The sequence below is a fragment of the Ostrinia furnacalis genome, unplaced genomic scaffold, assembly GCF_004193835.3.
Source record: "Ostrinia furnacalis isolate ACB-3 unplaced genomic scaffold, ASM419383v2 OfSCF2004, whole genome shotgun sequence".
Classification (NCBI taxonomy): domain Eukaryota; kingdom Metazoa; phylum Arthropoda; class Insecta; order Lepidoptera; family Crambidae; genus Ostrinia; species Ostrinia furnacalis.
In genome coordinates, this window is record NW_021132243.1 from 111 (window position 1) to 72,199 (window position 72,089).

At 37.1% G+C, this 72,089-nt stretch overlaps 1 protein-coding gene across 1 annotated transcript; it reads right to left on the reverse strand.

Moving 5' to 3' along the window:
- Positions 1-16,450: 16,450 nt before the first annotated feature.
- On the reverse strand, positions 16,451-51,477 carry LOC114354236 (uncharacterized). Its single transcript, XM_028306501.1, has 2 exons — positions 49,705-51,477; positions 16,451-16,836 (listed from the first exon to the last, which is right to left on the reverse strand). Exons 1-2 carry the CDS (start codon positions 51,068-51,070, stop codon positions 16,451-16,453), a joined length of 1,752 nt encoding a protein of 583 aa, XP_028162302.1. The 5' UTR covers positions 51,071-51,477.
- Positions 51,478-72,089: the final 20,612 nt, after the last annotated feature.

Genomic DNA, 72,089 nt, shown 5'->3' on the forward strand with positions numbered 1-72,089 from the left:
TCCCAGCTCTTTCCGTGTACAATTAACGCCGTATCATCAGCGTACGTGATGATTTTGCAGTTTAGGAGAGATTTTTGACACAGGCTATTAATATATACCAGAAATAGGGTAGGTCCCAAGACACTACCCTGCGGCACACCGAACGAGAGATGAGCTTCATTACTTGTGAAGTCGTTTATTTTAACATACTGCGTTCTGTCACCGAGATAACTACGAAAAATATCAAGTGCTACTCCCCGTACTCCAATCGATTCCATTTTATTAATCAGTAGAGGAATAGGGACAGTGTCGAAGGCCTTAGACAAATCGAGAAATACGCCAATAACCTTTGAGTTGTTATCAAGATGTTTAGTAACTGTTTCAGTGAGTAATAGGGTAGCGTCTTCTGTAGATTTATTTTTCCTAAAACCGTATTGGTTAGATGCAATGATATTATTGTGCTCCAAGAATAACGTTAGTCTCTTATTCAACACTTTTTCTAGGATTTTTGAGACTACCGACAGTACCGATATCGGCCTATAGTTCTCGACACTGTCCCTGCCACCACTTTTGTAAATAGGATGTACTAAAGCTCTTTTCAGAATATCCGGGAAGACACCGGTGTTTAGACACAAATTAAAGAAAAACGTAAGGGGAGGTATGAGAGCATTTTTAGCGCTTTTGATGACCATAGTTGGAATTCCATCGGAGCCAACAGCTGAGTTATTTTTCAAACTAATTATTATCCTTTCAATCTCCTCACAATCAGTATCAAACAGAACCATTGAATCAAGCGGTGATACTGATTTTCCATCATGTTCATCCTGATCAACTCTGTTAGTGTGGTGATTTGTTAAAATTTTGTTGGCTAAATTGGCACCGACTGCCGCGAAATAGTCATTGACTTTGTTTACTGAGTCAAGTGGGTCTTTAGCAAGATTAAGTAATTCACAAGGGGGCAAAGAGGGTTTTTTAATATTAGCTATTTTATTAATTGTATTCCATAGTCCTTTCGGGTTACCTTTGTTTTTTAATAGTTCAGATTTTTGATGTTCGATTTTTAACTTTTTTAGAAGATTATTGCAATAGTTGCGATACCTTGTGTAAATTAATTGAGCTATACTATTACTGGGATCCTTCTTTGCTTTCCTGTGCAATTCATCACGATGTCTGATGCAGCGCACGAGTCCTGGAGTAAGCCACGGCTTAATAAAACGAAGACGGTGAGGAATATTTATTGTTTTGGAGTTTAACTTAATAGCTTCTGAAATCAAGTCAGTAAGAGCAACGGCTGCAAGATTAGCATCAGTAGCGTTGAATACGTTTGTATAGTCAGCATTGGCAAGGTTTTGAGATAGAGCTGTGTAATTAATTTTTACGATGCTTTTATTAGTCACGTTTCTTTCAGTTTTACAATCTAGGCATAACAATAATGGAGCATGATCTGTTACCAAGGAGTCAAGGACAAAAGTTTTTGCAGGTTTGTCCGTCTTAAGCATAATGTGGTCAATACAATTACCAAAATGAGTCGGAAAGAAATGAGCTGCTAGAAGTCCGTGATGGGACATGACGTCAAGATATTTGGAGCCATTGGAGTCATTGCTGGTTGAAGAGATATTTATGTTAATATCACCGATTACTGCCACTGATTTGGTAGATTTCATATGAGTCAAACAGTTATCAAGGCTATTGCAGAAATTATCGATATTCTTAAATGAAGGTGAGCGATATATAGCAAGAATAGCATACTCGTGATTAAAGTTTAGTCTTAGACAGGTTGCGTCCAACAAAGATGGTGAAGAGATGTTATGTTTAATGTCGGAGCGAACATAGATAACTACGCCATCGTTTTGGTTCTTATAATCAGACGAATAAGAAGTGTAACCATCCAAATGAGGAATCATACTAACTTTACTTAGCCAGCACTCTGTAAGAATAATGATGTCACATTGGATACAGATTCTTCTTAAAAGAACCTCAAGGACATCCATATTGCAGTTTATGCTACGTATATTGGTATGTATGATTTTAAGTGACTTACATAGAGGATTAATATAAGTTTTAACACTTTCAGGACAGCAAGTGAGTGACTCAGCTACCTCAACCGAGTCGATATTATTAGATATGTCCTCAAAGAGCAGCACTTTCACAGATAAACTCTGTGGCACAGATTTGATTTAACAGAGGGTTAATTTTGAATATTATTGCAATGCTTGAAACAGATGAAACTAGTTGAAAAGTATAGCTGTGGAAACCAGTGTTAGTTGTGTTGAAGTGTAAGTGTGCATATGCAAGTGTATTGGAGTGATAGTTTGGTGTGGCGGCAATGTAACATTGTGTAGTAAGTGGTAATATGTGGTTATTCATTTCAAATGTAATATAATTAGCAAAATTGTAAAAAAATAATGATTTATAAATTATACATATTTACAACCATGTAAAACGATTAATACACCCAAATCAGCATGGCTTTCTGCCCAAAAAATCAACAGTCTCGAACTTGGTAAGTTATGTTAGCGATATATGTGACACTTTGGACAAGCAGGGAGAAGTTCATGCTTTTTACGCTGATTTCCGAAAAGCCTTCGATCTAGTTGACCATGATATGCTGCTGCTGAAACTGGAAGGCGTTGGTATTCACGGATCGCTGCTCAGATGGTGTGAGTCTTATCTCAAAAATCGCTCTCAGATTGTCAACTTGTATGGACATACTTCAGTAGCACAACTGGTGCCTTCAGGGGTACCTCAAGGCTCCCACTTAGGACCTTTGTTCTTTGTCTTATTCATCAACGACCTATCTTCTTGTATCAACTCGCAGTTCAAAATGTATGCTGATGACTTAAAAATTTATCGCGAAATTAATAATACTGATGATGTTCATACTTTGCAGGTGGATATTGGTAAGGTTCAGGACTGGTGTAAACTTAATGGCATGGTTCTGAATACGGGTAAATGTTTTGTGATTCGATTTACACGAAAATTACTTCCAATTACCTCAACCTACTTTATTAACGAGGTCCCTTTGATCGAACTTTCCAGTATAAGAGATTTAGGAGTGATAATCGATAGCAAATTAAGGCCTCCGAGATTAGGCATCAACCGGCTTAGTGCGCCGGCGGTAGCCAAAAGCTTAGGGGTGAGACGATTCAAGTCCGTCAAATGACCATTGTCCAACTAACTACAATCCGAGGTACCTACCTCAAAGATTTTCCGACTGTAATATGTTGTGTATGTTCCCCCTACAACTAGGTGGGACCCTGCTGGCAGAGCATTCCTATTAACTATTCTGTAACCACCTTTTTATGGCAAATAAATTATTAGTATTATTCCTCTTTATAATATTAGTATACATACATAACTTGCTGTTCCAAATGTTCGTCATTCGTTTTCGTTTCATCGCTAAAAATAACTTGATTTTATTTTTCATTACGTCTGAAATAGAATTTGTTGTAAAAATTGACTGTAATGAAAAATAACAATAAAATTTTTAATTACCACGTGATCGCAAAATCTACCACCAAGATTTTGCGGATACACTATAAAAGTCCAGCTACCTGTCAAAGATCAACGTACGCGTGACACATGTCAGCAGAGCACCGAGCGACGTGACCTCACTCTGGAACGCCTCGAGGCGGACTGAATTTGAACGATTCGTGCGCGGCGTTTTATAGTACTTTTCAAATACTCATAGAAAAAAAATTACAATGAATTATTTTAAAATTCACAGTAAATATGTTAGATAAGATATTCTTCTATCATATTAAGCTATTTTTGTGTTGAATAAAGGAAGAATATTAGTGAAAAAATCACTTTGATTTTTGGGTATTTCACGTTTTTTTAATTTGTGATTTCTTATTATAAAATGCTTAAATCTACAAATTTTCTCAGATAACTATTTGCCCAAGGATCTATGCTATAGGATATAAATGTTTGTTAAATCGTTTTCACAGTATTTTTATACAAATTTCAGCTTGTAAACTGACGCTAAAGTGGAAATTTACAAAACCTGTGTGGACTTATCTTGATAGAATTCTTAAATACTAAACCAATCGCAATATTTTCTCAATTAACTATTTAGACGACGAAATTGCCTAACTATTTATGCCTATAACATATTTGTAATATTACTGGTTAATGATTGTAACGAGTTGAAAAAGTACTGTTTTTGCGCCAAACGGCGTAAACGCTCTTAACTCAGTAATAGGGGGTACAAGTACAGTCCACCATAGATTTTTAATGGAAAATCGCACTTATAGTAACTACATAGGATGTTATTATTGTGCCGTCGTCTGTTCACACAAACAAGAGTAAACTTGCCCAGTTATATTCAATAGGGGGTGTCCCAATCTGGGGACGTGATAAGAGTGAGAATGGGACACTGACGCCTTGCTGTCTGACTTGTCTGAATCTGTTAAATGTTTTACTGTATGAAAACAGAAAATATAGAAGGTTATGCTTTTAGGTCAAGCAGAAATTGGAGTATGTATATTGTATATTATGAAACTTTATAGCATATTATTACCAAGATGTAAGCAGAATTACATAATTATGTTGTAGGAAGAATTTTTCTTTGAATTTTTATGAAATATTATGAGAATTCGCGCAATGAAGAAACGCTCATTAAAAATAATTTAACCTACTTACCTACTAGAATTTAAATTTCTGTTCATTATAAGTTTAAAAATACTCATGAGTTATTTGTCATTTACTTTGTAATGTTTGTTTAACAGCAGATGTTACTTTACTGAGACAACCCTGTATTTGCCAATTTCCAGCCGTAGCAAAAATTATGTAGACTATTTATTATATTGTATTGGAATTTTGACCTTATTATATCAAGGTAGGTACGTAACTTACCATATTTTACACTAAGGCTGGGTTGCACCATCTTACTTTAACTGAGACAAACGTCAAATTTCTGTCAAACTCCATACAAAAAATCGGTTATCGTCATAGTTAGGGTCAAATTTGGGTGGTGCAACTCGGCCTAAATATATATTGTGCTTGTACCTACAGTCAGCGTCAAATAGTTCGTGACACCCAAAGTGGCCAAAAAGTTGACAACACAACCTTATTCCAATTGTAACAAAGACGTGTTGCGAATTTTTTGGTTACTTTGGGTGTCACGAACTAATAATAATAAATAAGAAAATAATTTATTTGCCAGAATACGGTTACAAATGGTTATAAAAAGAGAAGTTTCCAACATATTCCAAAATATTACAAAAAATACGGTTATGTTTTAATATTAAAAAGTATAACTATTAACTATTTGACTGACATAATCTTAAACTTAAACACTTATGAAGCTGTGATAAGAATTATTTTTCAACAGCACTGTTTAATCTGATATGCAGTATACGAGCTCTTTGTGTCGCGAATAATATTGTTCATTGGACTACAACGAGATAGCCGACTGCGAATTGAACAAATTAAATAATTAAAATCACCATCGTTCCCATTCATTCATTCGTTCAATGCGATCGGAATTCCATGAATGTCACTGATAATTTCAAGTCGATTATTTCTGTAATTGATGAATTAATGATTATTCTCATTTAAGTATTTGCCTTTGAATGGGCCATACAAAAAGTGAATTAATTTAGGATTATTGAAATATGCATGAAAACTCCCACGTTTGACGTCGCTCAAATACCTAGATTATTTTTCACATTCTTATTAATTTCAAATCCTGTAAAAATGGGAAAAGCCAGTACCTAAATGAAAATGAGACGCACGAACGAAAAAACAAACCTTTTAATTACAAACTCGTAATTTAAAATCTTTTTTTCAGAGTTAGTTGGTTGTAAGGAATCATTTTTGGATAGAGTCCGGTCTCGTATTATGTCATGTTTGTAGAGCCAAAACGATAGGTTTATGTAGTAGGAACTATTTTGCCACAAAAATGCCTGCTGTCGGTACGTCTTTTGACAGTTTCAGAGCACTTTAATCTAGAATGCCTAAGTCCACGCCTCGGGGCGTCCTTTCAGCTCCGGTATTAATCTTCATCCGTCATTGAATGGACGTCAAATTTAATTATCCCTAATACCGATGTTAATTAACGGAGATAAGCCTTTTTTCGCGCAAAACTTTCCCAACAGATTACAGAGTTCCTACAAATTGAGATACTTGTTAATTAATTACAACAAAGAGTTTACGTTGACGATATCTTTAACTCGTTTATTATTTTAAGACTCCTTAACTACAACAACTTACTTGTTAGTGGTTTCTGGAACTTGATAAAGTTTCAAAGATCTTTTCCAGTTAATGAGGAACTTCTACTTTTCATGAAAGACCTAAACAAAAAAGGTATGTTTAGGTCCACCATAACCATTTAGTTATGCTTTTATTTGTTTTAATCATAACTTTTTTATTGGTCTATAGGAGTTTTTTTGTTTGCCTGAACGCGCTAATTTTTTCAAGAATTACTGGTCCGATTTGAAAATTTATTTCAGTGTTAGATAGGGATTTATCGAGGAAGGCTTTAGGCTGATAACATCACTATACAGCCAATAGGGGTGGAAAACTAAAGAAAAACGTTGCAAAAACGGGAAATATTATTCAAACTATTTTCACGCGTACGAAGTCTCGGGCACATCTACAAGATATTCTCCTTTTACTTCGAGTACCTACTTTTGTGGCTGTTCGTAAGCAATGCACGTATTGCACGTAGAGCTTTGAGCAAATCTAGCCAATAGTTAGTTATAGAGCCTATTATCTACGTCGCAGTGAACAGAATTTGGATCGGAAATGCCTGAATTATACAACTGTGTGCGAGGCTTACCCGACCACAGAGGAAGGATTATTGAGTGCCTAACTATAACGGCTGAGAGCCGACATACCTACATAATTCCTGCAAACATCATAGTGTTTTGGGTATTAGTAAAATATTTTTAAACAGGATTTTTTCGAAATCAACGACCAAGACCTCCACTATGGTAGTCGGATCGGCTACACTTTATTTTATCTGGCTATTTGTGAAAAATAAAACACTTTTTCACTTTACACTATACATTTTTGTTGCCAAATCCCGTATTACAAAGTGCATAAAATGCCTCAATCTTTAGTTTGACGAGCGGTCGTCTTTACTAAAAAAAAAGTTATAAAAATAATTAATTAGTCTGACTTATTTTTAAATATCCCCATTTTTATGTTATTTGGTGAACACACAGGTGTTACGGATTACAATGCAATATCTTTATAGTGTTGTGCCCTCCAGGGAGCCCTCTCACTATCAGCAGGATTACCCTTGTCCCGGTTATCGGACGCTTAGCCGTTGATTGTGACTTATGATGACTAATGGGAATCTCGGCTACGTGAGTGAATGAGTGAGTGAGTTGTTCTAGTTAAGGTAATTATAGACAAAAGCATTCACTTGTAACAGAACAATTAGCCGTTCTATGATATCTTCTAGCTAGTACCAAACGAACATGAAAATGATTTGGAAACTGAGCTTTTACCTGTATTGTACGGTACAATACGGTACAATTTGTACCATTCGTAAGAACGTTGAATTACATAGAAATGCCCATCAAAAAGCTCTAGTTTATATATCCGCCCTTACAAAATCTGCTCTCTATATGAATAAATCGTAGGCAAATACAAGTATGCCATTGAAGCTATTAATAGTTCGATCATCGAGAATTTTAACACGCTTTTCTAGTTTCATCGCGTTCGATTTACGTTCGGAAAAAGCGATTGAGTGAAATGCGATGTTATGTCTCGAGCAAAGCTTCACTTTCATCAAATTCGACGTCTAATAGCATATTTTATGTATTTATACCTAAGTGCGGTTTCAAAACAAAAATACTCTATGTAACCCAAATAATACTTCACTGTGCTTACCATGAGTTTACGTTACTTGGCCTCGCTAGCGACTGCGCAAAAAAATACATTAAATGTATGACAGATTGTACAGCGCCCCTAGCGGCTACTAACGTAACGTAAACTCCATGGTAAGCACACTGGTCATAAGTCACTCTTATAAATGTGTCTTGGAGCCTGAATATATTCCAAATTCAGGTCGGTAGGTACTTATAAGGATTTTGGGGAGAGAAGATGAGCTTCCGATTCAGCTAATACCTCAGCACTTCCGACCAAACCCCGACAAAACGAGGGTATTATACAATAAATACACCCCGGCGCTACATAATTTGCGTAACATCATCTCAATTAATTTCAACAGAATTAGCCTCAACTTTCAGCAGTGTTCTCAGAATCTATTTTTTCCACCCATACATCAACGTCTCCATTCTAATTGTAGCTCACGGAAAATTAGGATTCATTTCCTTTTACTAGTCCACAATTCTTTCTCTGATTAGTTGAAGACAAATAGGCGTGGAGTGTCTCGGAGAATGTATTGTCTTTCGATCTATTATTAGAATGAGGCTTACTGGGAGCTGTTGAGAAATAGTTTCCAGCGGCACCGATTACGTGGCAACCAGTGACAATATTTGGAATGCAATACTGATTGGAATCGATTACATTACATTGTTCTGTGCAATGGTTTTGATTAAGTTTAAGTAAGTAAGGAATGAAAATGATTATTGGATCAACAGATAGAAAAATGTATGCTTTGAAAGTAGGTAAACCAAGGGTTTCCTGATCTGATCTTTGAAATAAATATTATTATTCCTGTTACTAGCTTTCCGCCCGCGGCTTCGCCCGCGTGGAATTTTGTCTGTCACAGAAAAACTTTATCGCGCGCGTCCCTGTTTCAAAAACCGGGATAAAAACTATCCTATGTTCTTTCCCGGGACTCAAACTATCTCTATGCCAAATTTTATCAAAATCGGTTGCGAGGTTTAAGCGGGAAAGCGTAACAGACAGACAGACAGACAGACAGACAGACAGACAGACAGACAGACATAGTTGGGATTAGCAAAAATGTAAGATTAAAAAAACTTAGCTTAGTAAGATATTAGTAGATATCCCATACGTTTACTGGAAGGACACTTAGCAAGTTAACTTTATCCCCTTTTTGCTAAAATCATGAGCTCCTAATTCCCAAAATTTTGTGACGTAAGTTTGAGTCCAACGCTTAAAAATTTTCATTAGATGCCTTTTAAAATACAAGACACTCCACTAAATTGTCATTAAGTTCTTAGATAAAATAAATAAGAACTTAGAACTGCATTTTACTGCAGCAGTCGACGCAAAGGCATGACGATTCACTAGAAACTGGAAACTAAACACAAAATGTCAAGTAAAAGCATTTCATAGCTTTAGTTACCGAAAGATACTACAGACTACATGAAAGCCTGCATTGCTGCCGCAGTCAGGCAAGGCGTGAGGTGACGTCATGCGTGGCCAGGGCTACCAACACAAAATTGCGTATTGGGATATCTGAAAAACTGTTTTAATTTCGTTTCCAAATTGCAAAAAAACTTGCCGTTCTCCTGTCTTTAATGAGAAAGAAAGAAAAGTCAATGATTTATTTATTTATTCACACACACACAATATGGTATAAAAGTGGTAAAAACACAAAGAGAAATGCAGCTTGTCTCACCAGCGCAGCTGCCATGTGATTGAAGTTAAAAAAAAAATAGTTTAGTTTGATTTAATAAGATTGCATAGTGTAGCTACTTACTTTTCATGATGGTAATAACTCAGATTAACTACAATAATAATATTAAGCATTTCACTTTTGATCATTAACAAGAACAGAACCCGGTTTGTCTAAACACAAAGTGTCCGGGTACCATTCACTATTCGAAAACAAAGCCCGGATGTCCGGGGATGTTTGGGACAAAATCCGGAGACCCGGACGGGTGGCAGCACTGGCAGCCCTGCGCGTGACTCGAACGGGGCGACCGGGTCAAGGGCAGGCGGGATCCACTCTGGCGCTGCTATTAATAAAGTATAACGTTAATAGATTTTACTTAAACATAGACAGACAACCCTTGTGCAAAGCGGACGTGATGCCCTTGTGGTGTGTCAAATTGTCTGTGGTGTTTAACTCATAAAGAGTTATTTTGGCATCATTTTTGCACTGAACTCGTTCAACGGTTGAGGAAGTACACTGCAGTCCAATGTAGTTTCCCTATTCGTGTTTTAGTTTCAGAAAATATGATGTAATCTTGATAAAGATAAAACCAAACGGGACGCTGAAAAAATGCTATGGTATTTGTAATGTTTCTCTTGATGGTGAACTTTGTCTTTTTAAAATGACTGCAGTACTTCAATAGCGTATATTATATGGATATGAATACTTATAAAATGTAGTGTGGATCAAATCGAAGAATAAAATAAAAGAAAAAATCAAATCCTAAACTTCTGCTATAATAATGAAGATGAGTGGATAAACGCAATACGCCGAATTCGTGAGCCAAGGAAACTTTCTTTGTACCCTTTTAAAAAGTTATGGCCTGATAATGTATTGAAAGTATGTATTTATCCAGAGGCGTGAACAGTGACAAAAGATTGGGCGGGTCAAGGACATGAGGGATCTATTAAGCGCCTCCATTTTTATGACGTATCAGTTTTATTACAAATAATAGGGGCAGGGGTTTATTCTTGACAATGTCTTTATACGACACTGTGAGACTACATATCGTACTAGCGGCAGTGGGCGGGGCACCTAGCTCGTAGATGGCCATCGGGGCAGAAAAGTTCTCGAGTGGCGACCATGGGCCGGAAGACTTAGCGTGGGCAGGCCTCCCACTAGTAGGACCGACGATCTGGTGAAGATCGCTGGAAGAACCTGGATGTGGGCAGCGCTAGACTGGTCGTTATGGAAATTCTTGGGGGAGACCTTTTGTCCACTGGCGGACGTCATTTGGCTGAAACGAACAAATGATACTACTACATAATATGTTCGCACATAAAAGATTGATTTCAAAAGGTATCCATTATATCAGTGAAGCTCTTTAGCTCTCCAACTCGTGCAACGTTAGACACAATCCGAGATGTTTTAAAAGAATGCCAAAGAAATACAAAGCGGTTTCATTGAGGTTCCAATGGCTACAAATAGTTTCTATGAAGTTCCATTATTGCAATTGCAACTCAACTCCGATCTCTGCAATGTTGCAGAAGCTTGCAGCACAAGGGGTTCGCAAACTTATCAGATACCCTAAGAAAGCAAATAATACTAAGTATACTAATAAAGTTGTCCAACACTGAACCGTCCCAGCTATGAAATTGACAAGAGGGCGCTACTATCAACTAAATAATGTGTTATTAGTTTCGGTTTTCGCCACGGAGGGGTCCTATAAACGTAATTATGAGATTCATAGGAGCCACTGTCAATACTAGCATTTTAGTTCAAATTTTTGCCGCTAGGTTTGACTCTATAAATAAAATATTGTGTCTGCTGTGAATTAAAAAAAACTATATTCTCCGCAGTGCCAACCGATAATACCGCTGCATACATTATAAAAATTAGCATTCACAGTTCACACCACCTGTTTCATGCTAATAATTGGAATCTTGAACGGCGTTTCATGCAAACACCGCTGGTGACGTCAGAGCCACAATCACTCGCGTCCCAAATTCTCAAGGTGAGGGGATGATCGATGGACCGCGCGTCAACGCATTAGACTTTTTATCTCGTTCGCTTTTTTCGTCCTTTTCCAGGCCTGTTTAAGCCGAGATTTAGTGGAGTCTACTTAGTTGTGTGGGGTGTAAGGCATGATAGATCGAAGGTATGCCTAGGTGGACGACCACCTCATAAAGGTAGTAGAAAGGCTCTGGATGTAGGCCGCTACCAACTGGCCATTATGGAAATTATTGAGGGAGGCCTATGTTCAGCAGTGGACGTCCTATGGCTGAATTGATGATAATAAAGACTCGAAGGTATGAGCAACCGTCGGTGTCAACTTAATCAAGAAATCAAAAAATGGTTTTAACTGGGCTCGCTTTTTCGAGAGTTATGTTACAAACATGACTACATTACAGCGTAGTTATTTATGGAAATACTAGCTTTCCGCCCGCGGCTTCGCCCGCGTGGAATTTTGTCTGTCACAGAAAAACATTATCGCGCGCGTCCCTGTTTCAAAAACCGGGATAAAAACTATCCTATGTCCTTTCTCGGGACTCAAATTATCTCTACGCCAAATTTAATCAAAATCGGTTCAGTGGTTTAGGCGTGAAAGAGAGACAGACAGACAGAGTTACTTTCGCATTTATAATATTAGTATAGATAATATCTTCTTTGCGCAAGCAGTGCTAGGCCCATGTGAACGCGTTCCTCAAAATGAGTTATAAATTGCATTAATTTTTTGACCTTATAATAAAAAAAATTAAGATAAAGATGGGATTATACAAGGCTTTAATGTAACCATAACCAACGCTCCCAAGTTCTAACATACGAAGGACAATACAATACAGAAACGTCAGTTTGTTTAACTGCATTCGCTTACTTGATTACGCTCCGCTAAGCTGTAAACTAGTGAGATTACTCGGCAGCACACCGCTCTCTGTGTAATGTGAACTAGCTTTAGGCCATCTATTTACTAGGAAACTATTGAGACGTTACCTATAGTTGGATATTTGTGTTGGACACGTTAGGCTAAAACAAACCCATTTGAAAGGAAAATTACATCGCTTTGTGTCAAATTTTGACTGAAACTGAAAAAACAATGCTTATCGATTGGCAGCATTATTATTAAAGATCATCAACATCATGTTTCACTGAAAGATGCTAAATAGTTTGAACGTTTCACGGATGCAGCAACAATTTTTCATAAATTCAGGAAAATTACACCATACTTACGCACTACCAGCACAACTTCCAAGTTACATACATTTTGAGTAACATTTTAGACNTTCTGGACGTTAATTGTTATCCAGTTGAGTCACGGCTTTAGGCTTGCCTAAGGGCATGTTAGCTGCAGGATTAAGGCTGACGTTCCACTAAAGAAAAACGTGTAAACTAAGTGTTAGGTAAAAGCAAAGGCATCATAATCTGTAACTAAGTAGTGAAGCAAGTAAAAAGACGTGCGAACTATCATTATCAGCAGGCATTTTTAATCTTCATTGCAGAAGCACGACCCTCTCTAATTTACCAGAGGTTGGAGGAGTGCCGACACACCCCACTCACCTCGCTAGACTGATTGAGGAGGCTAAGCAGCACTTCTGATAACATTACCTATAATTTTCTCTCAATTTTCTCAAATATCACACACCCTTTACTTTCTCCACCGAATTTGTAAACCATTTTTATATCATTTTTACAACAGCAAAGCTAATCTGTATTCTGTACGCTAAGAAATACGGGTTCATGTTCCTTTACATCAGTGTTTTTCCACCATTTTCATGACACGACACCCCTCCTAGTATGAAAAAATATTTTTCATGCATTTTATAATGATACAAAGATGTTTTTAGGGACCGAATACTTCAATCCATACAACATTATGCATTTGCATTTATTAGATTTGGGATAAATATATCTTCATAACTTTAATGTTTTTTTACTGAGGTAGTTTTTACGACCTCTCGCGACCCCTATAGAGGCTTCGCGACCGGACTTAAAGTTTGGAGTCACATAATAGGACAGGCAGACAAACGATTCTATTTGTGGATATCATACCATATCCCTCGCATCGCAGCTTATCTATCACTAGCTTTCCGCCCGCGGCTTCGCCCGCGTGGAATTTTGTCTGTCACAGAAAAACTTTATCGCGCGCGTCCCTGTTTCAAAAACCGGGATAAAAACTATCCTATGTTCTTTCCCGGGACTCAAACTATCTCTATGCCAAATTTCATCAAAATCGGTTGCGAGGTTTAAGCGGGAAAGCGTAACAGACAGACAGACAGACAGACAGACAGACAGAGTTACTTTCGCATTTATAATATTAGTTGGGATTGCAGGAACGGCAGACTAAAGGAAGCTATTTCAGTAGTGAACACGAAGGAAGTCCGAATGCTTTTACGGTCTACGGAAACCCACATAAACGTGTTATGTTTTGAGATAAAATTTTATATTTACCGTTCGTACGTTCGTAGTAAAACCGAGAGTCGAATAGTGGTTCTGTATTAAAATGATATGATTCCAAACGCAGCAATTGAAAATTGTATTCGTGGTAGGTATAAGTTTTTTTTAGCAATTTGAGATGAGTTTTCAAATTGGGGGAACTACTTGAATTGAAAATCGCGTAAAATATTAAAGGAAAAGGAATGAAAACGGGAGTTGGAGAACACGGAACAAGATAAAGTTAAATGAGCCGGGGTGAAAAAAACAACGGAAAATGAAAATGCATAATTTATGAAAGGCAACATCGAGTTCTTTCTATTCCAACTGGGACTTATAATTTTATAATTAAAACGCCAAATGAAGATTAGTCAGATTCGTGAATTAAAAATCCGTTTACAAGAAAGGAAAATGTTAAGGTAAAAATGTAAAGTGATCAATAAGTCACAAAGAGGACATTGGTCTTCAAATATTATGCTATTTTCTGTATTATTGCCAATTAGCTAGCCATTCAGAGCTAGCCATGGCAAAATGGATTAGTGTGTGACTGTGTGTTCTATTTCACATTATGACCACAACAGCAATGGGTAACAAAGACAAACAAGTTCAAAACAGCAAAGTGTTTTCGTTGCTAATTTAATCTTCTAAAGAGGTTTTAATTAAGGGCCGAGCTGGGCATTTATTTAAACGTGAACACTGCCCTACTTGGGGGTTAAAGCCATAAAATAAACGCCGAAGTTTTTGTTATAACCGGCAGACTTATGGCACGCTTGTGCGATGTAATATTTCAGTTACAGCGCTTATTAAGGCTATCGGCTGTGTAAAGCTGCATTTCTTTGCCGGTTCTTTACTAGCAGTTACCTTTTCTTAATTAAATGTTATTATTTACTAGCTTTCCGCCCGCGGCTTCGCCCGCGTGGAAAACTTTATCGCGCGCGTCCCTGTTTCAAAAACCGGGATAAAAACTATCCTATGTTCTTTCCCGGGACTCAAACTATCTCTATGCCAAATTTCATCAAAATCGGTTGCGAGGTTTAAGCGGGAAAGCGTAACAGACAGACAGACAGACAGACAGACAGAGTTACTTTCGCATTTATAATATTAGTTGGGATGTTTGAAAAATACAGGGTTGTATTAAAACTCGCCGTGTCGCGGAATACATTTTGGCGTAAAAAAATTATTTTGTTTGCAATTAAACTTGTGTTAAACTACACTCTAATTTTAAGTTACGACATGTTGATACCATTTTAAATGCTGACTTAACACCTTATGTACACATGTTTGAACAAATAAATGTATCTTTATCTTTATCTTTAAAAATTAAATTAGCAACATTACATAATAAATGCTACCAGCATAATTGGTTGTGTAAGTGACATCTTTGGTTTACAGATTTCCCAGCATAATTGGTTGTGTAAGTGACATCTTTGGTTTACAGATTTCCCTGAGGACACTACTAAGTATTTCAGTTGTAATCTTTAAGTTACACAAAACCGCAAACTTAGCTAGTGAATTATGCTTAAAGACCTCACCCTCACCAGCCAAAGTTATTAAAGTGTACCTTAAATAGTACGGTAGCGTAATCCCCTACTGTCTTCAGTAGGACAGAGTAGTTTCTAGTTCTAGTAGGTAAGGTATTTAACTCTTCTAGATAGAAGTGTTAAATAGAACCTACTGGTATCTATCATAGAGCCGGGTTTTGGTCAATGGTGGAACGTGGAACCCATATAATATCAGCGGGACTAAGAAATCCTAATTATATTTGCATACTACATAGAAACTAAGACTTACCAGACTTAGACACTCGGTACCGCAGTCCCCTTCCGCCTTTCGGATGGCATCGGTTATACGTTCCAAAGTCCCCATAGTTATTGTTCACTCTGCTATAATCCGCCAAATGCCGATTGCCGTCTAAATGGTTCGGCAATGAGCGGTTCCATCCCATGACGTCGCCGACCACGGAGCCGCATACGGACGACTCCGTCTGGCTCTTCGAGTCGCCATTGCAGAGGTCGCCACTGGAGCGGGCGCGGCGCCCCTTCAGACCCTTGGCGGAGTGCTGGCTGATGTTGGAGCCCATCGCTCGGCGGGACCTCAGACGGGCCCCGCCGCCCGCATCGCGCTGGCTTGGCACACATCAGTGGGACTAAGAGATCCTAATTATACTTATTACATAATTATGTAGAAACTAAGACTTACCAGACTTAGACACTCGGTACCGCAGTCCCCTTCCGCCTTTCGGATGACATCGGTTATACGTTCCAAAGTCCCCATAGTTATTGTTCACTCTGCTATAATCCGCCAAATGCCGATTGCCGTCTAAATGGTTCGGCAATGAGCGGTTCCATCCCATGACGTCGCCGACGACGGAGCCGCATACGGACGACTCCGTCTGGCTCTTCGAGTCGCCATTGCAAAGGTCGCCACTGGAGCGGGCGCGGCGCCCCTTCAGACCCTTGGCGGAGTGCTGGCTGATGTTGGAGCCCATCGCTCGGCGGGACCTCAGACATCAGTGGGACTAAGAGATCTTAATTATACTTATTACATATTATGTAGAAACTAAGACTCACCAGACTTAGACACTCGGTACCGCAGTCCCCTTCCGCCTTTCGGATGGCATCGGTTATACGTTCCAAAGTCTCCATAGTTATTGTTCACTCTGCTATAATCCGCCAAATGCCGATTGCCGTCTAAATGGTTCGGCAATGAGCGGTTCCATCCCATGACGTCGCCGACGACGGAGCCGCATACGGACGACTCCGTCTGGCTCTTCGAGTCGCCATTGCACAGGTCGCCACTGGAGCGGGCGCGGCGCCCTTTCAGACCCTTGGCGGAGTGCTGGCTGATGTTGGAGCCCATCGCTCGGCGGGACCTCAGACGGGCCCCGCCGCCCGCATCGCGCTGGCTGGCCGCACACCGCTCCTGGTTTGCCTGGACCCGTTGATCTGGGAACAAATGGGATTGTTAACTTTTTGTCCTTTGAAACTAAAACTCTATGGACGTAGTTAGATGCATGCGTTCGATATTGTTTCCGCATTACTCGAGAAAATATGACGAGAAGAATAATTTAAGCTTGTAATAAACGAATCATTGCTTATTCCAGATTCCAGAACGCATGTTAAACAATGGACGAACTTCCCTACGGCTGATAAGAGTAATATGATGGATACCTTGAGCATTTAACATAGGTAACATGCATATTTCTTTTTAGTCTTACACTTCGTTTAATATCATGGTACCAGAATTAAAATTGTTTTTAACGAATAGAGTAGACTTCTGGGTTATTTGAAGTTTTCCAGTTTGACACTATTTCATTACCAGGCTATAGAAGAAGAATCTTTCGTTCTAAAACAGTTATGCGAGCCTTAGCTTTGTACTTTATTAGGTCACTAGTTATAAACAAAAATATAATTCAGTCGTTTTCATACACGTCTAATGGTATTCGGCGTCTGCGTTCTGATTGCCTCTGAACCACAAAAACTCGTATAAAACTGTGTGAAAAATCTCATCGCGGCGTTGCTTGCGGATTTCCCAGACTCGAAGTCGTGTAAAATCGCATTCCCAAAACGATACTGAGATCTGGAGAAAGGTCAAGACACCGCGATTCGTGATAGAGCCGCGCTCTTGAAGATTGCGATTAAGAAAACAATGTACCGGTCTTAAACATCGAGACGTGACAAATTACCTCCGACACAACTCACAGAGAAGAGCCATCTCAAATGCTAATGTGCATTTATAATTTAACTAAACATGCTTTCAAGGCGTTTTAGAGGAGCTACTTCTAAGAGACAAGCAGTTTAGGTAAGCTTGCGCTTTACAGTAACGTTTCTGTTTCCTACACGTAGCTAGCTTACTTTAGTTTCTAATGTTAGTTGAATTCGCTTTGTTTGCATTATACTGCAGTGTAAGTCGTATAAAAGCTACGTACAACAAAAAACACATTGATTTTTCCGTTTCAGCTCTTCTTCTTCTTTTATTTTGGCGACGGCTTGGTTTTGAGACAATGACAACTTCTCAAAATGACAACTTCTTAAAATGTCAACTTCGCTAAAAGACAACTTCTCATAATGTCTATTTCTCACAATGACAAATTCGCATTTGGTCTACTTCGCATAATGTCAACTACTTGTTGATATTTTATTTTCATTATTTTTAGAGTTCTAGTTCTTCTAGAGTTGTCATTATGTGAAGTTGACCAAATGCGAATTTGTCATTGCGAGAAATAGACAAAGAGAATTTGTCTTTTAGCGATGTTGACATTTTAAGAAGTTGTCATTTCGAGAAGTGGACATTTTGCGCCCCGGTTGTCATTTTGAGAAGTTGTCATTCCGAGCTGAAACGGATTTTTCAGTCGTCTTAATTTATTTTCAGTAAGTAAAAATGCACCCCAACAATAACAAAAATCTACTCTATAATCATAGAGTGGGGCCAGTTGCCAGAAGAAAAAATAATTTGAAAATTCAATCCAGTGTCTTGGTCCGTGGACCAAGCTAAAAGTGGGCCACGTCGCTGGAAGACTCCTAATCTATTTATATAAAAATGAAACCCGTTTTCCGTTGTCACGACATAACATGAAAACGGCTTGACCGATTTGGCTGATTTTATTTGTAGTTTTCTAATACTCTGTACAAGGTTTTTACGGAAAAAAATATAAAGGAAATCTCTACGCTAAGATGGTACGAAGTTCGCCGGGTCAGCTAGTGTTTAATAAAATAAATAAACTTTGCGTCCCACTTTACATGTAGGAAGAATTTGAAAATAAATGCGGATGATGCGGATATGGATCGCGAATCACACGTATCAAAAACAAAGAATATTAAGCCTGGCTGTTCTATTTGTGTTGTGACTCCGGCGCCTCCATTCACAATATTTTGAGCGGCAATAAAGAATGCTTTACTGAGAATGAATCCGAGTTACTTAGTTTTTGCATGTCCTTCACCACTCCCCGGGGAGCGATGGGAAAGATAGATGGGTGAATTAAAAGCAGGTAAATGAGTGCCATTGTGTCCTTTGTTGTGCTCTAAAATGTTTTTGCTTTACGTCTGACAGGTACCTATAATCAGTGGGAATGTAAACATTGACGTAAATACGTGACTGTATAAAAGAGGCCTGTAGTGTAAGTTTATATTTCCCACTATACCAATGTTGTGCAGTGTTTTCTGGTCCATACATTGCTTAGTGACTAATGGTCTAATAGTGGTCCCTTAGGAGTCTATCAATGCAAGGGTGCACAAATATGTAGGTACAACTATTACTCTATTCTAAGGGCTCGTTACGTAAGTAATGCAGGATCCCACAATACTGCACTGACATATTCGAATTCCAAATTCGAACGGATCGTTTTTTGGTGTAAACAGGATGTTCGTGTGAAAGCCAATATTAAAACATGTTACTAAACGGGACCCTACACAAAAAGTTTCTGCAAACGGGATGTTGCCGTAGAAACAAGCCTTAACTATATTATGTCGTACTAGCTTTTGCCCGCGGGTTCACCCGCAATTTAGTTTGTCACAGATTGTCATAAATTTTAGCCTATATGTTATTCTGGGTTATAAACAATAATACTGTAAAGTAACATCAAAATCCGCTCAGTAGTTTTTGCGTAAAAGAGTAACAAACATCCAGACATCCAAACTTTCGCATTTATAATATTAAGTAGGATATGATATGAGACGCCTCTAAGTGACCACGACCGCTCTGAAGAAGAAGAAAATATTATCTTACTTAATTATTAGGTATTTGTGCTGTGTTCTGATGCTTCTATGTTGCTAGCATCGCAGTTATTTCGCAGCCGTGTAAAATCGATCGATCTCATACGATCTTAATTACGTTGTTGTTAATCAACAACTCTCAACGGCTCGCGGAGTTCTTTAGAAACACGCAGTCATACCGGAGTAATTTCGATGTTATTAGCGAAAATATTGAAACTCATAATGAGGATGTAACACACAAAAGTTTTTATGAAGTTCGCCGCTTGCGCCTTCTTACGGAACATCGTAAAATTGCGTTCTATTCATAGATTAATGTTGTTCTTTTGCGGTACAGTTATTTGTACTGTTGTCTATTTTAAGTATCAAACAGTCTGGAGATTTTTACAGTGACTCATCTAACGTGTGTAACAATTTGCTTTAGGCTTGAAGATTGCGTTTCATGAGAAAAAAATCACAACGACTATAATGCATTTACTTCATATCACGAAGACAGGTACATCAAAACTAGTTGATATTACATAGGGAATAAGGTTTAACCCTCGCTGTACGAGGTGGGGTGTGACACACCCCAGTCCATTAAAAATAGCCACAATTTTAAAAATTTGCAAGTGCTGAATTTGAAATTCTCAGNAGGTCCGAGGATCGTGGTGGCCAAGCTACTGCAGACCCCTCGTCCAATCCACTGTTCACCAAACGTATTATTCGCGCACTTGACGTCCTTATTGTGGGGGAGCACCATCCTGCTGGTAGTAGAGCAGTTGGTGTAACGCTAAGGGTACGTCATCAAGCATTTCGTCTAAGACGTCTTGCAGACACTCCAAGCACCATTTTGATTAAATTATTCGTTGTTTGAATACACTTTAGTCATTTTTGTATTATTTATAACGTGATTTGTGTTTGATGGATTTCTCAGTTTTTTACAAGTGTCAAAAAGACATTTTAAAGACAATAGATTGCAATTCATATTTATAAAAATACAATAAAAAGTAAAAAAGTCTCCATCGCCATCGCCAACAAGTGATGTGCATGCGTTACGATAATTAGTGGTGTGTTTAACAGCTTGTCGATAAAATAAAATACTCAAGATTAAAAAAAAAATTTTCGGGCACTATTTTTTTACGGATTTGTGTTCAGTATCAGTAATATAGTAACCTCTGTAAATATGGCAAGAATGCAAAGTAACACCCTGTATAATTCAGTCGTTTTCATACACGTCTAATGGTATTCGGCGTCTGCATTCTGATTGCCTCTGAACCATAAAAACTCGTATAAAACTGTGTGAAAAATCTCATCGCGGCGTTGCTTGAGGATTTCCCAGACTCGGAAGTCGTGTAAAATCGCATTCCCAAAACGATACTGAGATCTCGAGAAAGGTCAAGACACCGCGATTCGTGATAGCGCGCTCTTGAAGATTGCGATTAAGAAAACAATGTACCGGTCTTAAACATCGAGACGTGACAAATTACCTCCGACACAACTCACAGAGAAGAGCCATCTCAAATGCTAATGTGCATTTATAATTTAACTAAACATGCTTTCAAGGCGTTTTAGAGGAGCTACTTCTAAGAGAGAAGCTTTAGGTAAGCTTGCGCTTTACAGTAACGTTTCTGTTTAGTTCCTAATGTTAGCTGAATTCTCTTTGTTTGCATTATACTGCAGTGTAAGTTGTATAAAAGCTACGTACAAAAACACATTGATTTTTCAGTCGTCTTAATTTATTTTCAGTAAGTAAAAATGCACACCAGCAATAACAAAAATCTACTCTAGATTCATAGAGTGGGGCCAGTTGCCAGAAGAAAAAATAATTTAAAAATTCAATCCAGTACCTTGGTTCGTGGTCCAAGCTAAAAATGGGCCAAGTCGCTGGAATATGCGGACGATGCGGAAATGTATCGCGAATCACACTTATCAAAAACAAGAAACAGTAAGTCTGGCTGTTCTATTTGTGTTGTGACTCCGGCGCCTCCATTCACAATATTTTGAGCGGCAATAAAGAATGCTTTACTGAGAATGAATCCGAGTTACTTAGTTTTTGCATCTCCTTCACCACTCCCCGGGGAGCGATGGGAAAGATAGATGGGTGAATTAAAAGCAGGTAAATGAGTGCCATTGTGTCCTTTGTTGTGCTCTAAAATGTTTTTGCTTTACGTCTGACAGGTACCTATAATCAGTGGGAACGTAAAAATTGACGTAAAATTACGTGACTATCTAAAATAAGCTTGTAAGTTTAAGTATAGTTAAGAGTTTCATTTCCCACTATACCTACTAATCATGTTCAGTGTTTTCTAGTAGGTACTTCAATTGCTTGGTTTTTGTAATTCTAAAGCCGTCCTTTAGCGGTCCGGTGTGTGAATACATTAATAATACCTATAGAGAAAAAATTTGGCTCATCATAATAATATACATCACTATATGTCACTACTATCGATGTGGATCCATTGACTTGACCAAGTAAAACGAAAGAAAAGAAGAATATATCGTAAGTTTTTGATTATTCTGTGTTGTATTCTGATTCTGATGCTTCTATATTCTATGTTCTATGTTGCTAGCATCGCAGTTATTTCGCAGCCGTGTAATATCGATCGTTCTCATACGATCTTAATTACGTTGTTGTTAATCAACAACTCTCAACGGCTCGCGGAGTTCTTTAGAAACACGCAGTCATACCGGAGTAATTTCGATGTTATAACGAAAATATTGAAACTCATAATGAGGATGTAGCACACTAAAGTTTTTATGAAGCTCGCCGCTTGCGCCTTCTTACGGAACATCGTAAAATTGCCTTCTATATATAGATTAATGTTGTTCTTTTGCAGTACAGTTATGTGTACCTACTGTTGTCTATTTTAAGTATCAAACAGTCTGGAGATTTTTACAGTGACTCATCTAACGTGTGTAACAATTTGCTTTAGGCTTGAAGATTGCGCCGCATGAGAAGAAAATTCACAACGACTATAATGCATTTACTTCAAATCACGAAGACAGGTACATCAAAACTAGTTGATATTACATCTATACTTATAATAAATCTGTAGAGAGGTCAATTCTGTACATGAAATATATTTTCAAAATAACTATCAGGGGGTGATTAGTGATCGATACTGATGCCAAAAATGCAATCAGTAAAATTTTTGTCTGTCTGTCTGTCTGTCTGTCTGTCTGTCTGTCTGTCTGTCTGTCTGTATGTTCCTTATAGAAACAAAAAGTACTCGATGGATTTTAACGAAACTTGGTACAATTATTCTTCATACTCCTGGGCAGGTTATAGCATACTCATTTTCTTTCATCAGAATTGTGGTAAATTGAAAACCGATGATCAAAACAAATTTATACCCTTCCAGTTTTTAATTTACTTTTAAATTATAAGTAAATACTTGTACTTTGTTAAATGAAAACGGTTGTCATAATAAAAGGCACTAATTAAAAATTATACATAGGAAACTGATTCCTAAATTACAAGAACAACGGAAATTGTGTCTTTTTGTTTTTTTATGATAAAAATGTTATAATACATATTTTCAGCTCAGAGCATTTCTTAAACCTAATTAGCATACGTAAATAATCAATATTAAATATTAAATTCCACCTAAAAAAATGTTGAATGAAAATTTTATCACTTTGTATATTGGGGTGTGTATACCCCACCTGGTACGGGGCGTAACTTTTAGTCACCTCGTACACGGAGGGTTAAAATTGTTCAACAAGATCATCATTAAAATAATAAAATTAATTATGATGATCATAATGGATGATACTACGTTGAATAAAAGAAAAATTAACTAAGTAACGTATAGTGAATTAACACATTATCGATTGCATCAAAGAGAAGTCATAACGTGTTGTTTGTTTTGAAGTTAATTATGCATGAAGATTAGTACACAGGCAACTATCATTTGCATAACTAAGACATTTGGGACCATTATAGCCGTAATTTGCGTAAAAACCAACCCAATCACTACACTATCCCAATACAAAGAATCCCAGCAAAAACTGCAAATCACTAAATGGATCAGATCGTGACTTGGTTTTTCGATAAGCAGCGAATAACATGGGAAAGAATTTCTGTTTTGTTGATACTGGCGACACCATTCTTGTTGGCAAACAATAGAAATACGCAACGCACAAAGAAGTCCTAAATGGCCTTTAGCTCTAAGTAAGATAGTAAGATACAGGGTGGTAATTAAAGCACAGACAAACGTGCGGATTGTTTGATGTATGATATAATTTTACTGCGTTAATACAGGCTTACGAGGCTAATCACACGTTCTAAATCTAGAAAATAAGAAAATGAGATCTGACAGTAAGAAGGTACTTTGATGTTGGCCTTATTTAATTTGCAAAGCTTTAGAAAAGAGCTCGTCAGTGGGAAGGAAAAGAATAGGCTCATATGGCGCTTTAGCATGTTTTCCTTTCCACTTAGTTGGCCTAACTGATTTTTTTATTATTTCTGGTGCTTTCTCTGCACACAGTTGTATTTATGTTTCTGCATATTGCATATCTTTCAACTACGGCATCTGGGTTTCTTTTTACCCTGTATTATGCAAGGCTGTTGTACCTACACTGTACCTGTTTAGTGGGAAGAATCACAAGTTTTGTTACAATAAGAGCGCAATGAAAGTTCTTACTGAAAGAAGGTACTTTTATGCTGGTTTTGTATTTATGTTTCTGCATATTACATATCTTTCAACTACTCAACAACTACTATCTTTATTCTTTTTACCCTGTATTATGCAATGCTGTTGTTGTACCTGTAATACTGTAGGTACCTGTTTAGTGAGAAGAAAGATCGACACAGCAGCGGAAGTTCTATTGTGCATTGATGCACTCTTTCCTCTGTCAATAAAATATGCTCTAAATGTGACCTGACATAAAAACGGACAGTTCTTTTGTACGAGAACAATAACCAGTGCAATACCAAGAAAAGTCCAATATTCTGTCGCTCGAAAATACGGGGCACGTTAGCAACACGCTTATAAATACTGACGATCCAAAACGATTGTAACATCGTTTTTATTTTCCAAATATTGTATGGCAAACGGAAAATTTATGCTGAAGTGATATCAATATGCATAGTTTATCTTTTTTATGTTATTCTCATAGCCTGTTGCGATATCGTTTTCAAAGGATTTTTCGAGGAAACTACCAATATAGCAATATTTTATCTTTTTCCTTATTTCCTCCTTTTACTTTCGTCTTTTCTCTTTAACTTGATATTTATTTACCTTATATTTTCTTCAATGCCCTTTAGAACCTGATTTCCTTCAATTTTATCCTGACTTTATTAATAATGTATTTTAACCATTGAAGTAATATTACTACGTATAGAACAGACATCGCGAACAAAATATGTACAGTGCGGGGTGCGGGGCGGGAATTTGACGGACAGCTGTCAGTCAAATCCATGACTATCAAGTTTCATAATTTATGTCGATAAAATCTGCACCANATATGAGCAATTTTCCTCGTAGCATTGAAGTTTATCGTTTATTTAATAGCAAATACTGTTAATCTGTCACAGTTTACGGCGGTCACAGCTAGAATAGTAATCGGAGGAATGTATTTGACCGTGGGACGTACGTTTTTATGGCCATAAGGGTAAAGCCTGTGGTGATCTCTAATGGTATTTCTGCGGTTATAATTATGGCCTAGTGGGCTCGGTCACGCCCTCTGATCATACTGTGCCAGACGGTTGGGGTGACCACCCGTTATGCATATGGTAGGATATACTTATACTTTTGAAATGTAAGTAAGATGCAGCAATAACTGTCCGCGTCATAACATTAATAAAGTATGATAATGCACAACAAATCGGCTTGTATCTAATTCCAGTATTTATATTATTATGCAATAGAAACAACTTAGCTGCTACACAAGCAATGTCTCATATTTAGTATTTTGATACAAAAATTTTGGTCTTATTATGGACAAAATTAGTGAATTTATTTAAATTTTTGAATTGAGCTTAAAATCTTTGATCCATAATGTATCACCAAGTATCAATAATTTAATTTCTTAAAGTCTTCGCAAGAAAATAAAGCGTGGTTACAGTAGTCGTTATGCACATTAGTCTTGTGTTGCTCAGTGAAAACAAAATGTATCCAATCCAGTACACCAGTACAGGAACCTGCCTCAATTGTATGTCATTAAAAAACGACCAAAAAGCATGTAAATGTCAGCTATTTTAAGAATACAGTCCGAGTAATCTTGTTCACCCGAATAGAAATTTTTGTTTGGTGGAATAACTGTAAGACCGCAAAAATGTGATTTCAAATAAGTACCAAGAAATTTCCTTGGTTTTAACTGTATTTTATCAAGCTTACCTACTTAACTTTTAAAAGCTTTTATGGTCCTGACTAAAACAGGCTTGTTTTTTATTTCGGTTTTTAAATTAGATTACTTTTAAGACCTTACTTTTCATGTCCTCTGATGAAACAATTAAAATCAATTTGATGGTTATTTAAATCACTTCAAATGATCATTAAGAGTCTTTTATTAAATTATAATAGAGTGTGATCTCACGAATCGGATGGAAAGGATTTTTTAAACTATCCTTATTTATACAGGATGTTAGGTAAATGGGTATATGAGCCGACACTAGCCCATGTTAACATGGGCATATAAATGGTATGGTGAAGTCAGAAAATTTATATCTTCATTTTAATTATTTTAATTTTCATACAAATCGGATTTTATAAAATTTATTTTGTATGAAAATAAAAAAAAAATGATGATATAAAATTTCTGACTTCACCATACCATTTACATGTCCATGTTAACATGGGCTAGTGTCGGCTCATATACCCATTTACCTAACACTCTGCATATCGTGGTGAACTTCAATAATTTATTTAGCTTGACTTAATATTTCCGAAATGCCATTAGTGAAAGTCAAGACATAAATAAAAAAATAGGTGGACCATTTTTGGTAAAAGGACCGTTTTTGTTTGGTCTACTCCATCAGCAGCAAAAAGGAACAGTCATTTTATATTTTATAGAGCACATTACACTCAGTTGCAATAAAACACAGCAACGGTTATCGGCGATTGGTACGCACTCCCACACATTGTGTACACTGAGTGTGGCTAATGGAATACTGCAAATACTGCAATGCCGAATCGAATATTATTTTTGTATCGATATACTTTAAAAGGACTATTTTTTGTGTTCATTTACCTACAAATACCTACGTGTTGTTTTGAAGTGAAGCCAACTTAATTTTGCTGTAGTTTCGTATTATTTTTGTTAGCAATAAATTTATATTTATTTGTGCTATATTATAGTTATGTCATTTAGTCCAGGAGGAGCCTGATCCTTTCTTATTGCCAAAAGCAGGAGGATTTGGTCTACAACTCCCATACTGACCAGGGGTTGGGGAGGCGTGATTATTTATCCCATAAGTCCACACAAGAAGATCGGAAGTGAACCCATTGTACTCTGCCGAAATTACAATATCCATTTGTGTATTGACTTGGCATAATCAATCGATTACCAGAACAATCGAGCTGTGGTTTCACAATTCCACAACGTATGCGCGTGTAGACATGACCTGACTGTCCTCAAGAACTTGTGGTATTACGTATGTCTCGTAATATAACGGTAGCTAAATTATTCACAGTGGCTTCAACTTGCCGAAGTGAGGAAGGACGTACAGATGAGCACATCAAGCTAAACCCTGCAGTCTCTTATGTCGTTATAATAGGGTTGAATTTACAACGAAAATGTATAGTCTGGTACTGTCGTCTGGAGGTAGTTGAGTAATGGTGCGTAACAGTGACCTTTCTTTGCTGTACGGCCTTGCCATTGTTTTAAGAATTTTTGTTGGGTTCGGATGATGTGTTTCGGATAATATTGTGACTTGGACACGTATTTAGGTTATTCTATTTTTGTATATTATTTCAAAGTCATAAAAGTAATAAGCGTTCGGGAAACTACGTAACATCTTTTTCGTCAAAAATACCGCAGTGCCTGAAGACGAAAGTCTACAACCAATGTGTGTTACCAGTGATAACTTATGGTTCGGAAACGTGGCCTCTCACTATAGGCCTTATACAGAAGCTCAAAGGCGCACAGCGTGCTATGGAGAGGGCTACGCTTGGTGTTTCTTTGCGAGATCGAATCAGAAATGAGTAAATCCGTAAACGAACTAAAGTCGCTGACATAGCCTGACGGATTAGCAAGCTGAAGTGGCAATGGGCAGGGCATATAGTACGCAGAACTGACTACCGATGGGGCAGCAAGGTTCTGGAATGGAGGCCGCGTACCGGAAAACGCAGCGTGGGACGTCCACCTACAAGGTGGACCGACGACATCGTAAGGGTAGCAGGGAAGCGCTGGATGCAGGCCGCTACCAATCGATCAACGTGGAAAGCATTAGGGGAGCCCTATGTTCAGCAGTGGACGTCCTATGGCTGAAATGATGATGATGATGATGAAAAGTAATTTAGATATTTTCTGCAATAGACTTTGATGCGCTGGTACACGTCCCAGTATTACTTTTAACCCTACCACTGCTGTGGGACAATAAATGGGCCAGTGCTAAGAAGATTTTGCTTCTTTTCAGGCCAGCACTCTTATAAAGCAAACAGTACGCAATATAAATAAAGAAGCAATGAATTAACAGTGACTTGAACTGAAATGTAATAGGCGTCAGGTTAAAGATTGTCGAACAATCCCATCTCAGTCAGATGCTGATGCAATGGGTACTATATAAATTAGACTAAATGTACATTTGTTTAAAGATCCTACTATTTTATTTCGCAAACCTCCTTTTACCAGCACGTTACATTGGTCTCATGAGACACGTTAAATATTGTATGGCAAATCAAAAACGCGGGAAAGGGTTCGCTCGAGATATAGGTAATAATAATTTATTTCACGATTTAGACAATGTTCTTGTAAACATTCTTCTTATCCTCGGAGTTTTTATGGAGGCTCTCAATAACATATTCGTAATCGAGGGACCGTATAACGCCATGCCGAAAAACGCCTAATCGATAAAAACTGTTCATAGAAGCCACAATTTTTATCGATTAACGTTCCTATACGTTATCCTATCCTAACCGTCGGAGGCCTATCCGTTAAATAAGCACCGTGTTGAATCTGTGACTAACGAACTTAAATTAATAGATGTAAATGAATATGCTAAAATGTATCTGGTTTGAAAATGAAAAGCCATAATCGCAGGTCAACCAACTTAATCCGATCCTGCTAATAGCGTTAAACCGAGTCAAGACCTGGAAATTTATAACGATATTACACTTTTATAATTAACGCGAGCCGTAATGGCGGATAGGCAGTTAGCACTCCTAATGATTTATGCATTCCGGTCTGGAATTCGACCTCCCAGATTGGCGGCAGTGAAATCCGGCGGCGACAATTAAGAACCGACTCCAAGATCATAAGCCGGTGAAATCAGTTAACTCACTTCAGTAGCCATACATCATTAGTCGGGATACGAAGACGGCGCTTTGGCTAGGGAAAATGATCTGGAGAACAACGAAGAACAAGCTTTGTTTGTCTTTGCGTAAACCAGTTTACGACATGTTTTACTTCGAAATTACTGTAACTATTTTCTCGTTCCGTTCGTTTCAGTTAGATGACGTCCAATTCGGGTTAAAGGCTTCTTCTAATTATTTACATTAAGACCGGTCATGCGCTGCACGCATCCAGGTACTTCCCGCGNTCCCGCGACCTTCACCAGTTTGTCGATCCACCTAGTGGAGGGCCTGCCCAAACTACGCCCATTTTCTTGTTTCGTTCGTTCGTTCGTTTCAGCCAAATGAAGTCCACTGTTGGACAAAGGCCTCCCCCAAGGTTTTCCATAATGAAATGTTTTCTCGTTTACTTAAAGCTATTCATTCATTCATACTATCAAATACAATTATTGATTCAGAGACACATTTTGAGAGAAAAATCAGAGCAGCTCTTTAAATCTATTGTATCTAGACGCATGTTACACCAAAATTCCTAAGATTTTCTTGCATTTTCCCGAATTTTTAGTTTCTTTTTCTTGAAGCCTTATATAGGATAAACCATTTGATTCTTTCTTGATAGTTAGATCCACTATAATTTTTTAGATAGACTGGCTGATCCAATAAGGTTACGTCACGAGTCTGACTCGGCCGACTTTACGATATCGTTACGTTTCTTTCTATTGTCAGGGCTACGGCTCCGCGGGGACCCTGCTCTGATGTGATTGTGCCCATTAAAAATTAATTCAATCAAGTTATTGGCGAAAGAAGTAAGCTAGGTTTACTTTGGTTTGTTTGTAATGTTATTGATAAAGTTCTTTAATGCGTAGCAACAATAAAATTGCTAATGTTATAAGTTATAGCTTTTTTGGTGTTTGACCAGCTATAGTTTTTGTTTCCACAGAAATTTGATTCGATTTAGATACAGTTTCATTGCTCAAATGGTTAGAGAATTAAGGCATTGGTTGCCCCTGGTCGGTACCAAGAATTACGACTTTACTTTATTATTTCTCCATTTTATCGACATAAGTAAGTAAACAGTCTGCTACCAATCACCGCTAAGTAAACCAAGTGTAATCCGCAAAGTATTTGCAGCGTAAGATTAAACGCTTTGAAACTCTTTTAAAACTGCAAATATTAAGTTCTGCGGTCGGATTAAGATGACGAGAAGTTTACGGCCGGAGGCCGATCCTATAGCGGTCTACACACCAAGCCTGCCAATTCGCCGACATGAGCCGTAGACTTTTGTCGGCGAATTTGTCGGCTATTTTAGATCTCGCTCAAGTAAGAAAGCTGTGATTGTGGCACAAAATCAGCAACATTTTTAGTAGAGTCGCTGGGCAAGTACGCAAGTCGTTGACATGTCACCGATATGTTGCCGTCACAAGTCCCCAGTTGACTACAGACTCTTTGTCGGCCGATAGTTTGGTCGGATTGTTAACGATCAGCCGATTCCTCATACAAATTGGAAGCCGACCAAACTATAGCAAAAAGTCTGCAGTCTGCGGGTATCTATAATAAGTCACTGACAATTCTTACTGACACCAAGTCGCCGGCGAGTCGGCGGATCGCAGGTTTGGTGTGTAGCCCCCTTATAGCGGCTTCATCTCGCTCCCCGTTTAATGGGAATCGTAAAGTAAATCCGGGGTTCCGGAGATGTGTGCTTAGCCACGTGTAGGTGCGGTGCGGCTGAGAAATGGGGCACCTGTATTATGAACGCGCTGTCGCTTTTACATCGCTTTGGATGCCTCAAATTTGTTTTCGGGATCTCGTTTGGTTTTGGAAAAATCTTTCCGGGGGTGGAAATAACTTTTGCTTTATTTTAATAAGTAATTTGAAGCTTTTAAAGTACTATAGATTGTTTAGTAGTACGTGCATGCATATATTACAAAATGCGTGACATTTACTTCCAACCTTAACTTCGAACACCTCCTATGTTCTTCTGATTAATTTTGTTGCAGGTCCAATGGCAGTTAACTATCCCCCGGGACAAACTTGACCTTCACTGGTTAGGTTTTTATTGGCGGTCAAGCTGTAGATCCATTCTACACAGGAGCTGCAGCTGTGGGAACGAGAGGTAGGAATAGTCCCGAAAATGCGTGACATCAAATCTGAGCGAGTTCTCTTGTTTAGATTCTGAACGTAAAGCGTTTTTTGAAAACCTTAGTACGATTTTTTTTGTGCCTAAATCGTTGAAACCTGTGGTGATCGAATTTACATGTAGGCTACGCCATTATCGACCTTCTGGGAGAGATTACATAAATCATTGGAAAGGTCATTATAGCGACGATCCGTATTTTATGTAAAGGATAATATCCCTTTTGGGCAGAATGTTTTGTATAGTAAAAGGGTTTTGCGATTGCAAAAAGGAATTCATACCATTAGTGGCAAGATGGTTTTAAGTACATACATCTGTTACAACTCTACATAGAGCCTACGCAAATATAGACGAATATACAGGGTGTCTAGCACGTCACACTGACACTGGAGGTAGCTGAGTCTAAGACGCATCGAACAAGCTTAATATGTCCATAGAAAAGTTTCAAGTTTTAAGATATGACCAATTTTATTTATTCATTTTCATAGAAAAGTTTGATGAGTTTTGAAATTGACTCATTATTAGTTATTTTAAAAAATGGACTTAATATACTTGTTAGATGCGTCTTAAGCTTATTTATATTACCTCTGGTTTCAGTGTGACTTGCAAATTTTGGGACTCCCTGTAATATCTTTGTACTGTACTCGTATTCACATAAAAGCATAATGTTTATCAGTCCCATACACTGCAAGATTGTTAAGCGCGTATCAGCACCTGCACATTTACTTGTGTTGGCATATGCGATAAGAAAAAGACAAATTAAGCGTACTTCATCAACGAGGTATCTAGTGATGTGCTTGCTGTAATTATTGTTTATGGTATCGAATACCTTTATGATACAAGTCATAGCACACACATGATCATCGATTCGTGGGTTCCTTTTTTTCAAGTTTTATATAATTTAGTTGGAGATGCGAGTCTTAAAGCTAGACATTTTAATACTTAATCGGTAAGGTTTTATAGGTGGTCAAGCTGTAGGTCCTGAAAGAGTGGCAGTGTTGGGAGCAAGAGTTGGCTGGAATTATTAGACTTATTTATTACAATGTACGGCTATTTGAAAATTGCCGATTTTTATCAGTACAACACCTTTGCTTCCTGAGAAAGGAAGGAAATTTCATCAAAATACACGCAAGTACTTAATACCAGGTAATACCAACTGCAAGAGCTAGGTAGTTGTCATGCCCCTAAATAACATGAGCTTTTTAACAAATATCATATTTTTAAACAATTTCTATTACATTCACGCTCATAAATTCAAACCCAATTAACATCAAACGTGGCTCACTTGTATTAATGTGTTTTGCTGCTATTCAAAGCGTACTAAATATTAACGTCAGTTTCCCTGAAATATCAAAGGCTAGGAATACAAACGGGCATACAATATTCAGAACAAACATGTTTACTACAAACTGTGACGTTTTGTCCGATACTAGTTGTGCCTGTGACTTCGTTTATGTGAAAATCGTTTGCAAGATAGTAATCAACTAATAGTCAAATCAAATCAAATAGGTACGCATCAAATCAAATAGGCCGTATTTGAATGGTCTTATGGATTATGTTATCCCACCTTTATAAGAGGTTATAATATTTTAATGTACAGTAGTTTCATAGTTTAAGAATAATAACAAAAATTCAAAAAGTCATAACTTTGGGCTCTACTGGTAACCGAAAAAGGACAGAAAAAACTATTTCTTTATAATTAATGTAGTAGGTATAGAAACACACTTTCAAAATAAACAAGAACATTAATATTTTTTCTCCTTTAAAATAATGACACATTTTCTTTGCCCTGCTTTTGTTTATAGAACTTCATCATTATTGGATAAGATTATCAAATGCTACTGAAGTCCTATTGCAGCAAATGCTTTTTAAATCGAGAACTCGATTACGTGATTCGCCTCGTACACCGCTAACTGATGTTTGGTCTGTAAACATCTCGAATCAAGAGTCAACGACTCCGCGTAATTATAGCCCACCTTTACCTATTCTAATACTGTGACGCCGAAAGAATGTATTTCGGTATGTTGTGACGTACTTATTTATAGAGCACCTTCGGCTCTGTTTTGTCACCGGTGACCGTACTTCAGTTGCGTGGAATATTACTATTGTAACAAGGTTTTTGTTACATCAGCGCGCAATTTTCCACGTCAACACATGTTGGGTTTGGTGCTAAATCTTCTCATCTTCATTTGAAATGAGGTTATGATTCTGTATTTGGTTGATTTGAGAGATTACTTACTTATCTGTCTCCATTTTTCAGGATTTCGTGACAATGCCACATGAAAAATTTTGCTTCTCAATTAATTAATTAATTAATACTATATTTCATTACGAACATAGTTGTAGATTCAGCGTTCCACATCTGTGTGATGATGTTAAATTTTATGACGACTAAAGTAATTGAAACGTACCGGTCTAAAGATTTTCAGCTATCCGATAATTATCTGGTTATTAAAGAGACATAAAACTACTTAATTGGGATTGCACGGACTTCTTTTATCGTGTTCGGACTTCATTTTTGCCGAATAATCTGAATCTTAGAGCAAAAGTCCACGATGCGTTGCGGCGCCGAATCGCTCGTGTGCCCGAGATATTTCTGAGCAAGACGCAGCGACACCGCTCCGGCGTCGCACCGCAGCCGCAACGCATCGTGTGTTTGGCTCTTACTTTATTTTCTTGGAATCATTTGTTGTTTTTTTTTAATGTCCGCATTTTTGCGTTATATTTATTCAAGCTCGCATCAATGTCAACGTTTGTGTGGGAGGGTGGGCAGTCTCTTCTCAGTTATATGCATAACATCTTTGTCAAGTTCATTACTCAGTCTGTTGCCCCAACTTGTTTGCTTTTTTAGTCGTCTGGTGGTGTCTTTTGTCTGGTTTGGCATAAATTACTGTTGTATTTTTACTTATATGCTATTAACATACTTATGCCACTATTTCAATAGATTGTTTAAGTGCTTATTTATTTTTTCTGATTTGCTTTATTATTTTTGAATTATTACTTGTCTGTAAGGGGTAGTTTCCTGTGTTATAATTCTCATTTTTCTGACAAATTCGTATTTCAATTTATAAATAGAAACAAAAGACAACATTTTTGAGTAATTGTTAATTTTCATAAATTGATTTTTAATTATTCTGTGATGAATGAGCGACACTTACCAAATTAATTGATCTCCGTGTGCGTAACTGTACGTTGTAATTACAGAATCAATTATGTCATCTACAATATTAACAGTATCAATAAATCATTCAATTGAATCAACAATGACTAGCTTTGCCAAGTGGTTTGTTTTAGAGCAGGTATTTGTGTCAAATGTTTCTATCATTGTTATGTTATAGGTATAGGTATCACTTTGTCTCCAAAAGACAAGTAATGCCCGTTTTCACCATCAATCCCTAATTTTAAGTGACTCCTATGGTAACACATAACCGGATTTTCCTTTTCATAGGGGTCACTTAAAAATGTCGGATTAATGGGAAAACGGACATAACTTGTTAACTTTTTTTTATTTCCATAATCTAAGAACTATGATTGTGTCACATGAAACTTAGTCGTTAGCAGTACGCACATCAGACTATTCAGTTTTATCGCAAAATCGAATCTATTGCATTTAAGATGCTCCAATGTTACCTTTGCTAACTATTGGGAATGCACTAAGTAGTTATTCCCTTTTTTATGTTTCATTAAGGCCCGGTTTCTAAATGGAGAATTTTAGCTTCAGCACGCTTATTTCTCTACTTATTGTGTACTGTTATATAAAACTCATACATTAAGTGTAGAAATATATTGTTTTAAACTTTCATGGTCACTAACATCTCACCCGCCAGTTTCCTCAGTTACTCCATGATCATGGCGCTTGCAACAGTGTCGAAATTAGGGTACATGATAGCAATCCCGTCAATAATAATTATTCCATTAATTGTATGTACTTAACACACTGCAGCTAAAAATCTCAATTTAGAAACCAGGCCTTAGACTTAAATATCTTTTATTTAAGTACTTATACATGAGAACAAAATTTAAAGATTAATTATTAATCTAATTAGAATGTGACCTGTAAATGAAAACAGTTTCCCCATCACTGGTCAGTAATTAAGTGGTATTTATTCGTGTAATGCTCGGATAATATTTCATCCCGATAATCAACCGTCCATTTTAACTAAAGCGCCAAATGAACCGGCAAGGGTTAGTGTTGCCAGTTGCGAATCAATCTTACTCGATATAGTCAAAATGATAATTTAAAATTTAAAATTATATGATATAAAGTACACGCTTGAATTGGTGGAACTGCAAGAGAGATTAAATAAAATTTGCAGCTTAGTAATTAGGTACATAAACAACTAAATACAGTGAAAAACAATGTTAGATACACTCAACAACACATTTGACTTAGTAGGTAGGTAATTAAAGAAAATAATAGAAGAAATAGATTAAATCAATACCTACATACATTTATCTTCCAAAATATTACCTACATCTATATATATAAAAATGAAACCCGTTTCGCGTTGTCACGGCATCACGTGTGAACGGCTGAACCGATTTCGATAATTCTTTTTTTTAAATGTTTGTGGAAGTCCAAGGATGGTTCTTACGGAAAAAAATATTAAGAAAATCTCTACGCTAAGGCGGTACGAAGTTCGCCGGGTCAGCTAGTATTATATAAATATAATAAATGCCACAATATTTGCTGTCGTCTATTAAAGACAGTGGAAAATGGAAACCAAATTCAATGTTAATAATATAAAAGGCTTATGGCTTAGTGCGAGTTTACATTAAACGTCATCGCTCGCTAGCGACCGCAGAAAAAAATTCACGAAATGTAGGTATGATGACAGATTGTACGTATAGCGTCCCTAAGGCGGTTATCACACTGCGCCGCGCTCCACCGCGGTACGCGGGACGACAGATTTAATCATTGCATGCAAGTTCCTCAGTTTGTATAGAAAACACGCGTGGCACAACACACAACGCGTCTGCGCGCGGGATTTTTTATATGAAATCACGCGCGCCTTTAAGGGGTACTTTCAAGAACTCAAATCATCACAAATTTTTTTGACGCACTCGCTAGCTAACTCGCACTAAGCCCTCTGTCTAGTCTACATTGAATGTAAACTAAACACTATCGATAGGTAATACAATATTTGCAAAGTTATCGATAATTTGCAATATCGTTGCAACACTACCATGAATTGCACACAATGAGACAACCCACTACAATTGAATGTAAACAGAGACTGATAAACTGTTTCAGGAAATCTATTTCATAGGATCAATGCGATTGGTCAAATTACGAAAAGGCTTTATCTACTTATACGCAGGTTAATACTCGAGGCTTTGTTTGCAATGCAGTAGTTAACTCAGTACGATGATTCTTTCACATTGTCGTTTGATCGACAAAATATGTTTTATGAATCTATATGTCACCGAATCGAAAAATAACAAGAACCGCAAAATAAACCTAGGAAATTGATAAAATTGTAATGATAAGTTTTATTACAATTTTATAAATATTATTTCCGGCGCGGTGTCACTGCAACGAATGGTATTACGCACATAACGTCGTCCGATTAATCTGCTGCCTGCACCAACTAAACGCTTAAATTATGCTGAACGCTATAATATTCAAAGTTTACGTTTTCAGTAGCAGTGCGTGTTGTTCCGGTGCTGCTGCGATGAACGGTATTACGCACCCCGCATCTTCCGATTTATCCGCAAGTTGCAGGATCTGTCGGAAGACGGGAGACGAATAGCACCAACTTGACGCGTGGTCTCATTCTTCAGGACTTCGTTCTCTGTTTTACGTCTTATTATTTGCTGCGATGAACGGTATTACGCACCCCGCGTCTTCCGATTTATCCGCACGTTGCAGGATGAGGCGGAAGATGAGAGGCGAATAGCACCAACTTGAAGGTGGTCCAGCAACTCTTTTTAGGGCTCCTTTCTTCTTTTTTATGCTATTATTATTTTTATTAATTATTTTGGGAATCTTCTTCTTTCTATTTACAAAGAAAAATCCAGCATAAAACATGTTAATGTTACGGTAAAGGTAGATAAGGCAGGTAACAAGTTTACAAACATAAAAATGAAGATTTTCTTAAGGTCTGTTAGCTTCTTACTTACTCCATCGTCACATATCAGCGCATGACACCAATACCAATAAATGATAATTAAATTCCACTTACCTAATTACAATGTAAAACTTTACGCCAAAAAATATAGATATAAAAACATGTAATGAGCAACTTAAATAAAGACCAATGGTGATGTGGTCCAAAATACAAACTGTGAATTTTGTTTGCCCCCTTTTATATGTATAAAAATACGCTACAGTAAAACTTCTAACAACAAAATATTTGATAACGAGAGCACCACTGCTTATTGGTGTTAAATCAGTCAATAGTGAAGTGTAATAGTATTTGTGAATTGGAATTCAGTTACTTTATTCAGTTCTTCAAATTAATCCCCTCTCAATTGGTTTTCAATCACATTGCAATTTCAGTGAGCATTTTTTAAGGTTTTAGTGGATGAATTGTTTCCACAAATCCGAAACGAGTTTTTATTCTATTACTTTTTTCGTAACCAGAAAATTCAATAATAGTGTGTCTAGCATAGAATAGGTGAAGGGGTCGGACTGGCCGACTCGTGATCCGGGGAACGCGGGTTCGGTCCCCGCCGCCGCTCGACTATTGTGGTGGTAAAAAAAAAAAAAAAAAAAACNAATAATAATAAAGAATTTCACTTTGTTTCACAGATTAAAGTAAGTAATCGGTCATAAAAATACAATATTTGTGTATACTCACACTTTAAGTTACTAGAAAATTACAAATTCAATCAAACGATTTTAAGTCTATATTGAAGACATAAAGTAAAAAAATATTTAGGCACTTCATTATTTGTGGTAGCTAGACATGTCATGTTGTCAACCGCACACAATATTTGGGCACGCAAACGGTTTAACGATCGATATAAACAAAGTTGTCGGTATTATAAAACAATCCCTTTTACTAGCGTTCAAAATATTAAGTAGTTCACGATAAAGCCATATTTCGAAGCAATAAAAACTTGAATGCTCTAAAACGAAGACAGCACAAGCACCTTAAGTAGTGGCTATAGGGTCGATATTGAAATAAAATGACTAGCCCGATGTGCGACCATACAGTGAAATGTATTGTTTTGCCCGAACAATCGAATAAAGCCCGTGCCAGCGAGGGCCGGTACGAAGCTGACAGCCCTGACACACCCTGATACGAAGCATGGCATATCAAGGTAAACATTCTGGTGCCTTATTTAATTGTGATAAGTGCGATTTTGCAACGAAAATGTATGTGAAGTGCATGAAGTATGTTTTGCTTACAATCCTTTCGTAGGCAATTCCCATCACNTCCATCACTAGCCTAGTGAAGTTATACAGCTTGATCATCAATATCAATGTTATTAGTCCCAAGATGTCCGTTACTAAAAATAAACAACTTATTGGCAGAAGGCTTTAGGATGTCAGTCAGGTTGTCGACAGGTGAGAAATTGTAATATAATTATGTGTGTGTATGTTCAATAACTGGTCATGTTTATCTATCTTCAGCTCATAGCCTAAATTCTGCTGCTTATATCTACACAAACTAATAGGTTGAATACTAGTCAATAAATAAATATGAGGTATAAAGGTTTGGTATATAAAATATCCATAGTACTTTACAAGCCGAATTTACATCCCCCCAAGTGTTTGTCATACTTTGTCATTTTCCCGGACACTCGGGAACTAGTGAGTAACCCAAAGAAGTAGGAACTTTTGAATTATGTTTGCGGAGTGAAGAGGTTTCGTCCGGAACGCACTCGAGTTCGTGAGGGTAAGCAAAGAGCTTTCAAAAACGCTCCCAAGAACATATTTGTGATACAAAATAATCTAATTGTAACTGGTAAGAAGAAGAAAACAAGCCTTTATTTAGATAGCTAGATGATCTACGCGAAATTTGTCTAATTTACGCCAAAAAAAGTTGTGATATTACCTAAAAAAAGAATAGTGACCGGTGATAATAATTGTTCTCTTCGAACAAGCTTTATTGGAATGACAAGATGATTTACGTGAAATCTGTCCAATTTGATAAAAATAAAGAGGCAACCCAAAAAGAGTAATTTTACATTATTTCTTTATCTTTTGGATCCGACTAGGCTTTTGAGATAACAAATGACAAGAGCTCAAAAAAAGGCGCCGGACCAAACTCAAATAAAAATGGCAGGATTGTGAAAATAAGTTAACTTCCCACTCCTAGGGATGCTAGCTTTACGTCAAAGATGTTTAGTTGACCTTGTAAGAAAATAAATTGATCGCATAGCGATGCGATGTTGTCAAGTGTGGCCAAAGCAAGCAAAGTAAGACTTAAACACATCCTAAGCCCACAAGATGTAAAACATATCGCCCCCCAAAAGATACTACACTTCCTAATGGATGCAGGACTCGGAGGCGAACTGTAAGGAAAATAGCGGCGATCACAATAGATCGATAACGGTCGCAGTGATACTAGGACTTTATTGAACTAGAATAGCCGCTCAACACAAATAAAAAAAAAAGACTTAAACAGTAAAATTTAAAATTTGAGTTGACTGCTTGTTTCAGCCAAACGACGTCCACTGCTGAAAAAAGACCCCAAGGTTTTCTATCTAATAAAGTTACTATTGTAAAATCAGTATCAAGAAAGGTATATTTTCAGATACAGATTATCCTTCCTTAAAGCTTTAATGTTAAATTACCAAAGTACTCCGTATTTTTAAACTTTGAGTATAAATAACAGTATAATAAGTTATAAAAGTAAACCACTAGACACTAGTTAGCAGATAACCATCTCTAAACTATTATAATTAAAGCAAGCAATTTTCAAAACGAGATACATGTATTGTAACAGAGTTTAAATTAAAAGAAAGTAACAATACAATGGGCAATGAGTGTGAAGTTCTCACGATACTCATTGTTGCACAAACTTTTTAGCAGCAACCCTATTGCTCTGCCACGGCGAAAAATGTACACGATGACATGAAAGTTCACGTTTTGAATCTCAATGAAAGTGGCGAAATATTTCGCGGAATGTAGACGTAGAATACTTTCCATTATCATGGGAATTTATTTATAAACAAAAAGAAACGAATTAACTAGATAACACACTAGATATTTCACAAACAAAATCTTTACTAAACTAATGCTAGTTCAAAAATAAAAGCGTGTCTGCGAAGAAAAGAAGCGAGGATGCTGACTGCATTTCCTAGCTAGATAGAAATATTTAGCTAAGGAAAAAGATATCATTTATTATGTACATTTCGAATTTTTTATTAATTTTGGAGATATTAAGTAGTACATAGTAGTTTTGCATTTAGTCCCGAAAATCCAAAGAGTCCGATGTCCGTAAACCATTTGCATAATTGATTGATATAATGTTATTTCAAATTTTAATTTCCAACCCTTTCTTACTGGCAACATTTTACGAATTACCAATGCAAATGCGTTGAATATCGTTAAAACTAACTCGTTACCTGCCGCGTCCCCGGTTCCGTATTTGCGAAGTTAGATGTTCTGAATGGTCCAATTTATGCACATTGTTGTTCGCCATGAAGTGAACATTAGGCGGTGCACAAACTCGCGTTTAACGCAAAAACTTTTTTATGCGGCCCCGTTTACACATGTTACAGGGTTACATCGCTTTTTAACAGCTTTTAAAATGGCAAATGCAACTATGATGTACAAAGTTGAAGTTTTCAAAGCGACTAGGGGATAAGCGGATGTTACTCTTTAGTTAGAGGATGGAGTGTCATTTTTGAAGACATGTACCAATTACATTTTTACACATGAACAAAAACATCTTAATCCATCTTGATGGGATCAAAAAGATTAATACGAAACATAATGTTCATTTTCAGCATAGAAGGGGTTGATGTTATTAACTGCTCACGTAAGTAGGTATAGCTTTTTATTTAAATACAATGACATAGTACATAATATATAATGACATAGCGGGAAGTACCTGGATGCAAGCGGCGCAGGACCGGTCTTTGTGGAAATCCTTGGGGGAGGCCTTTGTCCAGCAGTGGACGTCTTTCGGCTGAAACGAACGAACGAACGAACAATGACATAGTACTAAGAAAGTCATAACATAGCTTTTAAATCAAAACTATAAATGGTTTTTGATGATTATTTAAATATTCTACAAAAGAAAGTTAATCTAAAACTGTGGCCGTGGGTTCCATTCGGTCACATCAATATTCCCTATATGGCTGTTCGATTTCAGTCCTACTTACCACACATTCCTCAGTGATCCATATTTCTCAAGGGACATTCTCAATTTTCGATTCCGAATTGCATACATCGGACGTGTTGATTCACGAGGCCTATTGATCGGGGAGGCGGTCCCAACAGAAGTACCTACTGTTTGCGGTTCACACTTGACAAATGGTTGAAGATTGCTCAACTTTTACGTTGAATTTTCATGTACGACAATGTTTTATTTATTTCTATCACTAACCATGTGACGTTGTTTGTTATCAAACAAATAAGAACGTAATCCACAATAGTCAGCACCAATGAAAAATAATATAAAAATATTGAACATATTATTATTGTTTGCAAGGTCTATACTTGATTCGATTCTATTGTCGTGGGCAGTATCTTTTCATTTTCCTTGGGTGGTAATAATAGCGATAGTAATTCCATCACTACCTAACTTATATTTATTCCCTATTTCTGGCAATAAATGTCATAAAATGCCAATGACCCCACTTAGGAGGAAATGAATTGCGCCCTTCATCAGTTGAGGCAATAATGTGGACATTCGGAATTTTTATTAGATCCTCTTTCTCATTCAAATGTAAGGCTATTATGAATTGCTGTCTGAATAATGATTGCAAAAGTTTCTTCAAAGAAGAAAATGATAATAATTTAATGATGATGGACTGCATATTAATATACAAGCTAATAACATTATCATAGATTAATCAATTTAAGTGCTAATGGAAGCTGATCTTTTAATTTAATTTGATGGCTTAATCAATTATGATGGGGTTTCACCGCATCAAGTGGTTTGCGGAAACTACTAGTAAATACTAGTTTCTCTAACATGTAACATTCATTTTACATTTCGATTCGATGTAACTATTTTCTACGTAACTTGGATATTATTTCCAATAGAAGTAAAACGGGATGAAAAGGATCCATAAGATCGATAACCTAATATTGTTTTTAGGAAGTTTCCAAGCGAAAGTTTTCATTTAGATTTATAGGATTGTGAAACTGGACCTAAAATAGCAAAGCTGGAATTTCTGAAACTTTCTAAGTGTCCTAATTAACGAATAACGAGATTCAGAATTGTAATGGCATGACTATACTTCCCATTTCAATATTGGAAGTTTTTATTAATACAATATGCAAATTAATTAAATCAATTTTGTTGGGAGTGTTGGAACATCGCATGGTCAGTTGCACATTGCTGAAAATTGCCGTATACGTTATGAGAGGATTTAGCAAGATCGAAAAGGGTCGTCCCTTTGACCCCCCAGGATAGCCTGATATGTCAAACATTTGTTAACCTTTTAGGGAAATAGGCGATATCTGCCAAGGACGCCGGAGGCATTTGGGTCCCAATAATATCTGACCCTCTTGCAACGAGTTCTTCTAAGGATCGAGAGATAAATGATCGAAAATTGATGGAAAAGTGTGAAATAGTCCCTATGTCTCAGGGATTTTCTACACCAGTCAAATATTGTGTAATTAACGATAAATAACACACCAATTTAGCGATTTGTTTAATACATAATTGCGTTTTCTTCGAATTTGTCTCTCTCTGAATTTTGTGGTGTAAATAAAATGTCAAATAAGTTAATATTAATTGTAAAGTAACTTGATAAATTTCAGGAGTATCAGTATCAGAGCTGACCAATGTGACCAATTTTAGACCACACAATCAATGCGTAGTAACCATAGTTGGCAAATGTTTACTTGGTATTCAGTATTTTATAAAAGGTGCATGTAGAAACCGGTTTCTACTTAAGATAAATTGATGCAGATCTATTCCACTATAGTTTCATAATGGCCTACCTAGGGTTGGAATAATTCAGTTGGAATACTGATCTAGAAAAATCTGGATTTTTAAAGTTTAACTTGCCCTAACTGGAGTGATAATGCATTGTCGATCCGAAGTAGTAATGAGCATTATATAATTTACATAACTTTCACAGATTTCGAACGAATGCACTGCTTATTCGTCCCAAACAAATTAATAATCCAAGCGATTGAAAATCGGATCGGAATTAATTTCTTATGAAAGATATATCATTCTCCTTTTTCTATCAAAGTCATTGATGCAATTTATAGCTGTCATAGTCGTCTGACTGATTTAATCAGACCGACTTGGTGCCCTCCGAAGTAGGTACTGAATCACATTTTTTTCGACCAACCAAGATTGGAAATTACGATGCGTACCTAATCCATACATGACTAGCCTACTAGTATGTTCACAAGTGCGTAGAACTTCTGAATTCTGACAACCTTCTGAATAGTTAAGAGTTCTACTTCCGATTAACACCCTTGTGTACTGCTTCCAATTTGGTTGCCGTGTATTAGAATTATACAACTATATCATAGCGTGTATGTCTTCGGAACTATGCAAATGTCGAGGAAGGAAGGGGCTTTCCGATTGAATGGCATCGATAAATTCTAAGAAATATACCGAACCATAATCATAATTCATACCTATGTTATTGCGAAATAATGCAATTTTCTTTTCAAATACTGCTTTTACTGTAGCAGTTCTTTCAAAACCCTAGTTTAGCACTTGTCACAATGAGCAAGCAGTTGGTAAGATTTGAGAAGGAAAATATCTCTTTGGCTTGTTTCCTTATTGGTTTTTATTCCACTCCGTCATGTTGTATCATTATCCCTTATTAAATAGTTCGGTTCTTTTAAGAATTGGGTTACTTATTCTTAATTTTGCTTATCTTATCTTATCTTCAATAAAAGTCACTGCTGTTGGAAATTGCTACAAATTAAAATTATTACAATCTAATGAAGCATGATAATCAATTTGTGTATATGAGTTAAATGTTGTTCTTGGTTTAAATCAATAAGACGTATATCTCAGTGCTTTTCAGATAATTCTTGCAAATAAACCAACATAAATGTTATTACGTTTCGGATCTTACTAATAAGAACCCAAACAATAACCACCAAATTGTTATCATCATCAATAATAACTAAAGAAACAACTTATTCACTTACTTGTTTTCCTTCCCAACCAAGTCGTACTTCCTCAACGCACAGTGGTCCAAAATTCAAAATCAAACTCAACAAAAATACCACAGAACGGTTCTCGCACGCACACAATTACTTTTCACACAAGCAACACAGCGGAATTTGACGATTTAACAAAACAAAACACTGTCGGGCGAGTTCTCCGCGATCTGTACGACAGTCATTTTTCAACTTTGGTCTGGATTAAAGTTGTGATGTGTCGGAGGTTAGGTACTTGGTGATTATTTGACAGCACGTGAATTCGCCGGCCGGGCGGGCGAGACAGTCAAACCGGTCGACGTGCACGGAGTACTGTCAAACCAGCCAGCTGGTCCGTGAACGCCGGCGCTCTGGCGGACGAACTCATAACTAAGTTAGGCTTCGCCGCAGAGACGCGTAAGTCGCATTTTAAATTTTATTTCTAAGTTAGCATGGTGTATGGTTCAATGGATTCTGTTTTAATTAAAATAAGCTACGCTACAATATTCATGAGATGCATTCAAACTATGCTAATATTGTTGTAATTTCTTATTTTATTTCTTAGTATTTGGAATTTTGTACCATGTAAGTTCAAAATTTTGATGGATGGCTTAAGGTTAAAAAATTGTATTTATTTATTTTTTAATAACGTAAAAAAAGTTATTTTATTTTTTAATAAAGTATTTAATTTAATTTTTTTCAAGATTTCACAAATTAAAATAAAATGTAACTCCAAAAAAAAAAAAATTGCAAAAGTTAAGAAAAACAATTTTGGATTTTAATTCCGAACACAGAATCTTACTTATCCACTATCCGAACACGACTTCTCGCAAATAAAAAAAGAACAAAAGCAGACTTATGCACTTAGCCGTCCCGTCACAAAAGGAGTAGCGTCATGGCGGCGTCGCTGGGGTGGGAGGATATTGACATGCGCGCGCCGCCCGCGCCAGTGCGCACCCAGCGAATCATGTGTTTCTGTTTTTGAACCGCTCCGATACCAAAAGGAATGTCTCAAACTTGACCACGCGTACTTGTACCAAGCCATCGTGGTTTACGAACGATCCTTCCGCTTTGTGTCCGGTAGCGGTAGCTCTTATTACGAACGCAGCAAGACCGGTCGCACAACAATCTCCATCTCCAACAAGTTTTAAAGAAACCGAGCGACTTTGACAGCGATTCTCGCGCGACCGATCGCAATCGCCTTATATAATACGGGCGAATTGCGGAATCCAGCGGCCTTGACTTCGGATTAACACGATTTATGATTACAGTTAAAGTTCGCAGATAAAAGTTGAACAAAACCGTAACATGGAGCGTTATTGTAAAGTTGGGATGTGCAAAAGTGCAGATAAGCTGTAAGCTGCAGATGCTGGCTGGTTGCCAGATTCCACGCGTTTTGCGAGAAAGTTACTTTTTTCTCGGATTTGGCCTTCGAGGGTGTACGAAGAAAGGAAGTAATTACTTAGATTTATGGAATCACATGCAAAAAGTTCTCAGTGAACTCTCGCGATGTTTTGGACGAAATTCTTTGAGGCATTTCGAGTGAGATCATTTACTTTTGCTGAGGAACCAAGATGTAATTGAATTCAGATAAATTAATTGTTGTAAATACGCGTCTGTAAGTAATGTTTTGGGTAAGGCAGGAACTTAGAAAACGTTACCAGTTTTACTTAAAATATTATTTGACAATGTTATCGTTTGGATGGAGTTGTGGTTTCCAGAACCCAAATCTAGCCTCTCAAAATGAAAAATAACTAGTAAATAATTCCAGTTGTTAAAAGGAAGCTAGTACCTACTAGTGGGAAACAAATTGCCACTGGATGCAAAAACCAGCAGATGGAGCTATTTGTTGCTTCTAGAGGAAGACTTTTGTTACGGTTTACGTTTAAAAATTGCATTTGGCAATGATATTATTGTAAATCTAAGAAGCTGCTGAAACATTTCAAGATAATCACGAATCTATCAATAATAATAGTCTATAATAATAATAGAACTTGCACAACGCTTTAGTCTATCTAAAAACACATAAAGGACTTGAAAAGCTACAAGAAAATTGAAACTTATCCACATATCCGATCTAGTCGATTGTATCTTCATTTTTACGACGTTGATCCATCTCAGTGAACTGGGGGAGTAAATTTTTATTGCATTTAATATTTCACTGACGTCGATACACTAGACAACGGCGATAAATTGGAGGAGCGATCTGGGGCACGTGGCATGACTAATATACGCAGCTGCTTATACTACATTTATGTCGGTTACTGGTGCGAAGTGTTTTCGGAATCACTTTTTTATCGTTTTACGAATAGCTTTAATTATTTCTACGCAACTAGTCAAATTCTTTATCAAACGAGACTATTTCCAACTCTCGTTCCCACCACTGCAACTCCTGTGTAGCCAGGATTTGCTTGAAGGCAACAGTGTAACAGTATTTAATAGACTTCGGACGCAGGTTGGCCGTAGTAAGGACAATCTGGTCAGGTGGGGATTCTTGGATGGCTCAAACATGAAGTGCAGGTGCGGTTTTGTTTCCCAGCCGATGAAGCACATAATGTCGTGCCCTGAGTGCCCGAGCAACTACACGCAGGAGAATTTAATGAGTGCTGCTGACAACGCCACTATTGTGGAGGAGTTTTGGGCTGACACTGTAGGTTTGTTGACAACACGAAAAGAAGAAGAAGTGGAATAGTCACAAAAAAGAGACGGAACTAGTTTGGATTCGTGAAGTTTATGTTTAAAGTTCCCATGTCCGTCAGAAACTGCGACGAGCAATGGTCCCTGGATGGATTGATGGATTTCCAATTCTTTATAGTATGTAGGTAGACCCTTTCCAGTGCACTTATACACTTTCCAAATAAAGCCTGCTCATGAACCCCTTTAGGACAACATAATACGAGTATCGTTTGAAGACTAAAACATTCTACAAAATTGTCAACTAGAAACTCATCTTTTTTTTTACAAATATCCTTGGACATTTTACACTGCGCCGCTAGCCCTAAACTAAGCAAATCTTGTACTATAGGTACTAACCAACTGATATAAACATACTTAAATACTTTTTTTGTTAATACACAATACATAGAAAACACCCAGACCCGTCAATTTCTGCCCGGCCGGGAATCGAACCCGGGACCTCTCGGCATAGTAGTCCGTTCTGAACCACTAGGTACACCAAACGGCCGACAAATTCTATAAATCTTATTTTATTATTTTAGAGCATGTTCCAAATTCCAAATATAGCTTGCAATAATATCATCACTTTTTTGGGACGAGTATCGTCCTTTTCCATAAATAGTTGTGAATGAAATGTTACTATTAATACTGGATTATTTTGTACCAATTTAAATACTTTCAAGTGTGGATTATAAAATTTCACACAAACATCTCTGAGGCAATGCACTCAAATAACCTTAAGTGAGATCAAGGCTGAGTAGGTAGATAATCTAGCAACACATCTTACGAGAGTAAAAACTTGTTTTACTTATTATTAAAATAATTTCTTTTATCTACATTTTTAAAACAATCGATACAACTTGATAGCTTAATATTGATTGACTTGGTAATTGATGCTTCATTAATTAACAATTATTATTGCAAGTCTTAATTAAGAGTTTAATATTGCAGTTTCCTCAATGCAGTTGAGTAAGTTGTGAACTAAACCAACCACAGAAAAAATAATAAATTAGAAGTTATTGAATTTTTCCACAGTAACTTTATGCCGCGACATCACGTGTAAAGAAAGAAAAGACTTTTTTATTTGGCACCAAATTACAATTTACGAGTATATTTTGGTTACAGATGTTACAAAAATAGATAGGTAAATGGGGAAATGAGGAGTCCCCATAAACCTTTGGTCCCCATTATGTTCTTGACCGGTTAGAAAGGTCAGAAAAACAAAGAAAAGTTTATTCGCAAATCTTAAAATATGTCAATAGATTGGTGATGTCCACACGTTTTGTCGATTAAATATAAATTCTAGCGCTATGCCATTTCAGACATACGAATACGACTACTCTTTTTGTCGATGCAAACGCTATCTTACAAAACTTAACAAAATCTTTGGTTCCATTTTTCCCGCGACTCGCACCACTGTGGCACTGATCTCCAAACTCCTAGTAGAGACGAAAGCAAAAGTGGCTTCACCGAGGTAATTCCGAGAGCGTCGTAAAGGGGGCGCTGCTCAGTTCTGCAGCGAAGGTTGTTGTAGAACGGGTTCAAGGTACGAGAGGCATCACAACTTAATGTTTTCTCTGTGACGATACAGATGGCGTTCCAGGTCTTAAAAGTGTTTATGAAACTGAATGCTAGCGTTCTGTTAAAACATTTTATGAGAATATTATCGAGTGCTTCATTAACAGAGAGTTGATTCATTAATTAAATACGATACGTAAACTTATGTAACACTGGAATCCAGATGAAATTGTCGATTGAGTCATCTGGTTGAAACATCATAAATACTAATAAGTCAAATATTTATTTCTGTATAATATAAATTCAGATAGTCGTACGAAATGTGAAAAATTAAAGAGTTTTATATTTCATACGAGTTTTGCAATACACCAAATGCCTTTACTCGAAATACACGCATGCTAATCCATTACACCAAAAAGCGTCCTTTCAGTTATTTCACTTTTATATTTTCGGTGCCGAAAATAAATATGGCACAGACGTAAAACCGAAAATTTATGACGTTCTATTTCGGCCCATTTGCGATATAGTGAGATACACCTTCACGCGTATTAACGCAAATATAGTGAGGGCCGTGGAGGATTTTGTAAAGGTATCTGTAGTCCGTGAGAAAAGGGATTTTTCCTGTAATTCAATGCTGCAGAGCTTTCAACTTGTTCGTCTGTGATTGTAGGTACCGAGACATCAAGATATCGGGTGAGTAAAAAGGGTAAGACTTTCCAATCTGGGATGGTGATTGTATAGCTTATTATATGATTTTCTAAAGTTAAACCAAAGATTTTTTGATTAAAGACACAATTTCAGACTTAGAAATCATTGATGTTAGACAAAAATGTTAAAAATTCTATTGTCCATTAAAATGTGCTGATTTATATTTTTCTGTCAAATATCTTTAATGGACGACGACGTTGCATCAAATAGGATGTGTAGGTGTAATTATAAGTACTATTGCAACAAAAAGGACAGATAATTTGATATGCTGCCGCCGCGCTGTAGAAACAACGAAATATAATAACAATAAACACTCAAGATAAAAAAGCTAATAATTTTTTCTTTTGATTATCAATTTTCCGTCAAATAAGTAAAACGATACTCACTGAATTGAAATTTCTCGCCGAGGCTCCGTCTTTTCTCTCTTAGCTTGTTCTTGAGTATCCTCCTCTTCAGACGGTTAAGTACTACGTCGGCTTCGTCCACACTTTCCGAGGACGAAGTGAGGCATGCCCTCATCAGGCCACTCACTGAATGTCTCCGTTTTTTCGTAAATAAACTCGAATTTCGTTGCCGCTGCTCGATCTCCGATAGGCCACGTCTATACATTTTCAAGCGCTTTTTCATTTCACAGTCTGCGGCAAAGTCCGTTGGAATATTAATGAATTCATTGTCCGAGGTGTTATCGCCAGTTTTACAGCGACGGATTTTTGCGAAAGAGATATTAGGCAATTCCTGCCGTCTCGCAGTTCGGGAGCTCTCCCGATCCTCAATTGTTCGCCGGTGCAAAGTAAACCAATCCGGATTAGAGTTCATTCTAGCGGGTAAGCTTTTTAAGTAAGTGTTGAGGAAAGATACCTTGTTGTGCGGGGGTTTGTACGTCACTCCGGACTTCGAACGGGATAATGTAACCACGGTATCACTCCCATCTCTAAACGTATTGCCGTTGAATGATTGAGATTTATGTAAACCGACATCGCGCACTTCATTTTCTTTATCCGATGACACAACATTTGCTGATTGATTCGCCGCGCTCAGCGAAGATATAGATGAATGATCCGAACTTAGATTTGAGATCGCACCGTTTTGGCATACCGCACGGTTATTTGTTTCATATGGACGCTTCACCTTCTCGTGATTTTCATTGTCAGAACTTTTATAACTGCTTATATCACTAAAACATTCAGACTCAAAGGGGGTTGTCTCAAGACTGTTTGCTTGCAAATTAGTTAAGTTGTTGTTTAATGTGAGTTTGCTTGGAATGTTTACCACACTGGTACCGTCTCGTATGACGTAACTTTTAGCACCAACGTCTGCGGAATCATCTTTTAACGACACACTTCTGTAAACACGAGTGTAAACTTTGGCACCTGAAATAGAATTGCGTTTTTTAACCGCATTTTTGCCGATAAAATGTTTAAAATCCCGCAGCGACTGGCTCGTTTTTAAGCCACGCTCATCGAAATCAGAACTTTTTATAGATATGTTGTCGTCATTTGTTTCAACGAGAAGGTTTCCATCGCAATCAAAAAGTTGTATTGTCGGGAATTTTATCCCTGGGGAGTGATTTCGCGTCCGCAGCTCCCATTTCCTTTGGCAAGGCTTTCTCAATTGAATTCGTATTATGTTGTCGTCTATTATGGGGCTTTCGCTATCGCTGGAGTCTCCTTTTTCGGCCATCTCCGAAATATTTTTGTCATATATCCTCCAGACATAATTTTCGGTACGGCCGAACTGAAATATTTGGTACATGCATCATTATTGTCGTTCGCGGCTAATTTGTTTGTTTACAGTCAGCTGTTCCTATATGCTGGCATCGTGCCAGACGTAACAATCCACCGGCATTCACACTGAAATAGCACCAATGTCAATTTTGTTTTTCACTCACAAATAACAATGCGGAATACTACATTATCATTTGAGACGACCGATCACTTTCGCACACTGTAACCAGTTTGCTGAACATCATGCTGTAAACCGAGCGTTTGATGTCGAAAACTATGTTGCATAAGTTCGCGTGCGCCGATTGCGCGTAATTGCACTAAACTCATTACTTTACGTCAACTCATTTGATTTGCTCCAGATGATGGCCGCCTGACCACACGAGATCGGCCGCGGTTTCCTCGGCCGCGAGGAAGTGACGGGAGACGCTGTTGCGAGTCCGGTCTTTTTTGCACTGAGAGCGAACAGCTGAATAGATGCGAGAACCTATAAATAGAGAACGAATGAGACGGCTCATTCCGGCTCCCCTTGAACCTAGTAGTACGATTGCTTGTATACCGAACAGCGTAATTTGTGACGTAAACGCAACAACTGTTCACACTGACACAGTTTTCCATTTGACCATGCGGCGCGACTGCCATATGCATCGCTAACGCAGCTGCCTTATTATTCAACATTATTTTCATAATAGCGCTGAATACTTTAAGACATGCGCTTGGGTTATGTAACAATGAGCTATACTCACAGTTTATCTATGGAGAACGACACGACACATCAAAGTGGAATTCTAAGTAGATGTAATTGATGCGAGTTTTCAATAATACAGTGCTGTCAACTGTATTTACATTAGGATTTTTCTGAGAAGGTCGTGAAAATCTTTTAAAATATAATTATTCATCCATCTATTGTACTGTTGATTGGTTCTATCGCTGAGTCCCATTAATCAATGAACATTGATTGGTACTGACACTGATCCAATAAAGCGAGACGCTACGTAATTTTATAAATAGTCTGCTATCGAATCTTCAGCTGACAATCCATTAAGGCCTGATACGAGTAGAGCGTATATTATTGGACCAAAATTTTAGATTATTTTAACTAAGATAAGTACTACATACATACCTTATGTTTCGTAATATTGTTGCTGGTAAAACTAAAAAATAATATTTTAAAGACGGTAAAATCAAACCTGAAATTTTATGGATTCTTCTTACAATTTATTCTTGTTTTGAAGCTAAGTCTCTGTTCTCCGACACTACAGAAAGAAGAAAGTTTTACTCTTACGAAAGGTACTGAATGTATATAAGATATTTTGACGGTAGAGCCCACAGTAGAGTCAGCCCGTCTCGTTTGTGTACAGCTGTACATTATTTAATACTGTCAGCTGTATACTTCAAGACTGTCTCTTAGAGTCAAAAGATAAGTTATTTTATATTTAAAGGTAGAGTCTACAGTAGAGTCAGCAGTCCATTTCACTCGTGTACACTCACATCAGATTATGTTTTGTTAAGAAGCACGTTACGTATCGTCAGATTTTTTTATGATCTGCTTTCATAAAGACACACCCTCAATAACGTTTCATCAACAAGCATGCGCGTCCCTAAAGGTTATATTGCAACATATAGCGTGAAATATTGCTTGGATCTGGTAAATTTGAGCAGCACTTATGCTATCGGGCAGGTATGGCGTGTATTAATAGCGGTGCTTACCTCCCAGAACATTGGCCGACGGATATAATGGACACGTCAGTATACAACAAATGACGGGATTAGGGTGGTAAGTTGAATACTGAGATAGGCCATTAGCTTTGAGGGCCTAGGTTTATGTCAGTGTAATATTGCCTCACGTATTCAAAAGTATCTAAATTAACTCTTTTTGTATTAAGAGTTATTAAACTTATTAAAGGAATGTCTTATGCTTGACCTGTAATTGGCTGGTAGAGAAATATGTCACTCTACATTATTTTTATGTGCAAAAGTTTAAATAAATAAATGGTACTATCTAGGAAACAGGTACAGATATAAAAATGGAAAGCATTAAACTTTAAATTAGAATAGAATAGAATAGAATAGAATAGAGCAATGCAGTTTGTTTCTGTTACCCACCCATAGCAGATTTCATGTTAATGTCATCTTTTGAAAAGAAACAAACTTCTGCCTAGGTAGTTCAGCTAAAGAACATGTCTGATTTAGAAATTATTATAATAGAAAAATATAGCATCCTCCCACTATCCCCACATTGACCAATATTAATATTGATGAGTAAGTTATTCGTGCCTAATCCCTTATTCCGATATTGAGTGACTATGCAACTTATTCGCCATTTTCTACCCTTTCCCTTGGGATTGAAATAGGAAAAGTTTTGATGATCAGACACGAAGCATATGCACGGCTGAATCACCTTCCTTTCATTTTCAAATCTATACATAACATTAAGGAGTGTCTGTTTGTAATGTTCACTAAATAACTAACCTAACCTACGAGTATTTATAAGATTCATACATTTTTGTTCCTATTAATTTCCGAAACGGCCAGGACCAATTAGCTGGAAATTTCACTAGCAGATAGGTGATATTAAATAATATTATAGGTATCGAACAAAAAACTGTACCTAAATAAAATCGGTGACATATTGAAATCCACGCGGCCTATTCCGCGGGCAGAATCTAATCTAGAGTCACGATTCAAATGAAATCAAAATTTTGTCATAACCAGAAGATTCTGCCAAGTCCCATTGTCTAATCGCCTTCACCTCGCTTATTCATAATTGTATCGCACGCGCATGTCCCATCACATACGAATGAAATATGGCGGACTATTTGGCCACTATTCATGAGGTTGCGTGATATCTATAACACGTGCTCATCAAGAGACATTGTGGCTGGGTTTGACTTTGTTAGATGGAATAGGGATGTTGTTTGAAAAGTAGGTCAATTTTGTTGATTGGTAGGGTTTATTCGCATACAATTTTGGTGGGTTAAATATTGAAGGTTTCTTCAGGTTTAAAAAATACGTTTTCGGAGTTTGTCCTGTTCAAAAATATGCAACATTTTTATTTCATGATGTCAATCCACAATGGATTCGATCGTGTGATAGGAATAAGTACTGTAGGTCAAACAATCACATGCTTTCTCAAAGCATGCAATGTTTCACTTTGAATCTAGTCTTCGCATCGTAAAATGCAGGCCATACTTAATATTCAAAAGATGACAATGATATTAAGCCATGTTAAATATAACTAACCTTCGTTTTGCCTCGTTTATTTACAATTACGTGATAATTCATTATTTTCAGATTTTCGGAGAACTGAGACAGTGTAATCAGCACTTGCCAGCTGCGTGACTTATTGTGTGAAAATATGTTCAAGAGTGTTTATTTTTAGGAAGTAGTTACTTTTAAAAAATGCATTAGGTCACCTTTACAAGTTTTCTTTGTAACAATTTGTGCAGTGTAACCATTCAGTATTGTTTTATCTGTCATTATCGTATTTCGTTTTGTATCTGAAATGAATTCGGGAAGCGCCTTTACAATACAGGCTGTTTTTTATGAGTTATCGAAGTTCAACTATATAGAGAGATTTCAGGCAATAGTTTTAACTTGGAAGATGAGTTACTTCTTAGGTAATATTTATTTGGGGAAGTGGCAATGGGCTAGGCATATAGTACGCAGAACTGACGGCCGATGGGACAGCAAGTTCTGGAGTGGAGGCCGTGTACCGCAAAACGCAGTGTGACCCACCCACAAGGTGGACCAACGACATCATAAAGGTAGCAGGAAGGCGCTGGACGCAAGCCTCTACCAACCGGTCAACATTGAAATCATTGGGAGGCCTATGTTCAGCAATGGACGTTTGATGGCTGAAATGATGATAATATTTTTGAAGAGGCACCAATATTGCAATATTGCGTGGCTGTTATAAAATAGAAAAACGTTGTGCACTCTACTTTTACTTAAGTTCATTTAAAAACTTAATTTGGTAGTTTAAACTAAAGTACAAAATAGCCTATCAAGTTATCTCAGCGTTCCAGCCCCACACAGTATCGCAAGAAGTTGTCGCCTCAAAGTGTTTGGAAACTTCGCAAGTTTGAGGAATTTGTGAAACCTAACCGCGCACTTTGTTCAGGGAGGCCATTGTGCGACTTTATATTAATTAGTCGACCGGACCAGCCTGTTCAGCCATGGAGAAATAATTGGGTTATGATCACAATGGGTGCGTTGGCTTAAAATGTTTATTCGGATTAGTTTGTGGAGATTTTTGATTTACCCGTTCAATGATTGACTGGCATTAAATGGATAATGTTACCGTTGCTAACCTGAAACAAGACAATATTTCAAACAATAAGAGCCATTTAAAATAATCAAATTTCCTAACAAGCATTCGTTTAGTTTAGTACTTAGATGGCTAGGGTCACCCTGTACTACCTCTATGGGAAGTGTCCTATTCTCCTCTGCTAAAACCACACCGCCTGTAGACTAAATCATGCTCAAAGATTAATTTTTTGGTAAACAAGATGTTTAAATAAATCTATTTGTCTATCTTGGCAGCGACGGCTTCAAAGTTTTTTATCGATTCAGTTTTAACGTGGGTGGAAACAGTTTAAGATGGAAATGTAGCTATTATAATAGTAATTTGTTTTTCGAATAAGATTATCTTGAGCAAATTATACTGTCGGAGATTAAATGATAAATCTTTTATGAATAAAATAATTTGAAATTTAGTATTAATATTGTAATAATAATTATCTTTGTAGATAAGACATACCAAAATAAGAGGAAATATTTTAGTAACAAATGCGTGGGTTTTTATGATAGATACTTAGGTTCACAGCATTGGTTCTTAATGTTTAATATTATAATATTTATTCGAAAGAGATTGATTCAGTGAAATAATATTCCTTCTTTAAAAAGTTCATTTCCAGATCCCCAAAAGTCAGCTTCTTCAAATTGGTGCTTTAAATTAAATTATCAAGCTTGTTGTCGCATAGTATCTACAAAATAAGTAACTAACTAGCTATAAGCAACTAATACATGCGTGGCTAAAAATAGATTAGGTCTGTGCAATGAGGGTTGAACAAAGAAATTAACTATCGGAACCTAATGATTTCAGGGGAGTCCAAGGAGTTGGTTTAGGACATCTGAGATCTGGTAAGTAATCAACATGTCCCTTCCCTGTATTTTAATGTGCTGTCTCCCGCGTCTTGTTTGACTTGAAATTCTCAGACAGAAGCAGTTTGGAACTCTCAAGTTTCGTAGGTGTTATGTAAATTAATGCGCATACAACTGGAGGCCGAAACTTGGGGCCACTTTGCAATCTCCCTGTTTTAAACACTACTAAACTGTTCATGATAGTGGTAGTTTGGTCACTTTGTGAATATACATTATACACCCTTTCATCCTTATTAACTTTACGGCTTTTGAAGTGTCTGCCTATTAGAAACTTATCTGTCAGGTAAATTACAAATTTGTTGCGTAAAGGAACTTATCTGATAGATAAACTAGTAGTCAAACGACTGAGTGCGTTGATACAACCAAAATTAAGAGTAGGAAACTGAATTGGAATTTAAACTTTTGGGAGAAAATGTCGGACACTAAATTATATTCGATGCGGGCTACATTCAGTTTAACATAAAATACCCAAGTATTTATAACATGCAGTGTTTTCACAAAATATCTAAGAGTCCGAAAAAGGTCGAAAAAGGAGGATTTTGAAAACAATGAATATTTTTTTTTTTTTTTTTTTTTTTTATGCTAGCCAAGGCAGGTATTTGACCGCAATCGCACCTGGTGTTAAGTGAGATGCAGTCTAGGATGGTACATACCTGCCCTGTAATTCCTCATTTACAATTACTATGAACCACATAAAAAGTTTTCATGGAAAATATTCTGCCAATTTATACCTAACCTTTACCCACGTACCTACAAAGACACAATGAAGTCCATGTCTATAAATTAACTCTTGCAATTTTTTGATTATAGTTGATGACTTAACTTATTTAACTGAAGTTGAGCATGATAAGTAACTTACCTATTTCAAACTGCAGTTATTAAGCGAAATAAGCCAAATGGATGAAAAACACCTGGTATAAAGTGACTTCATAACACAGCGCGCTTAAAATAATACACCATTTTCAAAAAGCAATTTGGACTGCTCATGCACCTACAAAAACATTAATCATATTCCAGAACATTCTAGTGCCTTCTATTTGCATAAAACCTCTTTCGCATTAGTGCGGTAATGTTTCCCAGACTGTGGACTGCAGTGGTGCCAACCCACACAGAAATAGATAACAAGATCAGTAGTATAAAAATCCTGGAACGAGCCAGAGTTTATGGTAGTTGGAGGCACTTTNGGTGGTTTAAAAGTCCTGGAACGAGCCAGAGTTTATGGTAGTTGGAGGCACTTTTCAGTTTTTGTGCGGGAAAAAAGTGGGTTCAATGGTTTGACGGTGCATTTTTCTTTGGATTCTTTTAGTAAAATTGAGTCGAGCTCGTTTTTGTTTTGTTTTACTATTAGCATTTAATGTTTTGATTGACCATTTGGTCAATCGGTGATGAAATAATTTTATTAGTACGAACTACATTTGGGCATGATGATTAGGCTTATTAGTTTCATTTGATGATCTGCTAATTAATCATTGTGGTACCTTATTTAACACAAATAAGACATTTTTTTATTAAATTGTCACACCTATACCTACCTACTTGTTTGCTTTAAGATAAGTAAAGAACTTCCTTCCTTCAAGACATCTCTTTCTGTATAATGAAAAACAACAGAATAAACGCAGCATTTCGTACCTCTACCGCACTTTACTCATCAACTTAGTCGGAATCTGTATAGATCCGTAAGTTTCGTAACCCTCAAATTTAATCTCTAGAATCGTATTAGATCAGAGTTCACCTGCCCACAAAGAGAGCCAAAAGATGAGGGCGTAGGCCCATTTTATTGCTTTCATTCATCAGTTTAGAGCCTTGTTTATGGATGAGGCCCTTACCCTATCCCGCTCACTTGCGCGCGAAATTCCTTACCTACTTTATTCAAACCAATTTGTTTGACAATTGTATTTGTTCGCGCGAGCACAGGGACGTATTTAGGTTGAAGGTGATATCTTACTTACACTCATATTAGATACGTAACTAGAAATCTTTAGCTACCTAGTTAACACTACATAGTATAAAACAAAGTCGTTTTCCGCTGTCTGTCCCTAATGTATGCTTAGATCTTTAAAACTACGCAACGGATTTTGATGATTTAATAGATAGAGTGATTCAAGAGGAAGGTTTATATGTATACTTAGCACCCGTGCGAAGCCATGATGATGATGATGATGACCTATAATCAAAATGGTATATATTCGTTATACTATTATCGAATTGAAAGTAAGAAACAGGCCTCAAGCGCATAATCTTGCAGAGCAGTTCTCGAGAAATATTTCTACAATTCTTTCTAATACATTCGTATTTTACATTCCTGGACAATTTACAATTTGCACCAAAGCTCTCATTCAGCATTCCGTCTTTGTACACCCACAACGAATAATTTAAAGTAAGAATAGGGTCAGACCACAACTCCGAGGCACCATGGAGTGCTTCACTCTGCATAGAAAATAAAACGGAGTTGCGAAAGAAACACCGTAAATTGGTTAATGTAAGCATAAACTTTTATGGCACGTGATTTTACGACTCCCGCCCTCAAAGAGTTTTTCGTGTTTGTTGGTACGTAAATTTATACGCCTGAAAACGTTACAATTAAAAATGCCTTTAGTAAATTAACAGTTTCAGTGGCTGTAAACATTGGTGAGGTTTTTTTTGATGTAATTATTTTTACTGATAGTGGAGGAAGGATAGTTAACGCCAACAACGTTATTAAATGTCTAGTCTTAATAGCAAAATGACGATTTGTAAGAACTAAACTATTAGTCTAAACAAATAAAGAAATTTTGACTTTGACTTTGACTTTAATTCTTCACTTATTCAAGTATGTATCGTGAACTTTAAAAATGATAAAGTTGATCATAGCATTTTAAACAAAGAAACGAAACGATTAGTAATTACAAACAAGCCTGTTTAAAAAAATATAGATAGAAGCATAATTTCTGACACATTAACTGTAAGTGGATATTTAAACACACAATGTGTAATATACATATTATTGTATTATATGTAGCACCTGGGCCCTTGAGTCCGTACCTGCACCACGCCCTACTGCCACGGGCTGTTCTTCTCACGATACATTGCTGTAAACAGTGAAAATTCTGTTGTTCCAGCAAATTTCTTGTTCGCACGTTGTTTGCGGAGCTATTCCTGGAGTGTATGTAACTACCCTTTATGTATTCATAATAAAACCGTTGTATGTCGCCCTGATTTTGTTCAGAAGGCCTCAAGCATTGTGATATTTTATATAGAAATCAGGTTATTTTTATGAAAAATTTCAATGAATAACATCACTGTTTGTTGTATTTTGAAAGAATGTAACATTATCAAAAAATTCTGGAGATTGAGAGCTTCTATTTATAGCGGATGACTGAACAGATTAACTTTGTATGACAACTAGGGACATGTAGCCTCACAGGCTACGATCGATTTTCTAATTCGTATAACTTACATGCAAAACAACCGATAACACGTCTTCCTTCTTCGGTGGTCGTTTTAGCACTAAAGCAAAAGCTACTAAGACGCTGGGTCGCGGCAAGCGAGGGGAAGTGGTCAATTCTAAGAATTTGAAAAACATGAGACGCCTGTGAGACTACGTGTCACTAGTTAAAGGTGAACTGTGAAAATGGTTACCCTAGCCGAACTCTACTAGCTAATATGTATAAGACAAAATAAGAACCTTCTTCTTTTTTGCAATCGGTTAAAATAGGTAGGTAACCAAAGACAATTATTATGGGCACGTAATCAAACGGGAGTAACAAAAGACAATGCCGGAAATTGGCGTCTTTTTTTTTCGCGCGGCCGTCGACCAAACCTTTTGCAATTTCTTACAAAACTTGCGCGCAAAAAGCAAATCTAGTATGTAAACCATCAAACTTCTAACGCTCGTAACTCAGTTCAGACTAAGTTTAGAGGTATACATGTCATAGTAAGTTTGGTTTATTACACTATTTTGTAATCAAAAAACAAAGTTTGGTCGATGGCCGCGCGAAAAAAAAAAGACAGACGGACAGACGGACAGACGGACAGACGGACAGACGGACAGACGGGCAGACGGACAGGCGGACATGACGAAACTATAAGGGCTCCGTTTTTGCCCTTTTGGCTACGGAAACCTTAAAAATGTACTAAAATTCAAGCTTACCATTGTTGGAAAAACATTTTTTTCTGAAATTTAACCACTTGTCACTTGACATCTGTCAAATTTGACTATTGGTTATTTTAACTACGAATCAAAAAACTGGGCCTTAGACGCTGGGTCGCGGCAAGCGAGGGGAAGTGGTCAATTCTAAGAGTTTGAAAAACATAAGACGCCTGTGAGACTACGTGTCACTAGTTAAAGGTGAACTGTGAAAATGGTTACCCTAGCCGAACTCTACTAGCTAATATGTATAAGACAAAATAAGAACCTTCTTCTTTTTTGCAATTGGTTAAAATAGGTAGGTAACCAAAGACAATTATTATGGGCACGTAATCAAACGGGAGTAATAAATTTCTTTCTCATTGTTGTAACTAGGTGCCAATTCACACATTGATTCATTTGAAGAAGCTTCCTGTCGTTAATGCCAATTGGAAACACTGATCGATCAATAAATAATTACAATAATTTATTTAAGGTATTAGTACTATAGATCAAACAAAAAGGATTGCTTCTACGGCTCAAATGAAACAACTTTCCCCAAGGAAGGAAGGTTCAAATCTTCCAGAAACAACTAACCTTTTCATACTTCAGTGTTTTTTTGAGAACTTGGATATTGATCTAAATTAGCATTTGCGTAGTAGAATCCTTTTTGTTTGATCTATACTTACAGGGATCCCCTGTGTATGACTCCGATATCTGACTTAATCATGGGATATAAATACCTAAATAATGCAATATTACAAAACATCTTCCAAATATTTAGAGAATATTGGCCTGGCTTCGTACTGTTTAAAGCGGTCGCTGGCTACCAGCCAGATAGGAAGCTTTTGTGATCGTTTCAGAGGTGTGTCGTGTAAAAATATTTACGTGGCCGCTAAGGACAAGGTCAGGTTATTGTGAACAGGAATATCTCAAACCGTGTGGTGTGTAGACACCTGTGTAGGTGTTAGAACACCTGGGAGACTAACGCCCGTATTCACAAACATTACTATGAGGTCTCACAGTGCGCGTGGACGCACAGTGTGAAATACGATGTGCTGTCTTTTTTACTAGACATAACTTCAAATTGACATGGAATTCATGGTAAGTGACTGATGACACCTATTACGAGTAGGTATATGATAAAATTTACTATTTCGAGCCTTTGCGCTAGATTGAAATCATTTGGCAAGTAATACCCAAATATTTTCTTCACGTAATCATTGTTATGATGCTACTTTACTATAAATTATGGATTTATTTCGTTATAATAATTTCATTGAACGTAATTAAGTGTCCCAATTAGTCTGGCTCTAATGAATTAATCTAAAATATTAAAACCGTAAAAACAAATAAGTAATTCATGAATTAGAAGCAAAAGGGGCGCTGTGAATTCACTGAGAATTCAAATTACCAGATTGTTCAACTTATAACGTAATTACATTTCCAAGTGAATCAGATTCAGAACTAGGCCAATCATTCTATTCTTGAAAGACATTATGCCGAGTGACGTAAAGAATGTAAAACTTGCCAACGATTCTTGAATTAATCAGCACCTCTAGCACGAAACACTTTCGACTTCGAATCGTTTACGTACCTATACGAATCGCCATCAAAAGATTAAGAATGAAAGCATAAACAGCGCCCCTGTGAACGTGACGTAAAGTGAACTTAGTATGAGAAATGGTAGCACGAAACGAATTTTCACAATCGAGATCGTAACGTTATCCTTGAATTCGAAGGCTGGGTATCGAATTTTGAAATACGCATACGATTCGAAGACAAAAGTTTTTCGTGCTAGAGGTACAGACTTAAAATAGTTAAGATCGCGTATCGTGCCAAGTCTGTATTGTGATTATCTTTGTAATTGTGCTGATTTAATTTGCTTAAGTATTTAATTAATGGTAGTGCTATTTCGTGTAGGTACTTCAGTATTTATTTGTTGCGTTTGACCTGCCATGGAAATAAAAAAAATGCTAGTTGTTTTTTTATAGAGAGTCAATAGGCATTTGCAATGTAAAGGTATATGTACCATCTTAGACTGCATTCCACTTTATATCAGGTATGATTCGGTCAAATACCTGCCTAGTTCTGCATAAAAAGCTGCCGAACCACTATTTTAAAAAGACAAAGCCTAGGTATGACTCTCTTAAAAATACCTACAGATAATGTTGTCATCCAATCATTTTTGGCAACTTTCTCTGATGGTATAAACAAGAAATTAAGAAGTTAACGTTCAATTCTGCCGGTATATGAAAATAACCAACACGTAGGGCAGACACGCACACATGAATAAATAACTGAACATCAGAACAACGAGGACGGACAAATAACGAAGTTAGAGATGTGCCAACAGCCACTTAGAGTAAGAGCTAGTGAACGCCAGACCTACGTCATTTTATAAAAGCTGAAAGTTTGTCAGCGTATGCTCTCATTATATGATATAATGTTGGTGAATTATGAAGTTGGTCATCGTGGCTTTTGGAGCTACNTTCGTTTGTAGTCCCTAGAGCCCTAACAATACCTTTTAATTAGATTTAAAGAAAGGTTTGATAGGAAGGAGGACTGCACTAAGGCTTTCTTGGCCTCAGTGGGGGAAATGAAACACAACGCGGATTGATATTTGGTTTATGACTGTTATGCTATTGCTATATACAAGATTTACATAATGTACACAATTCAATGTGTCCAGTCCAATGTGCCGTCGGTGTAGAGTGCCTACGGTTCAGGGTTCATGGGCCAGTCGGCTAGAATGTTGTAGGTCCCGGTCGATGCTGACGTGCTCGTACAGTATCCTTGTGGGCAAGTAAGATTATAACCAATTCATCTTTTGCCTTGAGGGAAAAAATTTGCCCCCATTACCTTTTACCATTGTCGTTCTTATCGTTAAATCGCACAAAACTACACAGAACTCAACACAACATCTATCAAAATCAATTTTCATTTTTGGTGCAACAGTCATCTTGACATTTACTTTTTTAAGGCAAAGGAATTACATTATGCACCCAAACCACAGAGTACATAATAGTCCAAATATCTTTTTTGTCTTTAATAATAACCCAAAAATACAAAAAGACATCAGTTTTGGTCAACTAGGTATTTCTAGGTGGCACTAAATTAATGACTGAGACCTTTGATGTCTTTAATTAGGTTTTTATTTATGGCATACTTAGAATTGCTCTAGGGCCTTTGAGAAAGCTACAGACATGTACCTACCTACATTCTCAATTATTTTATTCTGCAGATAGGTAATATCCCAATTTTATTTATGAAATTGAAGAAGCAGGTTCTCGAGAAAACTAGAATAATTTGTTTATTACATAAAAATAAATTCTGATATTGATACTTTATTCTAAAACCTTTTTTATTATTCAAGTAGGTCAGACTAGTGGTATGTTATGAATAATTCATTTTTAATCGTGTAAAAACTTTTTAACAGATCCTACTTACTATTAATTACATCGATTTTAAAAAACTGAAACGTCACAGTGACAAATGTCGCGATGATCGCTGATCGCTGCGTGCAGACGCTGCATAGATCGCCGCGACCAATGACAGGACGCGTTGATGTGAACACATAGCTACAAATTCATACACGCTGTCTGGTCGCCATCGCCATCGTCATCGTGCACGCCGGCTGCACGCGTTGGTCTGGTCTAACCTTTTAGCGGTCGCTGGCTACCAGCCAGATAGGAAGCTTTTGTGATCGTTTCAGAGGTGTGTCGTGTAAAAATATTTACGTGGCCGCTAAGGACAAGGTCAGGTTATTGTGAACAGGAATATCTTAAACCGTGTGCTGTGTAGACACCTGTGTAGGTGTTAGAACACCTGGAAGACTATGTGCGCCACTATAAACTTTTCGAGAAATTTTATCGATTTTGCGCGATAAGCTTCTTACAACAAATGTGATGTGCTCTCGTTCTTACAAGACAATTTGATTCAGTTTAACACGGGAGTTCATAATACAGGATTTACTTATTTGAGTTGCTAACTCAAAGGGCTAGATTGAAATCATTTGGCAAGACAAACTCAAATATTTTCTTCACGTAATCGTAATACATAATTATGATGCTAGATTTACTATAAATTATGGATTTATTTCGTTATAATAATTTCATTGTCTAATTAGTCTGGCTCTAATGAATTAATCTAAAATAATAAAACCGTAAAAACAAATAAGTAATTCATGAATTAGAAGCAAAAGGGGCGCTGTGAATTCACTGAGAATTCAAATTACCAGATTGTTCAACTTTAACGTAATTACATTTCCAAGTGAATCAGATTCAGAACTAGGCCAATCATTCTATTCTTGAAAGACATTATACCGAGTGACGTAAAGAATGTAAAACTTGCCAACGATTCTTGAATTAATCTAAACCTCTAGCACGAAACACTTTCGACTTCGAATCGCTTGCGTATTCGAATCGCCATCAAAAGATTATGTATGAAAACATAAACAGCGCAGCGCCCTTGTGAACGTGACGTAAAGCGAACTTAGTGTAAGAAATGGTAGCACGAAACTAATTTTCACAATCGAGGTCGTCACGTTATCTTTGAATTCGAAGGCTGGGTATCGAACTTTGAAATACGCATACGATTCGAAGACGAACGTTTTTCGTGCTAGAGGTACAGACTTAAAAGAGTTAAGATCGCGTATCGTGCCAAGTCTGTATTGTGATTATCTTTGTAATTGTGCTGATTTAATTTGCCTAAGTATTTAATTAATGGTAGTGCTATTTCGTGTAGGTACTTCAGCATTCATTTGTTGCGTTTGACCTGCCGAGGAAATAAAAAAAATGATAGTTGTTTTTTATAGACAGTCAATAGGCACTTGTAATGTAAAGGTATATGTACCATCTTAGATTGCATTTCACTTTATATCAGGTATGATTCGGTCAAATACCTGCCTAGTTCTGCAAACCATCAGCTGCCGAACCACTATTTTAAAAAGACAAAGCCTAGGTATGACTCTCTTAAAAATACCTACAGATAATGTTGCTATTTGCCCACTTTTCTAAAGTAATAAATTGATGAATCGAAAATTCATTTAAAATAGTGTAAGAGCTCTAAAGTAATACGGTGGTTTTTTAAATTCATCCAATCATTTCTGGCAACTCACTGATGTTATAACCAAGAAATTAAGAAGTTAACGTTCAATTCAAAATCCCATAACCTTCCAATCTGCCGGTATATCAAAATAACCAACACGTAAGGCAGACACGCACACATGAATAAATAACTGAACATCAGAACAACGAGGACGGACAAATAACGAAGTTAGAGATGTGCCAACAGCCTCTTAGAGTAAGAGCTAGTGAACGCCAGACCTACGTCATTTTATAAAAGCTGAAAGTTTGTCAGCGTATGCTCTCATTATAGGATATAATGTTGGTGAATTATGAAGTTGGTCATCGTGGCTTTGGGAGCTACCCTAAAAAAACTGTCTGGCAAGGAGTTAGAACTGTCATAACTGTCTGGCTGTTGGGGAATATACTTCTAATTATTTTCCAAATATTAAACGTAAAAATCAGATTCAATCACTAGCTCTTAGACTATCTGGAACCCTTTTTCCTCCCTTTGGGCTGGGCTCATGTAATTTTCCTTTATTTGACCCGTTAATTATTTAAAGTAGGTATGTAGGCCCTTGGAGATTTCGGAAAGTTGGCCAGAGTTTCAAATAAATCTAATCTACTTCGTTAATGGATAGGCCCTTATTAATGTGCTAATATGATTATGAAATGAAATTATCAAATTATAGCTATGACCGTTTTGTGAAGCCAAGTAAGTTACTTCATTTCCAGTTCACAATTTGTTTGTCTGTTGAAGTTTATTTTAGGTCACACATCGTACAATTTTGTTGAACAACGCACCTCGTAAAAGTTCCTATAACATAACGATGTTTAGTTTGTTTATTAGTCCACCACAAAGTCATCAATAGATACTTCTATTGTTTTGTTCAGAAACGCTAGTTTCCCGTCTTAGTGAGCGAGCACCTACGTTCTAAAAGGAACCCCCATGAAAAATTTGAGACTCATAGCATTTGTAGTTTCTGAGATTTCGTGATGAATGAGTGAGTCAATCAGTGACCTTTCGCTTTTATAGATATAGATTACAAACAGACACTGTAGTTATGTTGTCTGAGAATATTTTAGAAATAATTACAGATATAAAATTCGTGCAAAAGGTAGCAGAAATCTCAATGAACGAATAATCGAAAAGGTGTCTACGCCCTAATGGATCCCAACGCTTAAAATCATCAACGTGTTAAGCTCTAAGTGCTCTTGTACGACTTTGGTCCCAATCGATCAGGCCCTGCCTATAAAAATGGCCATTACATGAAAAGCACCATTATCGAACAGCATCGGAAATGTTGATGGTGTTCCATGAAAATTATTACGCAATACGAATCCAAATGTGGATGTGACGATGAGATACCGAAATGTCTTTATTTTTTCCGATCTTCGACAAAAACATAAAAGTGATGTGTGTAATATTACGATTTTCATGACTTTCCATTTTTCAATTTTCTTTAATTTGGGAAATGAAAAATATTTTCACGGTTTTAAAGTCTCAAATTATCTCAACAACAAGTCTTAGGCTGGGTTGCACAATCTTACTTTAACTTTGACAAACGTCAAAAATCTGTCAAACTCCATACAAAAAACACCGGTTATCGTTATAGTTACGGTCAAAGGTAAGTGCTGCAACTCAGCTTTAGGCTATACCTATGATCTGAGGGCTATACAGTACGATAATGTTCCCTAATGTTCCATTAACTTTAAATTGTGAGAGTGTGTTTATCTTATCTGGGGGCACGGCAGTGCCCCCACCAAGTCGAGCAAAAAAGCGGCACGGCCGTACCATCCTTTTCTCGAAGCAATTCAGGCCATTTTCGACCGCCTGTAACTTCGTTGTGGATAAAACTAGAAGGCTGAATTTTCATTAGCTATGCAGGCATTGTAAAGACACGGTATATTTAAAATTTCATTCAATTTGAACCAGTAGTTTAAGAATTTATAACGGGTCAAAGTTACTTAATTTTGTCACTCACTGACTGACTCACTGACTCACCGATCATCAAAACTCTAAGGCACTTCTAGCAGACCTAGAAGCTTCAAATTTGGAATATAAGTAGTGTTTGGTGTATGAATCAAGGAAAAACTAATATTTAATTAACGTTTTACATAAATTATTGACTTGGCCATCGCACTAAATAATTTAATTTACACGTGTTTTCATGCGATGGCCAAGTCAATATATTTATGTAAAACGTTAATTAAAGATTTCCTGGCCTGGACTTGGTATTACATGGATCTCACAACTTTTTACCGTAGAACAACTGAGTTGCGAGACTTGGTTTTTTTGACAAGTATTGTTTTTGATGGGATGATTATTATCGTATTGTAATTACAAATTAATCACGCAGACGACGACAGTTCTACTACATTTAACAAATCATTCACTTCCCACGAAAGATTTACCTAAAATGCCAAAGTTGTTTAATGCTAACTACCCAATATTGCGATGATAATAATTTCAATAGAGAGCCCCTCCTGGCGGGAATACTCTGTTAAAGCTGTGGATTGAATTTAAATGTCCTTATAATATCGTGAAGAAAAGTAAACAATTTTGGAATATTACTTTGCATAATAAATAATATAGACAGCCATTAAAGTATTTTATGGGCAGGTAAAGGCATTAGTCTGTTTAAAGGGAAACTTACTTTTAATGCAAAACTGAAAACACAGGCCCTTCTAAATAACAATATTGTTTACTTTAACATGAAAATTATCTTGTAGCGCTCGTTCAATTTTTATAATCCTAAATACGGTCATCCTTACCTCAGCCACAGAATAATAATAAGTACTACGTACAGAAGTTTTACTTCGCGAAGGTATTTAAAAAAGTGTATGCTCAATGTCATTAACAATATGGTGTAATTTAGCCTGTCTCAAGAGTCAAGCACCATTTTGTTGACAAACGTCAGTGATCGGCACTGCGCCGAAGCTATAGGGCTGACTTCGGTAAAATGATGTGACGTGAGGTGCCAAACTGCGGAAAAGGGCGGAGGAAATACATGATTTAGCATGAATTATCATGAATAATATTAACTACTTAATTACCTCTCAGTGTCTTGAGGAAACTTAAAAAAGTACATTCTGCGTTTTTATTATTATTTAGGCAGTTAAATACTGCACAGTATTTAGTACACCATTTTCTTTATTTTCTTCCATCATACACAAGAAGCGTGCGTGAGTCAACGTTCCCTCGTATGTGAGGCCTTTTCGAATAGTATCCTGTAGGTGGGCCATCGTGCGTGTTTTGTTCTCGATGTAAATTCGCGGAGATGAACAGGCCTGCCTCAGCGATGAAGTCTGAAATACATAGTAAGAAGGTCGTATACCGATCGTGTTCAGATCATTACGGTTCACTACAAGAGGTAAATAATGTTCTTTAGCGAAACGTTCTCTAGCCACTGCCAATTTTTGTTCTATACCTACTCAAGTTTATGATTGGAATCAAATTCAGAATTTCTGTAGAGAGCGTTCAACACTCTATGAGTGGAAAGTAAAGATTTTAAGAGCCGTGTTACCGTGTTACAGCTATTAAAAGATTAAAATTTATAAAATATTTCCAATAAATTGTTACCGTATTGCACACTTTCTGGGTTTTACTTCGGTTTGTTTGTATTGCTACAAGGTTTTTCCTCAAACTATCAAAGTTCTAAAGTAGTGGGTGTTTCTTCAACAAGTTCACGGGACATCTTGTCAGTTGCAGTGAACAACACTCGGCGCCCAACCCTTTTGAAGGCTAATGGACGTGTCACTTTCAGTGTGACTGTGATCCTCTATTGAGGGATACACTACGGTTTATTTATAGGGTGGAGTTTAAATCATTGGCATCCTTATACTCATAATACATTCCCCAAATACGGGTAGACTAGGGGCTAGTGAACGCCAGACCTACGTCATTTTATGAAAGCTGAAAGTTTGTCAGCGTATGCTCCCAATATTAGAATATAATGTTGGTGAATTATGAAGTTTGGATCATTGTGGCTTTGGAAGCTACCCTAAAAAAACTGTCTGGCAAGGAGTTAGAACTGTCAAAACTGTCTGGCATGGCTTCACTAGCTCTTAGTCTACGGACATATTCGTTAACTAGGTACCATAGCTGTGGTTTTCTTATCTTGAGACTATGTAATGCGTGTTGTTTTAGTACTGAAACTTTTACCAGATTTTAGCTGCGGCTTCGCCCGTGTGAAATTCAGTTTGTCACTGATCGTTATAAATAATAGTCTATGTTTTTCTGGTGTATGTCTAAACAAAATACATAGTTACTGAAAAATTTTATCGAAATCCGTTCAGTAGTTTTCGCGTGAAAGAATAACAAATATACATTTTTTACCGTACTGCGCCAGAAGAAAGGTTATTTAGATACTTTATACTAACCTAACATTTATAATATTAATTAGGTAGGTAAATAAAGTTGATCATTCATTCACAAATTCACGATATTGGGCAAGAAGAAATAAATAATAGAAAAGTTACGGCAAACCACAGAACAGAACCCACCGTTATCCTTGTAACAAAAGGTATAAAATAAATAACTGATCTCCTCTAATAAGTTACACCTGCAAAATTTACCCGGCAAAGTATTACCTACAAATCATTAGCGCTGCTAACTACAAACAAAGTTAGGCCAGCACGAGACCCTTTATCTTCGAGTTGTAATTCATGGAACCTATTCCCACATGGTTGTTTGTAACTTCTCAGATACTTTCTATTGTTAGAGAAAATTATTGTTGAATTACTCGTATGGTTATGCTGTTAGTCACCAGCCGGGCTAGGATTCGCGATGTGATTTATCGATGATTTTAGGCGACAAACGTATGGGCTTAATGACGTAAAATCGATAAAATGATGTGATAAAACTTTATCGCGGCGCGTATCTCAGGCCTCTACAGGACATCTAAAATGCAAGATTTGATGCAAAACCTCGTCTATAACAACTGTATTGGATGCCAAAGAGTTTTTATCTCGATGGGTCGTCGTCCGTACTAAGTGAATAAAGTATTGAAGATTTTTCACTCATTAAAACCTCGTGAGGGCGCTTTTATACAGCTTGACAGTAGTAAACTTGTATGGCAGGGGCAGAGAGGTTTGTCTTGCCGAGGCAAGGTGTGTCAATTCAAATTGTATGAAAAATATAGGCCACCTGCTGGCGGAAAATGTTAAAGTTTTAAAATATCATGAGATGCTATAATTATGCTACCAGAAAATATTTAATAAAATATTTTATTCAGTAGTAATGTTTTTCAATTGTTTTAAGAAATCGCGTACGCGTACACCAATACACTATACGTCCTGCGGCAAGCCTAAATCTGAGAAGGACTAACGCCCGTATTTACAAACATTATTATGAGGTCTCACAGTGCGCATGAATGCACAGGGTGACACACGAACCAATCACAGAGCTCTATTCAACGCTATATGCGTTCGTTTTGCTGCTTCACTTAGGCAAGCATCGTTTGTGAATACGGGCGTTAGGTCCTAATAATTATGACGAACAACCGCGTTCAGTCTTCTGTCGCGCCGAGATAAATGCAGCGGGGTTACCTACTCCGAGAAACGAATCCTAAGTTTCGAATGCTGCCATCCTTCTCACGCAAAGCGAGATGCCAGCATGACCTACGGTGACAGATAGACCCGAAACTACGAAAATAGTATTTCATAGTAGTCCTCCAGGACGACTGTGTTCTGTGTTCAGTTAACTCCACCATTATCATTTGAATGTCTGCTTGTGGAAAGGTCAGCCGGCGATACACCAGAACTCCGTCAGAAATTAGGAAGTTACTGATTCCGCACATTTCTCGAAACAAACTTCAGGAAATCTGAACAGAGTGAAGTTGTACAGAAAGAGACATGAATAACAGAAAATTTTCAAGTTAATAATATCTACGAGCTAAAGATAAATTTTGGGAGTAAATTAAGCATTTGTGTTTCATTTTAAGATTAATGTTATTCAGTATTTGATCTCAGGTTAAAATTTATATAGGTACGAGTAAGTATTCAATGATTAGGTAATGTGAGACACTATTTACATTAAAAAAATATCTGAAAATCATTACGAAAATGTGTGCTTAATGTTTGTCGGCGAAAAGAATCATCATCATCAATAGCCCTTCACAGTCCACTGCTGGACTATGAGCCTCCTCCACTATAGTGGAGGGTTTTGCCATAATCTCCACGCTTGGCAGGCGGGTTGGAGATCGAAAAGAATATGTTGACAATATTGATAGCACAGCTTTTAAATCAAAATACTTATAAATAGCTATATTGGATAATAACCCTTATGGTACTAATAAATAAGCAATATTCCACCAGATTACTGTCCAAACACATCTGCGATGAGCTTCCGGCTGTTGATGAAATGTCACGCGCGGAAAAATGAGTTCATTATCACCTCCATCAACAACCTGGCGTACAGGCGAGGACAGAAGTGCATCGAAGGAAGAAAGTTGTAACGTAGACTATCATTATAGAGTAAACTCGTCTAATTTTGTGACTAACCTCCTTCGTTCGTTTCAGCCAAATGTGAATGAGTGGACAAAGACCTCCCTCAAGGATTTCCATAACGACCTGTTCTGCGCTGCCCGCATCCAGGTTCTTCTCGCGACCTTCACCAGATCGTCGGTCCACCTAGTGGGAGGCCTCCCCACGCTACGTCTTCCGGCCCGTGGTCGCCACTAGAGAACTTCTCTGCCCCAACGATGACTCAC

Excerpts from the sequence above, each read along its gene's own strand:
- LOC114354236 (XM_028306501.1), bottom strand. The coding sequence starts at position 51,070 with ATGTACCAAATATTTCAGTTCGGCCGTACCGAAAATTATGTCTGGAGG. Across the intron at positions 16,837-49,704 it reads CGGCGAGAAATTTCAATTCA|ATCAACGGGTCCAGGCAAAC; the intron begins GTGAGTATCGTT and ends ATTTGTTCCCAG.